Source organism: Ziziphus jujuba, chromosome 6 (assembly GCF_031755915.1).
Source record: "Ziziphus jujuba cultivar Dongzao chromosome 6, ASM3175591v1".
Taxonomy (NCBI): Eukaryota; Viridiplantae; Streptophyta; class Magnoliopsida; order Rosales; family Rhamnaceae; genus Ziziphus; species Ziziphus jujuba.
In genome coordinates, this window is record NC_083384.1 from 10,381,003 (window position 1) to 10,453,091 (window position 72,089).

General features: G+C 35.9%; 1 long non-coding RNA gene and 2 pseudogenes across 1 annotated transcript; 1 reads left to right on the forward strand and 2 right to left on the reverse strand.

Annotated features, from left to right (window-relative positions):
- Nucleotides 1-24,720: 24,720 nt before the first annotated feature.
- Nucleotides 24,721-29,182, reverse strand: LOC125419001 (protein TIC 56, chloroplastic-like; annotated as a pseudogene).
- Nucleotides 29,183-34,689: 5,507 nt separating this feature from the next.
- LOC125419002 (uncharacterized) lies at nucleotides 34,690-37,014 on the reverse strand. Its single transcript, XR_007237931.2, has 2 exons — nucleotides 36,575-37,014; nucleotides 34,690-34,934 (listed from the first exon to the last, which is right to left on the reverse strand). It is a non-coding gene; the product is annotated as an uncharacterized LOC125419002 (long non-coding RNA).
- A 107-nt stretch (nucleotides 37,015-37,121) lies between these two features.
- On the forward strand, nucleotides 37,122-42,768 carry LOC125418886 (ferritin-3, chloroplastic-like; annotated as a pseudogene).
- The last annotated feature ends 29,321 nt before the right edge of the window (nucleotides 42,769-72,089 follow it).

A 72,089-nucleotide genomic window follows, 5' to 3' on the forward strand; every position in this document is an offset into this window, starting at 1 on the left:
AAGGAAAGAAGGGGTGAACTACAAATACATGTGGAGCTGGCATTTCCCTGGCAGAGACGGAAGCAGCCTTAGGACTTTATCATGACCATACATACTTGGTTTCGGCTACACATCCTTGTCATGGATCTCTAGCCCAATAATATTTTTTTTTAATTTTTTATGAAAAAAAGTTGGCTTAATTGGTGTGTGTGTGTGTGTGTGTATTAGGACCCGTCCAAAATTCCTCACCGGAACCCTAGACAAGCCCTAATCCAAGGGAAACCCTATCGGACCTTCCAATGAAAAATCCAACAGAATCTCCCCTAAGGGTTGGACTTACCACAAATTTCATGCACTGAAAACACACTTCTATAACCACCACCTTATTCCTCCCATCTTACTACAATTTAATTCCACAAATTTGAACACTTCAAAATAATAGTAAATCAGTGCATAAATAATAACTAAGTGTCCAATACAGTATACAGAGCATTATATAAATAAATGTGGAATTAATACAATGTCAGATAAAGAAGCAATACAAGATGAAGAGGGAAAAAGGAAGAAATGCTTCTTGGACTTTCGGCAATGAACTGAGACGTCGGGCTCGTCCCGGACGATCAACGTCTCCCAACCTGGACCTAGGGGAATCGAATTTAAAAATATGTGATGCTAATCATCTCAGTGAGTGACCCTATCTACTGTACAATTATAATAGTAAAGAAAATTATATTGCATTTGATTAATTAAGAATAAATAAATAAATAATTAATAATTAATTGGAAATAATATTTTCTCTCAAAACCCTCACGGTTCACTCGGTTGGAAAAATTCCCATTTTAAAACATTTTCACAAAACCCAATCTTGTATTCTCCGAAAACCAAGGAAACAATTAGTCAACTAAATATCAAGTAAAGTATAATAGATCAAGGATACAAAATTTATAATGAAAATAAAATAGAAATAGAATAAAAATAATTTTGTAACAATTACTAAATGATTAATAAATATCATAAATAAATAATACAAAAATATTAATGAAACTTACATTAAGATAATTCAGGAAATAATAAAATAATTAGAATGAATCAATTTATTGAATAATTAAGCAAAGAAAAAATTAAATCAAATTAAAACCTCCATTTGAAATAATTAATAAAAAACAACATTAAATATATATTCGTAATTTAAATACAATTTCAAAATATTTATTTTGAAATCCATGTTTCGAAAACCATTTGATACACCCACTATATACCAGTGGCGCCAACGGTACCCATCGTCCCGAGGTACCACCAGACAGGAGGTTAAAGAGAAAAACCGGCATACGGTCGCGTGGCATCCCACCGCGCCGCTGCAAACAGGCGTCCTGGCCATGGAGGGGCGGCCTACCCTCATCCGATGGCAACCATAGGACAACCCCATAATCACCTGTGCACTACTCACACCTACCTGCACACTCATTATATCTACCTGCACGCTAATCAAATCCATGTATAAAGAACACCAGTACGTGTATGGTGCATTTAAAAATCATAAAATTAATATATTTATTTTCAAATCTCAAATCTTATAAATACTACTGGGTTTATTCCATCCAAATAAACCCGTAAATTTTTCATAATTTCTTTATAAATCATCGTCATAAATTCATCGCATAAATACCATCAATTTCAAATTCATCAACTCTTAATTCCATCAATTTAAATATCCAAATCTTCCAATGGCATAAGATCAAGCCATTAATATTCCCAGCATAAATATTTTTAAAACATAATAATTTAAATCCATATTTTTTTCAAATTCTCAAAAATCAATTTAAATCAGTACTATGAAAACCATATAAATTCCATCAATATATAATAAATTTAAAATAAATAATTTCCTTCAAATCCATACAATCAATCCATACCCAAGTAAATATTAAATCACATAAATTCGTAAGGTATTAAAATCATATAATTATGCACAACAAATCTAATGATAAACATAACCATAAATTAAAGAAATTAAAACCACAATTCCTTTAAATTCACAAATATATTTTTTTGTTGGCACCAAAACACACATTAAAATTATCATAAATTAACAATATAAAATTAAAGAGTAATTTTATTAAATCACTAACACATAAAACATAATTTCCAAATAATCAATTAACACAAAAAAATATATAATTAATCATCCAAAATAATTTTGAATGTGGGTCACTCACCTTGAGCACGCAATTAACCTAAAATCCTCCATGGAATCAATTACATAACGTACATGTGCTCCTAAGATAACAATATTACACAACTCAAATAAATTAATATTTTATTCGGATAAATAATATCCGATATCCGAGGGGTCTAACACAAACGCTAACCAAAATTGACGAGTAATATACCGAATCAAAGCTTATGGAACGAGGATCGCATTATCGGCCTCCATTGACCCCAATTCCGCCGGTGGTGGCCGGAATTTGCCTGGGAAGTACCGGTCGAATTTTATCTCCCTATAACTCTCGAACCACTTCGAATTTAAACAATTGGAGGCCATATTTGAACTCAAAAGACCCAAAATAGGGGAAATAGGGTGGCAATTCGGACTGGGCTGGCCGAAAACGGCGAGAATCGCCGAAAAAAATCAACCCGCCGCCGCCGACTTCACGGGCCTGATTTGGGCGTGTTCGGCCTGGAAACTTGGAGGTCGGGGTCGCCGGAAACTGGGCTTCACCGGTGCTTGGCGCGTGTGGCCTTCCGATGGCCGGAAACGGAGAAACGGCAAGGGCCCGAGAGGAAGAAAGGAAAGGAAAGGAAAGGAAGAAGAAGGAGGAAGAAGGAAGAAGAAGAAGAAAGGTTCGGGGGGGGGGGGGGGGCTGGGGTGTTTTCCTACGTGGGGGAAGGAAAAAAAAGAAAAAAGAAAAGAAAAAGAAAGAAAAAGAAAATAAAATAAAATAATTAAATAATAATAAAATAATATTATGGTATAAAATAATAATAAAATAATATGGTATTTAACCATAGTTGACATGTGGCATTTCACCATTGTGACACATGGCACCTTTTATTAAGTCACACGTGGCATACTGTTCACATATTTAAAAATAATATTAAAATAATACTATATTTGAAAAATTCTACAGGTCCATAACTTTCAAACCACATGTCCAAATCGGACGTGCTGCTAGTCTACGGATTCATATCGACGAGTACTTCACAACCACGCATGAGCCAAAGCTCAGCTTTGCATGAATAAAAAGTCAACTCCGGCATCCCTTGGACAGTTTGGACATCAACTTGTTTTGCTCATAACTTTCAAACCGTAGCTCCATTTTTGACGTGCTACTAGTCTATGAACTCGTGATAATGTGTACTTCGTAACGGTATCTCAGTCAACCTAGAATTCCATCCGAGTCAAAAAATCAACTTTTGACCCATTCGATCAACGGTCAACGGTCAAAGTCAACGGTCAACAGTCAACCTCGGTCAAAGTTGAAAAATTTCCGTTGTACTTTGGGACGGGGTGTTACAGTGTGTACCCCCTTCCCGCTTATAAATCTTTTCTCCTTTAAATTAAAAATTATTATAATAACCCAAAAGAAAAAAAGTGGACCCTAGCTGCTGTTGTGGAACACTTTCTTGTACAAGTTAAATAATAATAAATATTTTGTCTATTAGAGCAGACTTTTAAAAACTAATAAAATTAGCTTAACATTCACATACATCGATCTGTAAAACGATCATAACCACATTGCAGGTTATCCCGGTGCATGAGTAGAAGACAGAAGGTGCTGCCTTTACCAGTATTGGCACCATTGGAAGAGGATCTTGGACCTTCCTTAGTTAAGTACTGATGGCCATAGTGGTGAGGAGATCACAGCGCTAGCGTATAACACCACCTCCCGCCCCCAAAACAAAAAAAGAAAAAAGAAAAAAAAAAGAATGAAGTGCCTCTATCTGCCAAAATTACTGTGAATCAGTAGACTACCGCGCAGGCTGATGAAAATCCTAAAAATCAACCACCACTAGATTTGAAGGTATAGCATTTTTAATGTAAAATACTCTTTTTGAAAAATAAATAAATAAATAAAATTCTATTTTTTTTTCCTTCTCAAAATGACAGTGACAGTGAAAGAGCAAAATATATCAGAAATAAAGTATACAACTTAATATATCAGTTTTGCTATAAACTAGCAAATACGTTTGCTATCGAAGATATGTCAGGTAAAATAGATGTATTCCATTTAATATAACCATTGGATATGCCCTGGAAACCAATGCTCATGTTTTATGGGAAAATTTTTTAATATATATATTTGTGATTCATACAATTAAATCATTTTTAAAAAATACAATACAAAAACAAATCACAAGTAAAATTCGCAAAATCCAAACGGTATTATAATAGTTTCGAAGGGCACATCTCTTGAACATTGCGGCTTTGAAAAATTTATAAACATATGTGTACTTATTTTTGCTACAATATGGTCCCTTAAAATAATTTTAAGAAAACTTTGCTAAAATATGCGAGCATGCCCACATTGGGGTAGGAGTGTATTGGTTGCGCATTTGCCAACATTATCGTCCTTTTTATTTATTTATTTTATTATTATTATTATTTTTTTTACCTCCATTGACATAGCCAAAGATCCATCTACTCAATAATAATAATAATAATAATAATAATAATAATAATAATCAATCAAACCATTAATCTCCTAAGTTTGCCCAATAAATTAAAGAGTTTCACATGCAATATTGATGCCCCATTTCTTCATGCTCGCTTAATCGTAACAGAGCCCGTGTAGAAAATATTGGGTGTTTCATAATTGCCCTTGAGTTGAATTGATTTAAATTAATAAAAAAATATAACTAATTAACTTTAATGTGTGTATATGTTTTTTTTGGAGAGGAAGAAATGAATTTGTTAATAATAAATTGAGATGAGAAGTGAAATTGCGCCGCCATATTGATGGTAGGCCAAAGAGAGAATTGGCCATGGAGGGTGTAGGTGCAGAAGAAAGGCGCTCCAGAGTAAGTTGAAAGAGAGGAAGGGGGGGGGGGGGGGGGGGGGGGGGGGGGGGAACTGATCTAGGTGAAACAGAAGGCCTTAAAGTCGTTGGAACTGATCTAGGTCTTTAAAACGACATAATAACTAATAACGTATCGCATAGAGTCGCCTAACGTCCTATCACTAAATCCATAAGACAATAAGCGACGCAGTATGAGAGTCGCCTATCTTTTAGATTTTAGCGACGCATATTGACTTTTAACGACTCATTCTATCAATCCACTTATAGCGACTCTTATTTAGCGACGCTTAACAATAATATCGCTAAAAATATATTAGTGACTGTTTCATATAGAGTCGCTAATGAGTCGCTTATTTAGTGACGCATAATAAAGTTGCCTATTTAGCGACGCATTAATAGAGTTGACTATTTAGGGACACATTCACCTATTTAGCGATGCACGATACTTTTGGCAACACATTATTTATTAATGCATCACCCCTTCTTTTTTTTTTTTTAAATTTTTTTAAATTTTGTGAAAAGTGATTAAAATAGTAAAAATATAAAAATAATTAAAATACAAAAAAACGAAACTAGTTTCATCCAAAATAGTTAGAATACAAAACTTTAAAATAAATATTTTGTCCTAACAAATTAATTATCAAATAAATTAAATATCATCTCATTGACATATTTTTACATAATTTGTAAGTTATTGTATTTTTCATAACAAATTTAATATTAATTAAACTTCCATGAATGCATACTCATTGAGATGGAAGTTGACGTCCTCTTGTTGACAATATTATATTCTCATACTGAATATGGAAAAATTAAAAAAGTTATTAACACTTATGCAAAATAAATAAAATATTAATCATTATTAAATTTGTAATTTAGTAAATGAAAATTTAAAAAATATTACCATTGTTCTTAAGATTTGACGAGGTATATTTCTCTCCTCACAGTCATTACAAACATAGTCATTTTACATTCATCCTCATTATCATTTTCATCAATACTTGGCAACTATACGACAAATGGATTGTGAGCCATCGTAGTATCTCCAAGAACATCTTCTTCAACAAAAGTACGATGTTATGGTGAAGTTAAAACAATAGACCATCTTGAATCAAGTTGATCTTCAATATAAAATACTTGTTGAACTTAGCAAAACAATGTCAAGCAACATCACAAACAAAATTTCTACAAAAGTAAGATTAATAAAACCCAATGAACCTAATCTGCAGTTAAAATGAAAAAAAAAAAAAAAAACCCACCCCATGTCTCTGCCAACCACAAAGAAAAAAGAAACTCACCTAAACGATGGAGACAAAGAAAGAAGAAACCAAGAAAATCACGAGGACGACACAGAGAAATCCAGCTTCCCAGCCGACGACAACGTAGGCAAATGAAAAATGAAACCCGAAATATCTCACTCTTCAGGTCTCTCTTAGATTGCTTTCAAATATAATATCTATTAGATAGTATACTTGATGTAGTTTTAAAAAAGAAAAAGGGATTCAAAGGAGCGCGTAAAAATTTTAAAACGCACCAAAAATTTTCAAAAAATTGCAAAAACGCCCCTTTTCTCCCAATTGCATTTTTTTTCTTTGATTAATTTTTTATTTTTTATCTACAAATAAAAACTGAAAATATTTTTTAAAAATACGAAGCAAAATATCGAAGATTGTTGTTTATTTTTCTATTTTTTAAGTACACCTTTATTCTTTATAAAATTTACATGTCTTTCAAAATTTTTGTTTTTTTTAATTGAGAGAACAGATGATGCATTCTCTTCAAGAAGGGTCGCCTATTCTTGAATTTTAGAACCAAGCGATGCATTATGGTCGAAGAGCGTCGTTTGTTTCATTTTTTATATTTTCTTTATAATCTTTAAATAATTTTTTAATTGTTCATCTACAAATATATTCATGTAGCAATCCAATGAACATAAATTCTATTGATCTAAAAATAGAAAATAGTTTTTTCAATGCTCTTCTTAGTTATTCACATATATGTGTATAGACGAGACACAAAATATCTCAAGACCAAATTTGAGATAGGGTACCGAATATAGAATTTTAATTCAACAAGCATTTATTGATCAATTTATCTACATAAGTATGTTAAATGAGCTTAATTTTCATGTGTTTGTGGTCAATGGTAGTTTACTTGTTTTTAAAAATTGAAAATCTATTAAATTGCTTTTTTTTAAAAAAAAAAATAATTGAAGGAACAGGCGACACAATTCCATTAAAACGCGTCGCCTATTCCATGTTTTTTTAATCTTTAATTAGTTTTGTTGATTGCTCATCTACAAATTAAAAAAAAAAACATATTTGCAAAATTAAAAAATTACTAAAAACAACTTTCAAATTGAAAAAAAAGTTTAAAATTGGTTGGATGAAACGGCAATGCAGTTGTTGCAAATGCGTCGCCTTTTCATCTATTTAGCAACTCTTTCTTAGAAGACTGCATCCCCTAAAACTATATTAGCTAGTTTTTGTTGTATTAGTACATACAAGTCATTTAGCCTGGTGGTGTGATGATTTCTTAAAAATGTAGTAGGTTCTGGGTTCAATTCTTGTTATGGCCCTATTTTGATTTTATTTTATTTATGGGTTTCTAAATGTTTAAACAAAAAAATTGAAAAAAAAAAAAGAAACTATTTTGATTTTATTTTTTTTATGGGTTTCTAAATGTTTAAACAAAAAAATTGAAAAAAAGAAAGAAACTATTTTGATTTTATTTTTTTTATGGGTTTCTAAATGTTTAAACAAAAAAATTGAACCAAAAAAAAAAAAAAAAAAGAAACAGCGACGCATTTGTTGAAGAATGCATCGCCTGTTCATCTATGTGGTGATGCATTTTTTAAATAATGCGTCTCCTGACACTATATTAGCTAGCTTTTATTGTATTAGCACATATAAGTCATTTGGCCTGGTGGTGTGGTGGTTTGTTGAGAGTGTAGGAGGTCCTGGGTTCAATTTTTGTAATGGTCCTATTTTGATTTTATTTTTTTATGGGTTTATAAATGTTTAAACAAAAAAATTAAAAAAAAAGAAAAGAAAAGATGACCCATTTGTTGTTTTGATTTTATTTTTTTATGGGTTTATAAATGTTTAAACAAAAAAATTGAAAAAAAGAAAAGAAAAGATGGCCCATTTGTTGAGGAATGCATCGCCTATTCATCTATTTGGCACTGCATTCTTTAAATAATGCGTCGTCTAACAGTATATTAGCTAGTTTTTGTTGTATTAGTACATACAAGTCATTTAGCCTGGTGGTGTGGTGATTTTTTAACAGTGTAGAAGGTCTTGAAACGACGACGCATTTGTTGAAGAATGCATCGCCTGTTCATCTATGTGGCGATGCATTCCTTAAATAATGCGTCGCCTAACACTATATTAGCTTATTTTTGTTATATTAGTACATACGAGTAATTTGGCCTGATGGTGTGGTGATTTTTTGAGAGTGTAGGAGGTCCTGGGTTCAATTCTTGTAGGCTCAGTTTTGGCGCTCTAATATTTTTACTTGTTATTTATTGTTGAAATAACATTATATTTATCAAAAGAACTAAAAAAATATTTTTTTATAGGTTTCTAAATATTTAAACAAAAAAAAGAAAAAAAAAAAGACGAAGCATTTGTTGAAGAATGGTGCGTCATCTGTTAACTATATATATAAAAAAAAAAGGCTCAGTTTTGGCGCTCTAATATTTTTACTGGTTATTTATTGTTGAAATAACATTATATTTATTAAAAGAACTAAAAAAATATTTTTTTATGGGTTTCTAATGTTTAAACAAAAAAATGGAAAAAAAAAAAAAGAAAGATGAAGCATTTGTTGAAGAATGGTGCGTTGCCCATTAACTATATATATAAAAAAAAAAAAAAAGCTCAGTTTTGGCACTCTAATATTTTTACTGGTTATTTATTATTGAAATAACATTATATTTATTAAAAGAACTAAAAAAAAAAAAGGTGAGGAGAGAACAGGTGACGTAAATTCTAAATAGTGCATGACCTGTTAACTATATAAAAAAAAAACTAAAAAAACTTAAAAAAAAAGGCTCAATTTTGGCACTCTAATATTTTTACTGGTTATTTATTGTTGAAATAAAATTATATTTATTAAAAGAACTAAAAAGAAAAGGTGAGGAGAGAATTCTAAATAGTGCATTGCCTGTTAACTATATAAAAAGAAGAAACTAAAAAAACTTTAAAAGAGAACGGGCGACGCACAATCTAAATAGTGCGTCGCCTGTTAACTATATAAAAAAAAAAAAACTCAATTTTGACGCTCTAATATTTTTACTGGTTATTTGTTATTGAAATAAAATTAGATTGATTAAAAGATCTAAAAAAAAAAAAAAAAAGTGAAGAGAGAACAAGCGACGCACAATCTTATTGATGCGTCACTTGTTACACATATAACAAAAAAAAAAAAAAAAGCTAAGTTATGTTACTCTAATATTTTTATGGGTTATTTATTGTTGAATTAAAATTAGATTAATTAAAAGAACTAAAAAAAAAAAAAGAGAAGAGAATAGGCAACGCACAATCTATATAGTGCGTCACCTGTTAACTATATATATTAAAAAAAAACTCGTTTTTGTCGGTCTAATATTTTTAATAGTTATTTGTTGTTGAAATAGAATTAGATTGTTTAAAAAAACTAAAAAAAATTAGAAAGTAAAGGGAAGAGAACGGGCGACGCACAATCTAATTAGTACGTCGCCTGTAACATATATAATAAAAAATAAATAAAAAAACAGCTCGGTTATGTTACTTTAATATTTTTACTGCTTATTTGTTGTTGAAATAAAATTAGATTGATTAAAAGAACTAAAAAAAAAAACAAAAAGGTAGGAGTAAACAGACGACGCACAATCTAAAATCATGCGTCGCCTGTTAAGTATATATTAAAAAAAAAAATCTCAGTTTTGTTACTCTAATATTTTTATGGTTATTTATTGTTGAAATAAAATTAGATTGTTTAAAAAAACTTTAAAAAAAAATTAAAAAGTAAAGTGAAGGTAAACAGGCAACGCACAATTTAGATTGTGCGTCGTCTGTTACCTCTATTAAAAAAAAACAAAAAACAAAAAAATAAAAATAAAAAATCAACTCAGTTATGTTACTCTAATATTTTTACTGGTTATTTGTAATTGAAATAAAAGAATACTATTTAAGAGATTTGCAAAAATAAACTATACAAAAAAAATTATATAATTGAATAACAACCTTGTATAATTAAATTTTATTATTATGTAAACATAGATTAGTGGTTGCTATTCATTTTTCATGAGTAGCATTTAAACGTACAATACTATTCAAATAAAATACATACGCAGTATTAATGGCGACTCTGGTCAGCCCCACATTCAGTGACCCTTAATGGACGTGTCGTGTATTTTTTATTTTTAGCGACCTTTTGAGGTCAACAGTTTTGGATGTGTCGTATATTTATTGAATTTTTACTGATGCATTAACTTCAGAGTCGTATTTTTATTTTTTCAAACGCGTTTGTTTCGTAACGTCGGTAAGTGAGTATCACTAAATATCAATTTTCGCGTAATGCGTACATGGCTCTATTTTATTGGTAGTATTTTACCATATCAAAATCCACGTGAGTAGATAATGTATACTGAATGATTTTTCTTTATAGTTAAACTAAATATACATATAGACAGATCTAGGTACAACTCTATGACACATGCCCCTTCCAATTTTATTTTATTTTTTTGTTTAAATCCAATGATTATATTGAATTGATCATCAAAATTTTATTTAACAAATTTGGTAAATGTATATTTCAAAAAAAAAAAAAATGGTGAATGTAGAATTATTTTTTTAATATATAGTTTAATGAATTGTTAACATTATTTTTAATTTATAATTTATGTAATATCATATATAAAATTAGTAAATAACTATAATTATTTTCATTGAAAATATATGATAATTAAATTTAAAACAATATGGAGATATAGTCCAAAAGAAAATCAATATAAAATTTCATCGTGGATAAATTTGAAATACATTGGATAAAAAAAATTGTTATATAGTTACTCTAAGTTATTTTTATATTTTATCATTTATTTATATTAAAAAAATTTAAACTCAAAATCATTGTTGGAAGAAATACTATATGCATAAGAACTTATATTTGTCATTTTTTTTTTTTTTTGATAAAGAGAACTTATATTTGTCATTGATACTTACGATTCAGCTTTCTTTAATGAAAATAATTACCTAATTCCGTCCTGAAAATACTTTCTAGATCTGCCACTATAAATATTTATATGCTTGAATAAATTGCAGCAAGATTTCTCCTGGTGGTGGTTCTATATTTAAATACATAGAGATATATTTACCAAAAAAAAATGCATAGAGATATTACCAAAGAAAACTGAAAATGCATAAGAATGCGTGCAAAAACGACACCAAAGAAAAATGAAAATGTACGTGTTCAATGGCTGTGCGTTATTTGCGTCAGTCTGACAGAAAAAAAGGTACTCGGACTGGTGGACCTCCGAGGAAAGATTTATTTTAATAATTACCTTGAACGTTGCGTATCTTTGCCGGTTTGAGCGAAAAGCCATAATTACCAAACATTAGGTATCTTATATACCTTTTTGTTAATTTTTAATTTTCAGTTTCTAAAATACTTTCAATTTTTTGTTAAAAAAGATACTTTCAATTTTGTAATGACTAGAAAGCTGAAATGTATATTCTTTTAATTTTTTTTACCGTAATTTCCATTTCTTGTTTGTGAGAAATAAAATTTCATTGCCTTACTCAATTTTATCCAAAAAAAAAAAAAAAAAAAAAACTTTATACAAGAGACCACTTGGTATCCCACAATTGAGTTTTGTGGATTAAGAAATTAATGACTTTGGACATAAAAATGGTTGACCATAAAAAAGGGTTTACCAAGTAATTAGAACATATATTCACGAGGAAAAAAACAAACAAAAAGTAGCGTATCCTGGTTTTGTTTTGGCCGCACGATTGTGATTGGAAAGTCGGGTTCTTGTTAACAGTTATGATCAGAGAAGTTTGTCCACTTCATCAATCCCTATCTACTTTTCTTCCTCGGCTTGAGCACGGGTTTCAATCCTCCGACCATCCAGATTCTCAGACGGGGGCGCCTGCAAGCACTCTAAAACTACATTTCATGAACTCTAATTTTGACACTCATATATGCATCATTTTTTGACGAAATTTAACATGTAATATACTGTTGGAAAGTCTCGATTTGTACTCCAAAGATATATCAATTTCCGCATCTAGTAATTTAAAATGTAAATGAAAATATCGAATGCCGATTTGCTGTTCGTTAAGCTTTCCAGAAAACAACGTATTTAATCACAGAACTGTTATAGAGGCATAAAAGAGTATACATGCAAAAATTTATGAGTATTATTAAAATTTGCCAAACCCATTTTTTCATAACCAAAAGTCAGTTTCATGAACTACACTCGTATCTTTATTTTTGACTAAACCTAACATATAGTACATTGTTGGAAAGAATTCGATTTCTTGTTCATGCAGATAACAATTCCCGCATCTAATATCACAGTGTAAATCAAAATGTCGAAGATCAAAGCTGCTATCCGACAAGCATTCCTGAGAACTTGAGTTTATCATATCTGGTAAATTACGAAGTAGCTAACCACGAAATCGATTCAGGCAATTAAGTTCAGAAATAACCATGCCCTATACATGTGAATATTTATGATCTAATATAAAGTGCGTGAAAAGTTGCCACTAAAGGGGCCTTACTTTGAGATTATGGAAGATATGGATTTAGATGCAGAGAGACAGAAAGACCCAGATTCTCAGACGGCGGCGCGTGTAGCTGTACCGTCTTCCTCAACATCTTCTTCTCTGGCTCTTGCTCTAGAGGGAGATCCCAGATAGCTCTTAATGAGTACGAGCACAGCACAATACACAGAAGCACCGAGCAGGTACCAGAGATTCGGCCCATGGTTTTCTCCTGGGATTTCCATAGAGGCCTCGATTGTGAGCCCAAGCAGCAGGTTTAAAACGCCAAATTCCATGGCGTCCTTCCTTGATAGAAGCAGCGCCAGAAACGCGAACATTCCAAACGAGCACATACTGAATATTTGTCTTTGTCGGGTTTCTCCTCCTTCAGTAGAAAATTTCCAGACTTCCGACTGGGTTTTGAACCTCGGGTATTTGGAAAGGAAAATCTCAAGAGAAGCCAATGTCAAAGCAAAAATGTTCACCGCCGCATTTATCAAGAAATGCGGGCGGCAAACACATTCGCAATAACCAACACATATCGAAGGAAATAACACAAACGCAAAAACAAAAACAAGAAAAAGAGCAAAAAACAATAGGACCACTTCCTCTTTAGAAGCATTCTCAAACTGCTCAGAGGAAAAAGAGCTCTGGGACAGAAAAACGATTCCGCAGGTGACAGAAATGAACCTGAGAATAGAAAGAGTAATTTTACAAGTACGGCTACCTTCATCTGCTGTTGATCTAGCAATTGCACCTCCTTTTTCAACATCTTCTTCTCTGGTCCTTGCTCTGGAGGGAGGGCCCAGATAGCTCCTAATGGCTACTAGCACAGCACAATACATAGAAGCACCAAGCATGTACCAGAGATTCGGCCCATTTTTTTCTCCTGGGATTTCCATAGAGGCCTCGATTGTGAGCTCAAGGAGCAGGTTTAAAACGCCAAATTCCACGGCGTCCTTCCATGATAGAAGCAGCGCCAGAAACGCGAACATTCCAAAGGAGCACATACTGAATATTTGTTTTTGTCGGGTTTCTCCTGTGAAGTCCAGCCGCACCAACCAACCGCACCAACCACACAACCTCACCAACCACAGCCTCACCAACCACAGCCACCATTGTTGACAGCCACCATTGTTGATCAACAATTGTGGGCTAAGATGTTGAAAGTGTGGCCTTGTAAGCCTATAAATAGGCTCCTTACCATTTCATGAAAACCAAGCCAAGAGAGCAAGAGAAAACTCCAAGAGAGAGAGTTGTTTAAGTTCCAGAGAGAACTTAAGAGAAGAGTGAGCAATTCCAGAGAGAATTGGAGAGTGAAGAGAGAGGTTCCAAGAGAGAATCCTCCATGAGAGAAGTTTTTATTTTTGTATTCTATTTTTAAGAGATTAATAGAATTCTTTTATTTTCTTCTCATATTTCTTCTCTAAAGTGGTCAGAGAACCACAACAAGTGGTATCAGAGATCCTGGTGGAGAGCTTGGGTCCAAAATTTGAAGAAACAAAGCCATTGTTCTTCAAGTTGGTGTTTCGGAAAGTTGTTCAAATAATTAATTTGACAATCCCAGGTGAAAGTACCCGACGAGAGGAGAACAACGAAGTTCGCCGGAGAGAAAACGAACGTCCCACGCGCCCGCACGCGCCGCCTGAAATTTTTCTGCAACTGTTCACGCGCCCACGCGCCGCACGCGCCGTCTGGAGGTTGAAGACGACCACGTCATCAGCCACGTCAGCAGCCACGTCAGCACACCTGCCACGTCATCTGCCACGCCAGCCGACACGTCATCTGCCACGTGTCGCCACGTCATCTGCCACGTGGTGCCACGTCAGCACCATCTGCCACGTCAGCAATATTTTCTGAAATTACGGAAAAGCCCCTGAAGTTTCGGAAATTACGGAACAGCCCTGAATTATTGGAAATTACAGAGTGACCCCTGTAGTTTTCTGAAATTACGGTGAAGCCCCTGAACTATTGGAAATTACAGATTGACCCCTGAAGTTTCTGTATTTGCAGGTTGACCCAGAAATTTTGTGAAATTACAGTTTTGCCCCAAAATTTCTGGTAATTATATTTTGACCCCGGAAGAGTCAAGTCCACCATTTTCGGCCGTTCCGGACGCAACGGTTAACTCCGTTTTGCCAAATTCAGCTCCAATTTTGGTCAAGCCATAATGTCAATGGAAGAATCATCTTCGGGAGCTATGGTTAAGCTCACTGCCACAAATTATACACTTTGGAGACCTCGGATGGAAGATCTCCTCAATTGTAAGGATCTGTTTGATCCTATAGAAGCTAAAGGCGAAAACCCCGATCCCAGCAAAGTAGCAGAATGGAAGAAATTAAACAAGAAAACGATCGGTCAGATCAGGCAATGGATCGACCACAGTGTCTTCCATCATGTAGCGAAGGAAACGGATGCATATGCCCTCTGGACAAAATTGGAGGACATGTACCAGGCCAAGACTGCTCGGAACAAAGCCCTGTTGCTTAAGCGATTGGTACATCTAACATTACAGAGTGGAACTTCTGTAGCCGAGCATACCAGTGAGTTCCAGAGCTTGGTAAATCAACTATCTGCTGTGGATTACCAACTAGGGGATGAGGATCAGGCCCTCCTACTTCTAAGCTCTCTTCCAGACAGTTGGGAGACATTGGTAGTCTCTCTCAGCAATTCGGCCCCGAATGGCAAACTTACTCTGTCTATGGTTAAGGATGCCCTATTTAATGAAGAGGCCAGGAGAAAGGACATTGGCATGGATCAGTCACATGCCCTCGTCACAGAGAGAGGAAGACAGCAAAGAGGTGGTCGAGATAGGGGGAGAGGCAGGAGCAAGAGCAGAGGCAGATCTACAGATGGTAGAAAATCATCGTATAAGTGCTATCATTGTGGCCTGGAGGGTCACATGAAGAAGAACTGCAGAAAGTTGTTGAGAGAGCAGAGACTCCAAGGTAATCAGCCGAAGAAGGATGGAGAGACACTAGTCACTTGTACAGGAGAAGTGGCGCTCTGCTCCACCGAAGAAGAGACATGCCTTCATATATCAACCCAAGATGTTGAGTGGGTAGTCGATACTGCAGCATCCTACCATGTCACTCCACACAGAGATTTCTTTAAAACGTACAAAGCAGGAGACTTTGGTACAGTAAAGATGGGAAATTCCAGTTTCGCAAAGATTATGGGAACTGGTGATATTCAGATAAAAACGAATGTTGGTTGTACAATCACTTTGAAGGATGTCCGTCATGTTCCAGATCTTCGGCTTAATCTACTTTCGGGAGTAGCTTTAGACAAGCAAGGCTATGACAACTACTTCAGCAAAGGCACATGGAAAATGACGAAAGGTGCCATAGTTGTTGCCCGAGGACATATTTGTGGAACGTTGTACAAGACTCATGTGAAGATATGTGCAGACAGCCTCAATATTGCAGAAGGAGAGGCGTCTCAAAATCTGTGGCACCAGAGACTCGGTCACATGAGTGAAAAAGGATTGACCACTTTGGCAAGGAAGAAGCTTATCACTGTTTGCAAGGATGCTGCGCTAGATCCTTGTAATCACTGCTTGTTTGGTAAGCAACATAGAGTCTCCTTCAGTTTCTCTGCATCGAGAAAATCAGAGTTGCTTAGTCTGGTGCACTCTGATGTTTGTGGTCCCATGGAGGTGGAATCATTAGGTGGCAACAAGTATTTCCTGACCTTCATTGATGATGCTTCACGGAAGGTGTGGGTATATTTCTTGAAGACAAAGGACCAGGTACTGGATTACTTCAAACTGTTTCATACCATGGTAGAGCGTGAAACAGGAAAGAAGCTGAAATGTCTCCGCTCAGATAATGGAGGCGAATATACTTCCAAGGAGTTCGATGCCTACTGCAGAAGACACGGCATTCGACATGAGAAGACGGTCCCTCGCACCCCACAACATAATGGAATAGCAGAAAGAATGAACCGAACCATTATGGAAAAGGTCAGAAGTATGCTCAGTATGGCTAAGCTGCCAAAGCCATTCTGGGGAGAAGCTGTTCGTGCCGCCTGTTACTTAATCAACAGATCACCGTCAGTACCGTTGAATTTTGAAATTCCGGAGAAAGTGTGGTCGGGTAAGATTCCCTCCTACTCTCATTTAAGAGTGTTTGGTTGTATAGCTTATGTACATGTATCCAAGGAGCTCAGACAGAAGCTCGATGCAAGATCTACTCCATGCATCTTTATAGGATATGGAGACGAAGAATTTGGATACAGGTTATGGGACCCGAAAACCAAGAAGGTTATTAGAAGCAGGGATGTAGTATTCCAAGAAAACCAGAAAATGGAAGACATTGAAAAGCCCAGAATGTCTCCTAATTATAGTTCTAGTGCCGAGAATTTTTGTCCTAATCCAGCACCAGCACAAATAGCCACAGAGGATAATGAGGTGCATGAAGATATACCAGAAGCAGACCAGGAGGAAGAAGGGGATAATGAGCAGGGGGAGACTCAATCCTCTCAAGCAGCTGCAGGGCCATCACAGCGGTCAGATGATGGTACACCTCCTGAAACCAGTGGTTTACAAGTTCGGAGATCTGAGCGAGGCCGAATTCCATCAAAGAGATTTCCAGAATCTGAGTATATTCTGCTTACTGAAGAAGGGGAGCCAGAGAGTTTCCAGGAAGCTGTTTCTCTTCAAGAGAAGGAAAAGTGGCTGCAAGCAATGCAAGATGAGATGGAATCCTTGCAGAAAAATCATACTTATGAGTTGGTTAAGCTTCCAACAGGAAAGAAGGCACTAAAGAATAAATGGGTGTTCAAGCTCAAGAAAGATGGCAGCGGAAAGGTGGTGAAACACAAAGCCCGAATGGTGGTCAAAGGATTTCTTCAGAAGAAAGGAATTGACTTTGATGAGATTTTTTCACCAGTGGTAAAAATGACTTCAATTCGAGTCATTTTTGGTTTAGTAGCAAGTCTAAACCTAGAGCTTGAGCAGATGGATGTGAAGACAGCATTTCTTCACGGTGATTTACATGAAGAAATCTACATGGAGCAGCCAGAAGGATTTGAGGTTTCAGGGAAAGAAAACCTCGTATGCAAGCTAAAGAAGAGCTTGTATGGCCTCAAGCAAGCACCAAGACAATGGTATAAGAAGTTTGACTCGTTTATGGTGAGTCAAGGCTATAAAAGGACTGCAGCAGACCAGTGTGTTTACATTCAAAAATTTTCAGGTGGAAACTTCATTGCACTTTTGCTATATGTGGACGACATGTTGATCGTTGGACAAGATGCAATGAAGATTAGTAAGCTGAAGAAAGAATTGTCTAAGTCTTTTGATATGAAAGACTTAGGACCAGCTCAACAAATTTTGGGAATGCAAATAATCCGAGACAGGAAGAAGAGAAGGTTATGGCTATCTCAAGAGAAGTATGTTGAACGGGTGATAAAGAGATTCAACATGGATAAAGCCAAACCGGTCAGCATTCCACTTGCAAATCATTTTAAGTTGAGTAAGAGAATGTGCCCCTCATCCAAAGAAGAGATAGAGGAGATGGCTTCAGTACCATATTCTTCAGCGGTAGGAAGTCTGATGTATGCAATGGTGTGTACCAGACCAGACATTGCTCATGCAGTAGGTGTTGTGAGCAGATTTCTTTCAAATCCTGGAAAGAAACACTGGGAAGCAGTCAAATGGATTCTCAGGTATCTTAAAGGTACATCGAAGCTGTGCTTGTGCTACGGGGGAGGTGACCCAATCTTAGAAGGCTATACAGATGCAGATATGGCCGGAGACCCTGATAATAGAAAGTCTACATCAGGTTATCTCTACACTTTTGCAGGGGGAGCTGTGTCATGGCAGTCAAGATTGCAGAAGTGTGTTGCTTTATCCACTACTGAAGCAGAGTACATTGCCGCAGCGGAAGCGGGTAAGGAAATGTTGTGGTTAAAGCGTTTTCTCACAGAATTGGGCATCAAGCAAGAAGACTACAAGATACATTGTGATAATCAAAGTGCCATGGATTTGAGCAAAAACTCAATGTATCATTCCCGTACAAAGCACATTGACATTCGCTATCATTGGATACGCGAAGTAATAGGTCAACAGTTGCTGAAACTGTTGAAGATTCACACAAAAGAGAATCCAGCAGATATGCTAACAAAAGTTGTTGCTCAAGAGAAGCTGAAGCTATGCAGAGACATAGCTGGAATAGATGGCAGATGACCATCAGTTTTAAATGCGACTGGAGGGGGAGAATTGTGAAGTCCAGCCGCACCAACCAACCGCACCAACCACACAACCTCACCAACCACAGCCTCACCAACCACAGCCACCATTGTTGACAGCCACCATTGTTGATCAACAATTGTGGGCTAAGATGTTGAAAAGTGTGGCCTTGTAAGCCTATAAATAGGCTCCTTACCATTTCATGAAAACCAAGCCAAGAGAGCAAGAGAAAACTCCAAGAGAGAGAGTTGTTTAAGTTCCAGAGAGAACTTAAGAGAAGAGTGAGCAATTCCAGAGAGAATTGGAGAGTGAAGAGAGAGGTTCCAAGAGAGAATCCTCCATGAGAGAAGTTTTTATTTTTGTATTCTATTTTTAAGAGATTAATAGAATTCTTTTATTTTCTTCTCATATTTCTTCTCTAAAGTGGTCAGAGAACCACAACATCTCCTCCTTCGGTAGAAAATTTCCAGACCTCTGACTGGGTTTTGAACCTCGGGTATTTGGAAAGGAAAATCTCAAGAGAAGCCAAGGTCAAAGCAAAGATGTTCACCGCCGCTTTTGTCAAGAAATGTGAGCGGCAAACACATTTAAAAGAACCAGCACATATCCATGGAGTTATCACAAACGCGAAAACAAAAACAAGAAAAAGAGCAAAAAACGTGAGGACTACTTCCTCTTCAGAAGCATCCTCAAACTGCTTAGCAGAAAAAGAGCTCTTGTATAGAAAAACAATTCCGCAGGTGACGGAAATGAATCTGATAATAGCAAGAGTGATTTTACAATTTTTTTTTATACAAGTTTGAGCCATGAAGAGCTGTGGGAGAGATGGAAAGAAGAAGGTGGTATAAGATGGAAAGCAGATGGTGGTATAAGATGCATTTTATAGGCGAGCCACAAGCTTTTGGATGGTGGTATAAAAGTTTGATCTATGGATTCCGGTGGGTTACTTTTTTTTTTTTCCCCCTGAATTTTTGGATGGGGATAGGGTAATCTCTGACATGACAGGAGACATTCTTAAGCACATGTCATGAGGAGCGAATCTATGTCCACTGCCAGTGGCACAAGGCGATCACTGAACTTTTTGTCGGCTCTACTGCTAGTCATATTTTTCTCTCTACAAATGGAAAAAGATCTACGGGGGCTTTCAATGTAGGAACTGTTCTCTTTGACAGGGGAATTACTAATATAAAATAATATTATTTTATAGTATATTGTTACACATTTTACAAAGAGCGTAATCATTAATATAAAACAATAATATTTTTAATCAATTTTTTACAAAATGAAAATGTATTAGATAAAATTTTACTTTTGAATAATCTTTTTAAATATTAAAAAGTTTATAGCATTTTGAAATGATATAAATGTATTTAAATAGTATTTTCAAATACTATAAAATATATTTAATCAAAATTTTAGAATTATTATGAAATTTAATTAATATATAAAAAAATTCTAAAATAATGACATTTATTTTTGTGTCAATTTAATCCAAAATGTCACAAATTAAATAATTAGTAACTAAGATGAATAAGTATAATGAAATATAAATGAATCCACACTAATTTTAAAGTTTTATAACTGACAATAATTCTTTTCTAAATCGGTTTCAACATGAAACAAAAAATTAAGATAGAGTAAACCCTTTAGTCTTTTTTTTTTTTAATATTTTTATTAACCCTTTAGTTACATGGTATTTATGTACTTTCTATGACTGTCATTAGTTTATTAAATATCATGAAATATATTATTTTGTGATATTTTGAAGTACGATTGAATTATAATTTTTAAAATAAAGTTTTTCTTTTTGATAGTGTTACTTGTATAAAAAAGAAGAAGAAGATAATATCAATTGAAGTTGTTAGTTATCCAAAAAATAAAAATAAAATTTGTTTATTTTTTCCAAAATTCTTTCCAGTTTAAATAAGGTAAAAATATCATGCAATGATTGGATTAATTTAAAAAATAACTTTGGATTAAAAGGGAAATTAATTTATATATATATTCTTTTTGATTAGGTATCTTCCAATTAAATTCGTTATTTATCTTTCAAAAATAATTAAAATTGTTACTTTTTTTTTTCCAAAATTCTTTCCTAGTTAAATGAGAAAAAAATTTCATACCATGGTTTATAACTCAAAAAATAACTTAAACCCCCCTATTTCGTATCCATTTTAATTGAAAGGGAGGTCAATTTAAAGCGATATTTATTTTTCCCTTTTTACTAGGTTTTGAAGATTTGGAAAAAAAAAATCCAAATTTTGCAAGACAAAGAAAGTGGGAAAGAATGCCCTTCGTTCATACAAGATTGAAAAATTAAAAAAAAAAAAAAAACCAAAAAAAGCAAAAGTCTGCTTGGTTTTTATATGAAATATTGAGTTCTTGAAATTAAAGTTTGTTGTATCTTTATATGCTCATAAGTTTTTGAAGTAGAATTTGTGATTTTTATGTTAGTTTTATAATTTTTGATTTATAGTTTAGTTTCATATGAATGGATTTAATTTGAATTGCGTTATGTAAAACTTTAATTTAATCAATTTTGATTTCTTTTATATATTTTTAATTTCTAATGTTATTTTATTGGCTAAGTTTGATGTGTTTAGATTAATTTTAATAGTTAAGAGGTAAAAAAAAAAAAAAAAAGACTGAAAATCAGAATTTTAATTTATATTTGAATAAGTTGCGAAAAATGTAATTTTTATTTTTAACTTATAGAAAATTAAAGTAAATATCTCTTTGATGATATTCTTGCTGTGGCCGCGAGAGACACCGCTGAGGGTCCTCATTTCCTCTATTTTCTCACTTAACCCACTTACAAGCCTCCTCCTCTATATTCTCTCTGCAATAAGTGCAAATTACAGAGAACTTCGGTTTTCAATAGTTTTGATATTGTAGCTTTGATCTCTTGCAATAAAGCACAACACTTTGAAAAATATTGATCTGGTATTTATTACTCTTTTTTTTTTTTTTTTTTTAACAAAAACAAGAAATTATAGTGCGTTCATTTATGTACCCAATATTTTCTCATTTGGTATTTGTACTATTTACCACTACCATTATTATTCTTTATTTATTTTTTTGTTTGAAAAGGAGAAACTCATGACAAAATTAAACTTTAGGCATCCTAATCGAGCCGTCCTCTATCCACTCCATCCAAACATTACAACTAGCTGTAAATTTTGCCACAAGGGTGACCAACATGATTTGTTGTCCTAGTGAGAAGACACACGTCAACAACCATTGAAACACATGGAGATTTCCGTCAAAATTTGTACAAATTAACATTTGAAAGACATATATTAATTTAAGAAAGAATTTACGGAACAGTCTATGAACCACTTTCCACAATATAATTTCAAAATCCCATCTATTCGGTTCAAAACTGCGTACGCTTCAGTTGGAAAAAGTATCCAATAGTCTATAGATGCCTTTGGGTCTTTGATTATTTGTTTGTACCACCTACTTTTTTCTTTTTTACCCATTTATCATTATTATTGTTGTTGTTGCAAGTATAGTATGACTATTGTTAACATTACAATTACTAATATCATTTGATTATGTATTAACTTTTTATTTTAAAATTTTACTTTAAAAAAGTGAATTTTTTTTTCAAACAAGAACTTAAATAACTAAATAATATATGAATTTCATTGATGATTATCATCGGTACCGATAAACAATATTTTTATTTGATAAGAGTAATTGAAGGGTGTGAATAAGGTTAAAAAAAGCTATTCTTTTGGATAAATCAGTTTGTATGATAATCACAAAAGGAAGGAAATGGGAAAAAGACAATAATAGTGAAAATTTAGGAATTTTAACCACTACTAGGCGTGGGACATGTGTATTGAACGTGGACCACCATTTAATAGCGTTATGTATTATTTAATTAATTTTTTGTTATACATACACTTAAACAATTCAGTATTCGTAACAAAAATTTATTAGCTTGGGATTGATTTATAATTTATATTTTAAGTGCTTTAAATTATACTATCCATCTTATATAGGATCTGTCAAAAAAAAAAAAAAAAAAACAGATATAGAGGTTTATTATCAATATAACATACTTATTATTAAAAAAACATATTTATGTATATTAATATTATTATTATTTGCAAGTCTATTTATCCTGCTGGCTTTGATATTATGAAACTTATCACTGTTAAAAAAAGATTATTTTATGGTTAAAAAAAAAAAAAAAAAACCAAGAAGAAAGAGAGAGAGTGTGTATATTGTTTTAGAGGAGTCGGCCCTTTTTCTTCGCCTTCACAGATAGTACACATCTCAAGCAGTAGAGAGAGAGAGAGAGAGAGAGAGAGAGAGAGAGAGAGAGAGAGAGAGAGAGAGAGAGAGCTATCCATCTCATATAGGATATGTCAAAAAAAAAAATATAGAGAGAAAGGTCTATTATCCATATAACTTATTATTAAAAAAAACACATGTTTATGTGTATTAATATTATTATTATTTACTAGTCTATTTATCCTGCTGGCTTTGATGTTATGAAAGTAATCACTGTTAAAAAATAATTTCTTTTATATACATGGTTAAAAAAAAAAGAAGAGAGAGAGAGAGAGAGTGTGTGTGTGTGTGTGTGTATTGTGTACTGTTTAGGAGGATTGGCGCTTTTTCTTCGTCTTCACAGATTGCACATATCTCGAGTAGTATAGATAGAAAGCGGTGAATAATGCAAATATATATAAAGGGCAAGTCGGAATTTCAATAAAAGCTAACGAGCATTTGGGTTTTGGTAACTTCAGGGGGGACACGTTGTAGCTATAGATATATATAAGGACGTTCCGCTTTTTATACATATCTATAGCTATCGATATATAAAAGTTTTTATTTATTTTTATTTTTCAAAAAAAGCAAACATTATATATAAATTCGGTCTAGAACTAGGATAACCAACTAGATGGTATTAAGCTTTCATAAAGTTTACCAGTTATCCATTAATTCTAATCTCTGTCAAAGAAGGAAAATCTTAATAATTAATCAACCTTAATGAAATGGCATCAGCATCGCATGCCTATGAAGCTCCAGCCGAGCCAAAACATTTGTCTGTATGACATTTCCCTTAAATCTTAATGACGATTATCAGTACCAAAACCCCAAAAAAAAAAAAAAATGCCAAAAATCAATTCTAAAAAGAGGGTTAAAGGGATTAACCTGGAAGGGATTTGAGCAAGTGAGAGACAAATAAAGTTTATTATTATATGATCCCTAAAGTATGTAACTTACAAGGTCAGTAGAAAAAGGTTTCGCCAATAATTCCTAGTCAGTCTTCGGGTTTGGATTGGAGAAAACGTTAAGTCGCCTACTAGACGAAGACGTACAATATTCTTATTCTTTGTGCAGCACGTTATCCAAAGCCAAAAACAGTAAAAAAAGAAGAAGAAAGTGCCACTGCCTTTTTGCCCCATTTCATTCAGTATCTTCGTTTTTTCTGTTTTCAGGAGCCCATCATTGGTAAAACCATTTCCCCTTTAAAAATATAACTTACTAATTTTTTTCTCCAAAAATGCTATTTTTTTGAGGAACAAGAGGATTCACATTCGTAGAGACAGAGCAAATAAAACCTGATTCAACAAGATCAACAGTAAGGTTTAGACTGTTTGGCACATTTCATGTAACCAAGCTTGGCAAATTTGACCAAAATAAACCTTTTAATTAGGTCAAAATGCTATCGGTGATAATGGAATACCGATAATGTTATTTCAATACTTAACATATGTGTTGGCCTGTTAGGTTACTATTGATTAACAATCCTAACAAAGGAAACAAAGCTTTCTTATGGCTGAAAAATATAAATGCTACATTGAAAATGTGATTTTACATCGTGCACCGAAAATGTACAGCTTCTTGTTAGTTGAACAAATACCAGAAAAATAGTCCCATCCTAACAAGGAAAAGCAAAGGAGAAGAAGAAACCGCCTAATAAGATGAAATACATTCCAGAATAACATGCGACCTTACCATCCTCGCGAGTCAGAAAGTACAACCTCAAATTGCTATTTGTGCGTAAGGTCCACCATGGAGTACACTCAGACCTCACTAATTTCCAGGGCAAGTGATGGTAAAGTCACCATGTTGTAAAGATATGGATCACCGTTTAACCTGAAAAATAATTCCAAGCAATCTTAATGCTGTTATGGATCATATCCAACTCCACCGTATCCTGCTCTGGCCACTTCTTTCTTCTCTGCCTCCTTTCTCTCCTTTCGTCTTCTCTCCCTTGCATCAGCATCGGCATGCACTTTTTCCAGGATAGCACTGAAACCAGGAATTGTCCGCTCTATTTTTTAGTAGACTTGAGCGCTTAGATTCTCAATAATCCTATATAGTCTCTGCAAAAATACAAGGCTTCAAAATGATATTTTAGAAGCACAAGCATGTTCTTCATATAAGGGAGTCAAAACAGGTTTAGAAACTAATAAGCAAATGCTAAGTAATGAAGATTCCCATCGGAAACTTTCATGATGTTTCAGCTTGCAAAGTTCCTTAGGTTGGAACAGAAAAGCAAACTTGGTAAGCAATAGCAGCGTTCAAATATTCAAATCCTTTATGATCTATTAAGAAGAAAAAATCTACATTGCTTCCTTGCAGTTGTACATAAATGAAGCTCATGCAAAACAGAAAATTAGTTTGGAAATGGGAGCGAGTCTGTACCATCACATCCTTATTGAAATGATGATTGTATGGAGGACACGTTGTGTATGTACCAAGAGGTTCACAGTACCACTCCCCACAATAAGTTATCTGATCCATTGCTTGTTCTACACTTAAAAACCTCCCAAGGCCTTAACCCCCGATAATTTTATTCAATTGACGCCTGCCCCAGAAACCGAGCATTCGTTAGTTTAATAAGTAGGTCTTCAAAAACAATACTCTTTCAGAGGACATATTAGTTATATTAAAGTCAAATTAATCAATACAACCTTGATCCTATGCGGTATAAAGAGCATTAAACAACAAATCAACAATACGTAGCTAACAACAATTATGTTTAGAACCTTCTGCATCTGTTTATTAGTGTTTTCATTCAATAATTGTTTAATCTGCAAGAATTTAGATTCCAGTCAAAGAAGAACCACCGTTTCCTGATATCCAAATTTTATCAAGCCTTAGCCACCCTCCACATAAAGGCTATTTTTAGTAACACCAGGCCAAAGAACATCATTAGCCTCCAGTACTGCTAAATCACACCTCTTGCGTTCCATAGCCTCTTCTTGGAGCTGTTTATAGGTTTTCTTTTAATGTCCCTTCAAAGGAACCCAAGGAGGAATACCTTTTTGAAGTTTGTGGATAAAAGCAGTCGCAGCAACTCCAAGTCTAACTGGATATCACCAGATACAGGCCAAGGATCAGTTTGCTTTTACATATTTTATCTAGATTCCACCATAAATTGAAATACTAATAAATAAAACAAACAAGGGAAAAATAAGGGCATGATAAACTACGCATGTAAGTGATGCAGTTAACTGGATAATTAAAGAACATTTTCAAGGCAGGCCAGGCTGAAGCGTTTTATAGGCCATAATAATTATTTTAGTAGAACACCCAGGTGTCACACTTAACTGTGACAATAACGTGTCATTTCACAGGCTCCCTTTTTTTTCTTTTTCTACTGGTCCCCAGTGGCAACCTCCAAAATCTTTCGTTCAACCTCGTTCTGTTTTCTTACAGAATAGCTTGCAAACACAACTTTTACAACATTTCTAACACAAAATCATAGTGATCAACAAACTCTAATGTATGTGTTACCATGATTCAGGGAAAAAAAAAAATGAAAAATATAAAGTTTAACATCTCCTAAAATGTCATTCCACACGCACCCTGACTTTCTGCACTAATTATTTTATTTGCTAATTTAAGTGGGCTATTTTTTGTGAAACCTATTCTAACAAAATGGTGTGCTTGAGATCAAAGGAACATTGCTATTACCGCCGTCAGCATATAGGCATATTATTCATCTCGTCTACTAGATTGGTGGTTTTTAGTTCTCATCACTAAAAGAAAAATAAAAATCTAGTTTGACAAACCTTCCCAGGTATCTATTGCACGTTCCAAGCCATAGACCATGTGAATTGGTGCCCATTCATCCATGTCTTCACCCCAAATAAAAGTGTTTTTATCAATGATGCCGGCCCCAAGTAGTTTTAAGGGTTATCAACTCCAATGGTCTCCGGGTACAATCCAAGCGGTCCTTATAGTACCATCCACCACTCTCATAATAACTGCTCAATGCATGATGAATCTACAATACAATTAACATATGCGACAACAACATAAAGAAACAGACAGAGAGGGTGTGTGTTTGGGCCTTGGGGAGGGAGAGGGAACATGTCCTATGTTTTCTGGTCCAATAAGTTCATAGAATTCCAACTATATTATCAGATAACTAATTGTTAGGTAACAAATGATTAGAACACAACATCAAGATGTATTAAGCTTCCTAGAAACACATTCTTCAAACTAATTAACAGATTCAGTACACAAACTTACAATCATAGTACCGCTTCTCGAGCCTCTCATACCTGATAGCCTGTGCGACATCGATTGGCCGTCCTGGTGGGTAACATCTCTGCCTAAAGCCCCAAAGTCCCCCAAAAAAAAAAATATATATATATATATATATATGCCTTGCAAAATCCCAAAACTTATCACCAGACTCCTTCCTGGTCTTGATGGCGTTCCTAGGCATTGGCCGCCCATCCAGCCCAATCACAAGGGGCACTGCTTTCCAGAGTTCCCTGTCGTCCCTTCTGTATGGTTTCTCATTCTCTTTGAGCTCCAATTCATTTGACTGTGTCAGCAATCAGCTCGGCTTGAGCCAAGAACTGTACAACAGGATTGGCCCTGAACTCTTCCCAGAACTCCTCAATTTCTCTGATCTCCTCCTCAGTTGGGTTTTCCTTCTTTCCAAAAACTGGGTCTTCATTTAGGATCTTCTCAACTTCTAGGGTATCCCTGTAATCTGGTAAGTTCTCACATTCCCAGTAGAACTGTGCCAGCATTTTGCTGTAAGCCCCTCGTTCAGGTTCAGATTCTGGCTGGTCAGACTTCTTGTTTTCAGGTTGCTTCGGTCCTTTAAAGAGATCTGATGTGCTTATTGATGCAAATTTTGAAGGGGTTTGTGTTCTGAGAAAAACTGATTGTGTTAACGAGAGAAGGTTAATGGGAGGGAGTGGCCTGGGGGGTTTATTGAACCAGCTTTCGAAGGGGTTGAAGTTGATCGATGCCATTGGCAGAGGCTTATAGCTCTTGTAACTGTAATTCAGAGCTGAAACCTGGTAGATGTTAGAAACCAGAGACTGAATGAGAGAGGAAAATAATAATAATAATAATAATAGATTTTTGTTTAAAGCTGTCTTTTGTCTAAAAGATACATTCAGAGGAAAATAATAATAACAATAGATTTTTGTTTAAAGCTGTCTTTGGTCTAAAAGATACAATTTTTAGCGATACCTCCCTGCGCATTCACTAATTGTAAAACAACATGAAGCAACAGACCCCCAGAACAAAACCTGGAAAACTCATCAATCAGAGATTACAATACTGGAAATACCCTTTTGTTTATTAGTACTGAAAACTAGTATCTTATTCTTCTCTACCCCTGTACCTGACTCGGCAAAAAGTTAAATCCCCCATGCATTTTGGAAAATCAATCACAAGCACCTAAAACAAATTAAGAAGCATATTACCCAAAGTTAAAAAGCAATCTTAATCACTTTGGAGTTGTTCGGTTAACAATTATAATGAAACGCTAGATGAATGCCACCACGTAGAGTGTTTTGCAGTACCTCAAACAACAAAAAGTAGAGCAAAGCAGCCACCGGTACTGATAATGACCAAGCAAAAAAATGCTTAAACACTAAACAAAAACCAAAATTAGAAAAAACGAGTACCAGGGTTAATGGAGAACGGACTGCGCGGACAAATGGATGGGAAAGCGAGAAGATTTTGTAAAAAGCTGAGATAGTGTGCTGCAGACTACTGAGGTTGAGTTTGAATTTGGGGATGATAGAGTTGCGAGGAATGGAAGCAATACTGAAATGGGTCGTCAAATGAAAAGAAGAGATTTCTCTTGCGAATCGGAAATGGTGAGAAAAAGGGCTGAGAGATATCCCGGAAAATGTTTTGGACGGTGAAGGGAAGGGGTAAGGTGAGACTTGAGACAAGCGGGCAAAGCAAAGCAATGAGAATGGCTGGGCCTGTACTTCGGCCTGGTTTAATGTTTCGATATTTATCTAGTGGTCCTTTTTTTATTAAATTAAAAAAACAGAAAAAGAAAAAAATTATTATTAATGATTAATTGTATCAAATTTTTTAAAGTATTCCGAAATTAATAACAAAATGTATAGCTCTTATAGGATAAATACTATTGTTCAATATATGAAAGGGTCCTGAACTATGTTAGTAGTTGTATTTTTGCCCTTGAATTTGTTTTTGTTCTTGAAATTAGTTTTAGTCAATGCAGTTTGTTACAATAAAAAAATAACAAAATTATAAAATTAAACAAGTGTACAAAAGTATTGTATATCGTATCAAGTGTATTGTATGTTTAAGATTGCTAAAAAACAATAATATTGAGTTTGAATTTCTAAACCTCCAATATCATAAACAAATTAAAAAAAATTAAAAAAACAAATACAAAAGGCCTCTCCTCCAAGACCTCCAACCATACCGAGAGGCTTTCAAGTTCAAAACTTATATTAGAACCATAGGGAGATGCATTTTTTTGTTAGTTCGTTAACTTTTGTGTGCCTCAGGCTTTTTTTAAGGCAATATCTGTCAATCTTGTTTTATAAACATTATATGGTTTGCTAGCATAGAGAGTTACGCAAATTGATGTGAGATTAAGGATGTCCTCAGCTTCATTTCAATGAAGTTATTAATCTGAATTATAAATTATCACGTTTTGTAGTATCATCACTATGCTGAATTCAGCTTATCAATTTGAAGGAAAAGAGCTTCTTTGGGCTTGCTTGACCTTAAGTTATGTGTAGTCTCGCTTTGATCAGTATCTAGAATTCATATTTAAAAGCAAACTAACTAATTTGTAATCTTTTGATGTAGCTATGGAACTAGCATTGTCATGGAGAAGTTGACGAATGAAGAAATTCTGAACTTCTACAGCGTCATACATCTTTACCTTCTGAATTCTGTTTGAGTACCTTTTTATTTTATTTTATATATATATATATTATTTATCTAGGACACCCATATTACTAAAGCTAATGGAGGTTTGATTTTTTGATGGTCCTTTTTTGATTTGTTGTTTAATTTATGATTGTGCTTTTTTGGAATCATAATTGTTGTATTTTTTAGTAACAGACAGGTGGCAGAGAGGAACACTGATCCACAATCAGCAGAGCGAGTTTCTAACTGACCAGGTGAACTCAAAGACTCATTTGAAGAATCATTAAAATTGTTGGACAATTTGTCCATAGGTCGTGTTTATTTAATAGGAAAAACAGAACGATATACAAATTATTATTATTATTATTATTTATTCTTAATTTGTCTTAGTTCCTAAAGCCATCCTATTTATGCCCCCCATTGTTTAATCCATATCTATTCTATCAATGATGCTTTCAAATTGAAAAAGTACGAATAAAAAGAAAAATACAACATTTTTTTTTTAAAGAAAAAGAATTTTATAAAGACAATTGGATCGGTTCTTTTAGGTCAATAGTGAAATTTGACAGGAAAACCCTTTTTGAAGTACAAAAATAATTTATTTATTTATTTTTTAAACAGGCTGAGGCAATCAAGAAGATAGCAGAATATGTATCTCAATTGTGATTTGTTGGAAAAGGCCATGGTATGAATCAGTTTTCAATCAAATTTCAACTCTCAAATCCATTTGATTCGTCCCATTAAAGGTTTCTTGCTACTCTGTACCTGACCTTGATTTTGTCCTTCAACTTTTTGACTCTTAAGGGTGAATTTTTGTTGATTGCAGGAGTGGCACTTTGATCAGAAGCTCCTCCTTGAAGGTGATGCTGCATGATGAAGAATTTCATCTTTCTTAGTGTTTACTATTCCTTGCAACAGTTTGAAGGTCACTATCTATGTAGAATTTTGTATTAGCAAGTACTACTGTTTAGTCAAAGTGTTTTTTTAAGTTTGAGTTCAGAGAGGACAGAAAACTTTCTGCAGAATACTATGAATATTTAAATAAAAATATCAGAATAAACTTTCTGTATATTTGAGTCATGAACCAATAGTCTTGAGCATATCAAGTGAAGGTTATTTGGAGTAAATGGTATTTCTCAAACAACTCTTTTCCAAGATCCTAGGGGTGATAGCTCAGTGGCATTTCTTGGACAATGATCTCGAGTTTGAATCTATATACCTCCAATATCATAAACAAATGAAAAAAAAAAAAAAAAAGGCTCTTCTCCAAGACTTCCAACCATACCAAGAGGCTTTCAAGTTCAAAATTTATATGCTAATATTGGATGATTAATGAAACTGTATAATTAAGTGGATTTTTTCTGCTAGGAAATCATTTTGGGATATTAAGGGCTTGTTTAGCCATCTGTTTTTAAAACAATTTTCTGTTTTGTAAAATAGAAAATTGTTTTCAAAATAAAAAATTATCTGTTTGGCCATCAGTTTTCAAAAACAGTTCTAAAAAACAAATGGAAAAAAAACAAAATTTGGAAAACAATAAAATACATATTATTTTAATTTGTTTTTTTTTATCATTTTTTTAGTCTGTGTTTCTCTATCTTATAGAGAGAAAGTTGTAGAGAGAAAACATTACTTCAATTCTTTTAAATATTTTAGAGAGAGAAATTGTAGAGAGAGAAAGATAGAATATTATGCCATGATAAATGTATCCAATTAAATTTTTTTATTCTCTTATTTATCTTTCTCTCTTTTTTTCTTTAAGATTTTTTTTTTAATAGAACAACTTAAAAAAAAGTTATTCCTCTTTTTTTTTTTTTTTAATCCTTTGTAAGCTATATCAATTATTTTTTATTATTATTTTTTATTTTCCTTTCCTTCGTCATATATCTACTAGTTTTTTATTTTTTATTTTTTTTTATCTTACTTCTTTTATCAATTTTTTTTTGGGGGGCAAATATTTCTTATTCAATTATTTATTATTCTATTTTGTTCTTTTTCTTCATTTTCTGTTTTTTCCATATCAAATATTCTCTCTCTCTCTCTCTCTCTCTCTTTTCTATTTTGTTCTTTTTCTTAATTTTCCATTTTTCTTTTATTCCATTATTTTTTTCTTATTTTTCATTTCTATCAGATTTTGTTTTTTAGTTTTTCAATTTTTAGTTTTTCTTTTTCATTGTTTTTCTATTTTTCTATATGTTGAACTTTTTTTTTCCTTATCTCCCATTATATTTATTTATTTTTCCTTTTTATTATTTATTTTGTTTTTACCTTTCCTCTGCAACAGTGTCAAGAAAGTCTAAATATGTGGTTTGTCTATGTTGGTAATATATAAAAGTTACTAGTTTTATTATTATGCTAATATGAGATTTATGGATGTTTATAGTTCGAAATATTATGTTAGACGTGTAGAATTTAATTTTTTAATTAATGAAACTGGAATGTTCATTTTTATTTCCTATTATTTCATTCACATCTCTTGAAATAATTTTATCTACATCCCCTATAATAGTTATAGTTGTAATTTTCAAAATCTGGGAGGTTAAATTGAAATTAATGCAAACCTATGAGTTTAGATAAAATATTCCCAAAAAAATATATAGCTATAAATATTATATATAATGTTAATAAATTAATAATAATTAAAAAAAAAGTTCAACAAAAAATAAATGTTATATTATATTTTGATATATTTTATAGATATAATTCATTAATATGTGAATGCATTAATATATATATATATAGCTATAATTTATATATATATATATATATATATATATTATATATAAGGTTCCTTGTATGTAAAAAAAAAAAAAAACAAAAAAACAAAAAAGTTCATTTTATGTAAAAAAAAAAAAGTAGAACAAATGAAAACTTTTTAAAAAAAAAATTTAAAATTGTTTAGCCAAATATCTTTTCTGTTTTTTAATTTGAAAATTGTTTTCAAGTATTAATGGCCAAACACTCCTTGCTTTCATTAAATAGCAGAAACAATTTTCTATCATTTATTTTGAAAACAATGTTTCAAAAACAGAAAACAGAAAACAGAAAACATGGCAAAACAGACCCTAATTGCAGCATAGAACCAAAGCTTCTGCCAAAGACTGTCCAGGAAAATAGTAACAGATAAGGCCACAAGCTCACCACACACTTCTACATGTGTTCAGATTTCGATCGTTCAAAACCACACTGATCCAACGCTTCATATTAAAAGACGAGCCTGCTAGATTTCCTCCATTTTTCCCTTATATGGTCATCCTTCTCCAATCGCCTAACTTGTTTTTTCAAATCTCTTCTCTTCTGCGTTTTCCAATAGAAATCTTCGTTTGAAGCAAAATGTTTGTGAAGCAAAATGTTTGTGAAACCAATTCTTCATTTTCATCCTCAACCATGCAAAAGGATGGTTTTGGCATTCCTTTCTTTGGTTTGACTTCCCAACAGGGAATTACAAGCACAACCTGTTTGGCCATGTTTTCTATTTTCTATTTTCAAAACATTGTTTTCAGAAATGAAAATGGAAAACTATTTTTCTTATTTCATGAAAACAAAAAGCGTTTGACCATTAATGTTTGAAAATAGTTTTCAACACAAAAAAACAGAAAACATATTTGGTTAAATAGTTTTCAAAATTTTTTTAAACAATTTTTGTTTTTTGTTTTTTGTTTTTTTTTTTTTGGTACATACAAGTTTTTTTTTTTTTTTTCATACAAAGTACCTTATATATAATATATATAGCTATAATACATATATATATATACATAATATTAATTCATTCACATATTAATGAAATATATATATAAAATATAAAATATATATTAAAATATAATATAACATTCTTTTTTCTGTTGAACTTTTTTTTTTCTATTATTATTGATTCATTGATATTATAATATATATATATATATATACATGTATGTATATAGCTATATATTTAATGTTTTGTTCATTTATAATTGGCTTTCTAGAACTATATCTCTCCATTCCATGTGTGCCACATTATCAATCAATTATTATTATTAATTAATTATTAAACCTAATTGATATTATATAATAAAATAATAAAATAATTGTTGCTAATAGGAAATTAAATTTTAATACTAATCTTCATCACTCAATAAAAACAGAACATAGCAGAACCCATGATGAAACAAAGATTTAAAATAAAAATAAAAATTGAAGCTATATAAAAAGGCAAGAAAGGTGATTAAGTTGAAATTAAAAGACCAAATTACGAATGGTGTAATATCAATTTTCATTTCTTAGAAAAACAGAATGGAACCATTTATTAAAAATGGGTTCGATCAACAACAGAAGGAAAAAACACCCAAAAAAAAAAAACGAGAAAAAAAAAACCAAAACAAAACAAAACAAAAAGAATGAGAGATTGAGGGAGACAAATCCCATAATGAAACAAAGAAGAAATTATTAGGAGCTGTATATGAAAACACAAGAAAGACGATCAGAGTGATGAGCTCCAGTACTAATATGCTGTAGAGTACAATCACTCCCAAAAGAAAAAGTGATAAGATTTTGTCCACACTTTCTCTCTTAAACAATTTTTAATTGTATTATCCAGATTGCCATTGATTTATAAAGAAACAGATCAGAACAATTTAAAGTTAACTAAATACATTACTTTGTACGATATGGACAATGTGTATAGCAGAATCTCAATATCAATGGCAAACAACAGAGGAAAAAATGAAAACCCAGATAATAAACTTACAATTATGATCTGTAAGAGATGCAAGAATTATGTTCGTGTTAGGTTGGGGTGAATATTTTCATTGACATCTGACACTCTTTACTTATGACTAATATAGGATCATCTTGTTCTTAAGAACCAAATATCTGCAAAAACATACCATACAGTAAAATCATTGTGACTTCAAGACAGTCCTCTCAACAGCATTCAATAAACTAAGATTAGCAAAAATAGGTCCACCCTTAAATAGGTACAGAACCATAAATTATATTTTCCTTCTCTTTTAAGTTGTATATTTTAAAGAACCAAACCATATGTCATGCTTTTTTTATTTGAGCCAAAGTTGAAAGTGGATTTCACATGGATAATCATATGCCAATATATATCACTAGGCACACATGTAAAAAAAGTAGAAAATCATAATATTATATTCCAAACCAGTTCCTATTAAGGAATTGGGAGAAAAACAAATAGCAACGGAAACAAAGAAAACGAAGAACAAACACACAATTTACGTGGAAACCCTTGACGGGAAAAACCACGAGCAGGGAGAAGCAAATCCAATATCGAAAGATTGGTACAAAGGTGAGCCGAAATCGAGATACCCTAAAAACCCCCCAATTACAGCCGAACAACAATATATATATATATATAGTACGGAAGAAACCCTAAAATTGAACAGGTCCATACCGCGCCCCCGCACCCCCGTCGGGCTCAGTGGTGGGCTACGGTCTCGGGCCTATCGGTCCAAGACCTCCGCTTCCACCACAAAGCCCCAAATTTTTCTCCAAAATTAGTTTCACCAAATGAGTCGCACCGCGAGCTTTTCGGATCGAGTCAACAAGAATTCGGGTCACTAACTCTAACAGTTCCAATATATAGATTCACAATTCCTCAATTTCTTTAAAAATTCAAGCACTGTAGGATTCAAGTTTAGAAAAGAGTACAACGATATGATATGGCACCGTACCTTTTTTAATCAAGTTATGGATAGTATCTAGTGGTTGGAAGTCCTAGACAATGCCTTCTATATGAAATTCTTGGCAAAATCCAATCAACTTCAAAAAATTTGGATGCCCTCTCACACTTGGATGTGTAAGAAACAATTTTTCTTCCTGACATATATATAAATATTTAAAACATGTATTAAATATTATGGAGGGAACTGAGTTAATGACTAGCACGTCATGAAGTCAAAGGAATATGCAAAACTTTTTAATTTTTTTTAAAAAAAGTAAAAAATGAAGACACACATCAACATCTTCTTTACAGCTAATACATCGCAGCGTCCTGTAACAATTTTCCCAAATCTTCGCCATCACTTGCCAAGGTTTCATTCAATCCCACTTTTCAACAATTGTTCCACGGCAAACTTTGCCAAATTGAGTTATTCCAAAGAAATTCTTTGGGCTGAAATTATCGGTAATAGCACTCAACTCTCTGATTCTTCTAGGCCTTTAGATTTTCAAGCTTTGCAGCCTTTTGTCTTTTGTTAAACTTTAATTATTGGTTGGATTTTACATCTACCTTTAAATAGGAAAATAAACTTTCACTGTTATTAACAAAAAAACTGTTTCATTCTGCTTATCATTCCAAACAACACTATTTGAAAAGTTAATTTATCCTTTACTCCTCTACCAGTGAAAAGCACAAACGAAATGCCAAAATCAAAACAGCGTGTACCCATCTTGATCTTTTTGCTCATTCTCTAAATTGTTCTCCTAAACATAAATACAAACACATTGAGAGAGAGAGAGAGAGAGAGAGAGAGAGGGATCAAACTTACATGTTAAGGATGTGAGGGATTATACTATCAGAAAGACCATTTGTTGGAAATACATTGCATGATCCTTTGCTGCAAGCTTTCCTTATCTGATTTGCATCTTCCTTACCTTAAAAAATCCACATAAACAAAAGCACCAAAGAGTCAAAATCAAAACCAAAATAAAAATCCCTTGCGATATATACAAGCAAAAGGACATGTTTGGCAAGAAAGAAAAGCTATATAACCCAAAACCTGAGAATAAAAATACAGGAATAATAGAAAAAAAACATTAGCAGAAAAAAAAATAGCAGCAACCGGAATAGGTTGATGTTAAAAGATTTGAGAAGAGAAGAAAAACATAGATCGATGAACTCCAAGAGCTGAGATTTGTTCGAAATTTGTCGAAGGAATGCTATTTGAGATCTGTTCGAAAAATGGTGAAGGTAAGCTGGTGTGAGCGGTGGAGGTGAAAACAGGTGGGTTTCAAAACAATAGAATGTTTTTCAATTTTTTTTTTAAATTTGTCTTTTAGAATTATTTTTGAAAATAAAAGACCAAACAAGTAAAAATAGATGGCCCAACAGTCCTAAAGTTTCTGGCCTTTGTTTCCAAAGAACCAGAGACTTTGTCCTTGGAAAGTGTGATATTCCGACCATTTGAAAAGCTCAAGAAAGATGATCTTGTTGATCCGGTGAACCCTCATCTTTCACTCGCTTGCCAATTTTATTCTAAAGGCTGTGAAGCCGCAGTTAATGAGCAGATTAAGTCTGTATTTCCATTCTTTATATCAGTTAGACTTGCTCTGTTTGTGTTTGTGTATACATATGTATATGTTTCAATATTATGGTCCTAAGTTTTCTTTACTTATTTGTACATTAATTTTCCTTTTTTTCTAAATTTTCTTATAATATAGCTTTTAGTTTGCTTCTGATCTGTATATATGTCAAGATCCTATTTTTTTTTTTTAAGGAAATTACAAAATTTGTTTATTCTGATTTCTTTTTTTATCTATCTTGTTTTACAGTGTGGAATACAACGCGTCATATCTGTACCACGCCTTGTTTGCTTACTTTGACAGAGACAACATTGCTCTTAAGGGCCTTGCCAAATAACCCACCAGAATCCCAATTTTTGACCCACTCAACATAGTTTTTTTTTTTTTTTTTTGGTGGGGACAGTAACATAATTGTTGGTTCTGTTGAAATTAGGTTCTTTAAGGAGTCGAGTGAAGAAGAAAGAGAACATGCTGAAAAGCTTATCAAATATCAGGCATTTTTTTTTCTATTAACCCTTTTCTTTTTTCTTTTTTTCATTGAAATGAAATACTCATCATAAAACATGAATTTTATAAGTCTGTCGTTTTGAAGTTTTAAGTGGAGGTTTCTAATATATAGTTGTCACTTTATGATATAGAATATTCGCAAAGGAAAAGCAAAACTCCACCCTCTTATAATTCCTTAATCTAAATTCGAGCATGCAGAGAAGGGAGATGCTTTATTTGGTTAGTTTGTTAACACTGTGTGTCTTAGGATTTTTCTTTTTAAGGCAATATCTGTGCAATCTTGTTTCCTAAATATTAAACATGTGTTTAGGTTTATTTCAGTGAAGTTAAGCTGAATTATACATTTTTTCATGCTTTTGTAGTATCATTACTATGCTAAATTCAGCTTTTCCATTTTGAAGAAAAACAGCTTCTTTGGGCTTAATTGACCTTAAGCTTATATAGTCCTACTTTGACCAGTATCTAAAACTTCTATCTTTTAAAGCAAACTAACTATTAGTAATCTATTGATGCAGCTATGGAAGTAGCATTGTCATTGGAGAAGTTAACGAATGAAAAACTTTTGAACTTGCATAGCGTAATACATCTTTACCTTCTGAATTCTGTTTGGGTAACTTTTAGTTTTATTTTATATATATATATATATATATATATAGGAAACCCATATTAGTGAAGCTAATGGTTGAAAAGAGAGCTCAAGCTGACATCACAAATCAAGGAGACAATATTGCAAGACCGTTGGAACACATTAAGCCATTAGACATAAATAGAGTTGCATGTATGGCAATCTCAAAAGGATTCAAATCAGCTAGGCTGTCCTAATTAATTACCAAGACAAATATATGTTTTCCAATCTTTAGAAATATTTCCTAATTAGAATTATAGCCGTTGGTTATAAGTCTATATATATGTATATGTATAATTCCAAAAACAGTGTGAAAAAATATACAATCATTCCTTCAGTACACATTTATTAAGCTTTCTCAAGAATGGTGGTTTGACTTTTTGATGGTCCTTTGTTGATTTGTTGCCTAATTTATGATTGTACTCATTGTTTTTGTTGATTTGTTGCTTAATTTATGATTGTACTCATTGTGAATCATACTTGTTGCATTTTGAGTAACATTAGGTGGCGGAGCAGAATGATGTTCCCCAATTGGCTGATTTTATTGAGAGCTAGCTCCTAACTGAGCAGGTGAACTCGAAGACTCGTTTGAAGAAACATTAAAATTGTTAGACAATATGTCTATAGGTCATGTTTACTTAATAGGAAAAGCATAATGATATACAAATTATTATTATTATTATAATTTTTTAATTTGTCTTAGTTCCTAAAGCACATCCTATTAATGCCACCTATTTGTTTTATCTGTAACACCCCGTCCCAAAGTATAACGGAAATTTTCCAACTTTGACCGTTGACCGTTGACTGAAGGGGTCAAAAGTTGATTTTTTGACTCGGATAGAATTCTAGGTTGACTGGGGTATTGTTACGAAGTACACGTTGGCACGAGTTCGTAGACTAGTAGCCTGTTGAAAATGGAGCTACGGTTTGAAAGTTATGAGCAAAACAAGTTGAGGTCCAAACTGTCCAAGGGATGCCGGAGTTGACTTTTTATTCATGCAAAGTTGAGCTTTGACTCATGCATGGTTGTGAAGTACTCATCGATATGAGTCCATAGACTAGCAGCACGTCCAATTTGGACATGTGGTTTGAAAGTTATGGACCTGTAGAGTTTTTCGAATACCGTATTATTTTAATATTATTTTAAACGTGTAACGATGTGCCACGTGTGACTTAATAAATGTGATCATGTGTCACCATGATGAGATGCCACATGTCAACCATGCTTAATACCATATTATTTTATTATTGTTATTTTATATAATAATATTATTTGTAATATTATTTAATTATTTTATTTGTATTTCTTTTCTTTTTTTCTTTTTTTTCTTTTCCCCCACGTGGGAAAAAAGGGCCACGGGCCCCTTCTTCTTCTTCTTCTTCTTCCTCCTTCTTCTTCCTTTCCCTTCCTTTCTCCCTCTCGGGTTCTTGTCGTATTTTTTAATTCCAGCCACCACCTTGTTACACGCGCCGGCCAGAGAGGAGCTGAGGGAGGAGGCGAGCTCGGCCCTAAAAGTTTTCGGCCACCGGACGCCGGACGCGCCCAAATCGAGCCGGCGAAGCTCGACGGCCGGAGTTTTTCTCTCTCTTCGATTTGTGTATTTTCCGGCCAACCCAGCTCACCCCATACTTCTATCCCACCATTTTCGACCCCTCTGAGTCCATTTCCGGGGTTTGATTGCTCAAAATCCCCACCGTTTGAGAGATCCCTCAAGTTTAAACTCGGTCGAAGCTTTCCGGCCACCGCCGATTGAATTGAGCTCAATGGAGGTCGGTAATGTGATCCTCATCTCACAAGCTTTCCATAGACATATAATTTGTCAATTTTGGTTTTGTGTTAGACCCCCCGGATACCGGATATTATTTATCCGAATAAAATATTAATTTATTTCACTGTATATGAATTGTTGTTCTAGGAGCACGTGTGCGTCGTGGAATTGATCCCATAGAGGATCTTAGGTTAATTGCGTGCTCCAGGTGAGTGACCCACCTTGAAAACTATTTTGGGCAATTAATTATATTATGTTGTTTTAATTTGATATCTAGAATTTGCTCATGTGATGAAATTTAAATATAATTGGGAAAAATGTATTATTTTATATATATATCCATTGATGCTAAACGGAATTTTGGGTTATTACGAAATTCCCGATTATTATTTTATTGTGATTTAATTTTATTTATTATGCATGAGCAAGGTATTTTCATTAATCAATTGTGTTTGGATTTTTTATATTATTTTTGGGCATAATTGGTTTAAATATTTTAAAGAAAATATTTGTTTAAATCGGTGGTTTCAAATTTGATAATTATGCCCGTGAAATATTATTTGTTGGACCTCGTGTTACGAGAAAATTATTTGAATATCGTTATCGATGGTTTCGTACCGAAAATGTTAAAGGAAAATGTGGGATGGTGAATTTGAAAAATGGTATAATTCCCACGGTGATTTTTGAAAAATCCGTACGGTAATAAAATTTAATAATTGGTTTTAGACGCACTCATACAGTATTGGTGTTCTGGCTGTATTGTGGATTAGCGCGCAAGTTATTATGTCTCCCGTGAGTTGCCATTGGACCGAGGGCAGGCAAGTCTTATATATTGTGCATCAGCCGCCCTCCTCCATGGCCGGGATGACGGTTTCAGCAGCGGCACTGTCGGAACGCCGAAGCGCCGTATGCAAGTTTCTCTCTTTAACCTCCCCGCCAGTCGGTGCCCGGGATGCTGGGTATCGGAGGGCATCACTGGTATATGGTGTGGTGCGTCAAGTACAAATTTTCAGATAGAAATTTCAAATCCTGAAGTATTCTAAAATTATTTATTATATTTTATTACATTTTATTTAAATGTGGATTAATTAATTATTATTTATTTATTTATTCTTAATTAATCAAACGTACTGTGATTATCGTTATTATTATAATTGTACAGTAGTTAGGGTCACTCACTGAGATGATTAGCATCTCATATTTTTAAATTCCGTTCCCCTAGGTCCAGGTTGGGAGACGTTGATCGTCTGGGGCGAGCCCAACGTCTCAGTTCGTTGCCGAAAGTCCAAGGAGCATTTTCTTCCCTTTTTCCTCTTCATCTTGTATTGCTTCCTTATCTTTCATTGTATTAATTCCACACATTTATTTGTATAATGTTCTGTATACTATATTGGACATTTAGTTATTAATTATGCACTGAATTATTGTTATTCTTTTGGAGTGCTGCAAATTTGTGGAATTATATTGTAGTAACGTGGGAGGAATAAGGGGATGTATATAGAAGTGTGTTTTCAGTACAAGAAATTTTTGGTTAGTCCTACCCTTAGAGGAGGTGCTACTGGATTTTCCGTTGGAAGGTTAGGTGGTATTTTCCTGGGATCAGGGCTTATCTAGGATTCCGGTAAGGAATTTTGGATGGGTCCTGACATATCCATTTCTATTCTATCAATGATGTTTTCAAATTGAAAAAGTATGAATAAAAAGAAAGAGAATAAGAACAAGAACAAGATAAAAAATACAACGTTTTCTTTCTCAAAGCAAAAGCATTTTATAAAGACAATTGGATCGGTTCTTATAAGTCAATAGTGAAATTTGACAGGAACCCATTTTTGAAGTACAAAGATAATTCTTTTTTATTTATTTATTTATTTATTTATTTTAAATAGGTTGAGGCAATCAAGAAAATAGCAAAATATGTATCTCAATTGAGGCTTGTTGGAAAAGGCCATGGTATGAAATTCAATCAAATTTCAACTCTTAGTATACTCAATAGAGTTTCAAAGATTTTAATAATATTTAAAATTTTGGAAGTATTCGATATAAATTGTAAAGGAGTCTATACAAGTTCAATGATATTCAATTCAGATTTTAATAGATTTTACAAAAGTCCATTAAAATCCAAGTGTATTTAATTAAAATTTTGTTAAAAAAATTTAAAATCTAGTGGTATTTAAAAAGTCATTGATTTTAAAATATTTTAAAAAATAATAGATTTTAATGGATTTGAAAGGATTTTAACAGTTAAATTGTAAAGAAATTTGTCAATATGAAATCTAGTCTTAATTTCAAAGATTTCGTTGGATTCTTATAAATTTTTTATAAAATCTATGAAATTTCATTACAATCCATCAAATCTTTTAAAATCTATAACTCATTTTAAATCCATTAAACTTTAAATTGAATACAACCTCTAAATCTATTTGATTTTTACCATTAAAGGCTTCTTGCTATTTTGTACCTGTTCTTAATTCTCGCACTTCAACTTGTTGACTCTGAAGGGTGAATTTTGTTGATTGCAGGAGTGTGGCACTTTGATTAGAAGTTCCCCCATGAAGAGGATGCCACATGATGGAGATTTTCATCTTTCAAATTGTATGCTATTTGATGCTTTTATGAGGTCATCATCTATATAGAAATTTGTATGAGCAGTACTACTGTTTCGTTAAAGTGTTTTTTATTTTCAAATTCAGGGAGGCCGATAGGAAATTGCCTTGGTAGAATATTATGAATATTTAAATTAAGTAAAATATAATCATAATAAAGTTTCAATTTGCTATATATTTGAGTCATGGAATGGTTGTCTTGAGCATATAAGTGAAGGTTATTTGAAGTAAATGATATTCTCCAACAACTTTTTTCCAAAATTTCTATTGGAAAGATCAATGTTTTCTTATATAATGATTTTTTAAATTTCGACACTAAAAGGACAAGAAAGAAAAAACGAAGAAAAGAAACTCTTCTTCTGTAGTACCAGTAATATTGTCAAAAGGCTTGCAACTTAAAAACTTACCAAATTGTATATATATATATATATATATATTTAATGAAAAAGTTCACTTGTATTAATGAGAGAGAGAAAATATATCAGTATTCTTCTAACAAAAAATTAGGCTAATAAAATTTTATACAATACGATAATATTATAGGAATCCACAAGATAATTTACATATTTGTATTAGCGATATTGTATCAGATCCATATCAATATCATCCAATGTGACCTAATAAATTAACGGATAAAACACGATAAATTTATTAGACCCATTAAAGAATAATATTTTAATAATTGATAATTATATAAGTTTTATAATATTAGAATTAAACATGCATTAATTAATTTATTTTTTTGTTTAATTTTTAAAAAATTTAAAATTTTTTGTAATTTTTCTTAAAAAATATTATTTTATTAAAAAAGAGATTAAAGCAAAACGCACCTAAGAATGGGCCACAATATTAGCCTTGCGCGGAGAGAAGCTGCGGGTGAAAGAAGAGTGATTTCTCAATCTTGTTTTATTAACAGAGTCTATCACATTCTGCCGCCACTGACTCGTGCCAACATGAAGTAGAGAAACGGCTTTTTTCGATGAAATATTATCCGTTTGGGGACCACAAGCCATGCAAAATTACAAGCCTGACTATTATAAAAAATAAAATAAAATAAAAAGTTACAAGCCTCACCGATAGCAATTAATCGGTAGCCAATGGAGAAGCTTGTTTTAGGAATTGGTTCAGACATGCCCCTCATCCATTCATCGGAGTATCGGACCTGAAACCATTAAGCTACAAAGTTCAGAATTTCACCCGGCAGGGGGTTTTTCTTTTTTGGACTGTAATTGGGGAAATGCAGGGATAAAAAATGAGTGCATGGAAAAAGAAAAGAAGAAAAACAGATGTTTTGTCATGTTTGGTTAGATGAGGAAATGAACAGGAAAAAACAAAAAAATGGTTCTCGTTACTAAATTTTTTCTTTGGTTTGGTTGTTGAGGCTGACAGAAACACAAGGAATTTTTTTTTTTTTTCCCTCTCTCTCATTGTCCATTTTGTTCGTTTTCTATATAACTTTTAATTTCTAATGTTCCAGGTGGAGACCTAGTGTCACGGTTGAAGCATTTCATCAAACACTTGGTGAGCATTCTCTCCATTTTGGGCCTTATAATCCACTTTGGGCCTATTTTGGGCCTTACAATGGGCCAAGCACCTAGAGTAGTGTAGAATTCTCTAGAACATTATGGAGAACTCTAGGTCAAGCCATGTACATATCCATTCTAGATGCTTCTTTAGATATTTTATGTAAAGGAGGTGGGAAGGATCTAGACACCCATTCTCCACCGTAGGATCAAAGCAATTATAGCCGTAGGATTAGACTTTGTGTGCCTATAAATAAGTGGAGGCCTCATTTGGCTAAACCATCCAAGAACATCCAAGAATCCAAGCTTCTCTTGTAAAGCTCTCTCCTAAGCAATATACTTTCATTCTTCCAAACTCTCTTTGTGCTCTAGCTTTCTTTGCTTAGCTTTCTCTTTTTGTGAGCAAAAGGCTTACTTAGTTGCAACAAAGGGTCGGAATAGCAACTAAGGCCGCACGGCTTGAAGGGTAAACAAACAAGTCCGTGACAAGTGGTATCAGAGCCAAGGTTAAAGCTAGCATCTAGAGCAACATGTCTTCGTCAGAGGTTGTGATTGAAGAAGCAAGGGGAAGGGAGGTCATCCCCGAAGCTGCAAGGAAGGGACGTGGGCGTTCAAAGTCGAAGGACGTTCTCACCGCCATGGAGACCAAGGTGGTCAAGGTGGAGTTGGCTGTTGCCGATATGTTGGAGCGGCTTGATCAGGTGGAGCAAGGCATAGAGGAGCTCGATGGTCGTGTGGGTGACCAAGTGGGAGAGCTTAGAGGTACCATGCAATACACCAACGAGGCCAACACCGAGGCGTGGCGTCATGAAAGCCAAGCTTTCCAAACAAAGGTAATTGAAACCTTGTCCCTTATGCAAGCTCAATTAGATGAGTTTAAGAAGAGTTTAGAGGAGACACGTGAGGATTGGGCGTTATGCAAGAGAGCTGCAACTAGTGGCACCGTCACTACCCAACAAATAGTCTCTACTCCAAGGGTAGATGCTCCCAAACCAAAGGAGTTTAGTGGGAGAAGGGATGCAAAGGAGTTGGACAACTACTTGTGGCACATGGAACGGTACTTCGAGGCCTTGGATTTCCAAGACGAGAAGCAAAAGGTAAACACCGCTACCCTCTATCTTACTAATCTTGCAGCGGTATGGTGGCGTAGAAAGCATGAAGAAATGAAGAAAGGCATATGCACCATTAATTCTTGGGAAGATTTAAAGAGTGAATTGAAGAAACAATTCTATCCCGAGAATGTGGCGAATGAGGCTAGGAAACGCATGAAGGAGTTGAAGCACCAACGATCCATCCGTGAATATGTGGAGCAATTCTCTGGGCTAATGCTCCAAATTCCGAACATGAGTGAGGAGGACCTCCTTTTCAACTTCATGGATGGGTTGCAACCGTGGGCATGCCAAGAGCTTCAACGAAGGGGAGTACAAGATATTTCTACTGCCCTCACCACGGCCGAAACGCTTGTCGAATATAGGCAAGGTGAGTCTTCCAACTCTAAGCCTAAGATTAATTATATTAAAGGTGGGGGAGCCAAATTCCATAAAACTCCCCAAAGTAAGGAGTTTCCAAGAAGGCCACCACTACCTAGCAAAGATTGGAAGAAAGGAGGCAAGCCCGAATTCAAGCCGAAGGAAAATTGCTTCTTATGTGATGGTCCCCATTGGGCTAGAGATTGTCCGAAGAGGAAGTCCTTAAGTGCCATGCTCGAAGAGAGGGAAACTCACGAGCACACGCAAATGGGTTGTATACAACTCCTCAACTCACTGAAGGCTAGTCCAATCCCAACCAACAATACGAAGAACTCCCTAATGTACGTGGCGGCACGTATCAACGGGAAAGATGCCCAAGTCATGGTAGACACCGGCGCATCTCACAACTTCGTAAGGAAGGAGGAGGCCATGAGGCTTGGCCTCAAACTCGACAAAGGTCAAGGGTGGTTAAAAACTGTGAATGCGGAGGCTAAACCGCTAGATGGCGTGGCTCGTAACGTGGAGTTACACCTCGGCACTTGGCAAGGTAACGTAAACTTCTCCATTGCTCCTATGGATGACTTTGATATTGTACTTGGCATGGAATTTCTTAGGCAATTCAATGTGGTACCACTCCCTCGCTACAACACGGTGTGTATAATGGAGGGAGGCCCTTGCATGATTCCAACCATGCACAAGCCAAGTACTTCCAACCGCCTCTCCGCCATGCAATTCAAGAGAGGAGTAAAGAAAGGGGAGCCTACATTCCTTGCTACTCTACGCGAGGAAGAAGAAGTTACTTCCAAGGAGCCACCGAAGGAGGTTAGCCAAGTCCTTGAAGAGTTCAAGGATGTCATGCCACCACAACTACCCAAGAAACTTCCACCAAGGAGGGAGGTGGATCATTGCATCGAATTGGAGCCCGGTGCAAAACCACCCGCAAAAGCACCATATCGCATGTCTCCACCGGAGCTAGAGGAGCTAAGGAGACAACTTAAGGAGCTTTTGGATGCCGGTTACATTCAACCATCGAAAGCACCTTATGGAGCACCCGTCTTGTTCCAAAAGAAACACGATGGATCGTTAAGGCTATGCATCGATTGTAGGGCACTTAACAAGGTTACCATCAAGAACAAGTACCCTATACCGTTGATAGCCGATTTGTTTGATCAACTTGGAGGAGCAAGGTACTTTACTAAACTTGACTTAAGGTCGGGGTACTACCAAGTTAGAATTGCGGAGGGTGATGAGCCAAAGACTACATGTGTTACTCGATATGGAGCATACGAATTCCTCGTCATGCCCTTTGGTCTCACCAACGCACCCGCCACATTTTGCACTCTCATGAACAAGATCTTCCATCCTTACTTGGACAAATTCGTGGTGGTCTATTTGGATGACATCGTCATCTATAGCAAGACGTTAGAGGAGCACATCCACCACCTACGAATTGTGTTCAAGGTTCTAAAGGACAATGAGCTCTACGTGAAGAAAGAGAAGTGCTCGTTTGCAACGAATGAGGTGTACTTCCTCGGCCATAAGATCAAGGATGGCAAGCTGCTCATGGATGAAGCCAAAGTGAAAGCCATCCAAGAGTGGGATCCTCCAACCAAGGTGAGTGAGCTGCGATCTTTTCTTGGACTTGTTAACTATTATAGGAGGTTCATCAAAGGGTATTCTGCCCTAGCCGCACCACTCACCGATCTATTGAAGAAGAACAAGACATGGAGTTGGTCCATCCAATGCCAACAAGCCTTTGAGAATTTGAAGGAGGCAATTATGAAGGAACCCGTGTTGGCATTGCCTGATTGCTCCAAACCATTTGAGGTGCACACCGATGCTTCCGATTTTGCCATAGGGGGCGTCTTGATGCAAGAAAGACATCCAATCGCATTTGAAAGCCGCAAGCTCAACGACACGGAGAGGAGGTATACGGTCGAAAGCTAGAGCACAAAGAGAGTTTGGGAGAATGAAAGTATATTGCTACAAAGAGAGCTTTACAAGTGAATGTGAGAATTCTTGGATGCTTTGGCCAAATGAGGCCTCCACCTATTTATAGGCATACAAAGCTTAATCCTACGGCTATAATTGCTTTAATCCTACGGTGGAGAATGGGTGTCTAGATCCTTCCCACCTCCTTTACATAAAATATCTAAAGAAGCATCTAGAATGGATATGTACATGGCTTGACCTAGAGTTCTCCATAAGGTTCTAGAGAATTCTACACTACTCTAGGTGCTTGGCCCATTGTAAGGCCCAAAATAGGCCCAAAGTGGATTGTAAGGCCCAAAATGGAGAGAATGCTCACCAAGTGTTTGATGAAATGCTTCAACCGTGACATTCTCCCCCACCTATGCCGTCGACGTCCTCGTCGAGCTTGCTTCATGGAACCTCTTGATATGATCTTCAAATTGCCAAAGCGCGATAGCAGGTTCCCAACTTGCTTCGCTATCGGGAAGTCCCTTCCATTTCACCAAGTACTCATGACTCGGATGGTTATCCCTTCCACGAACTACTCGATCAGCTAAGATGCTCTCCACATCCTTGTCATAAGTGTTGTAGACCCCTATTGGTGCTCGCTTGGACTCCCCTCTTGTTTGGTCTTCCTCATCCTTGTAGTATGGCTTTAAGCAACTTACATGGAAGACCGGGTGAAGTTTGAGTGTAGGAGGTAACTCCACCTTATAAGATACCTTGCCCACCTTCTTGACGATTGGAAATGGTCCCTCGTATCGGCGAACAAGGCCTTTGTGTAGTCCTCGGGTAGACTTGTGTTGGGATGAAAGGATTTTGATGAACACCAAGTCTCCCACTTGATACTCCACGTGCCTTCTTTTGGCGTCCGCCCACTTCTTCATTTTCTTGGTGGCCTTATGAAGGTACGACCTTGCTAAGTCCACTTGTTCATGCCAACCTTTGGCAATCTTGAATGCGGCAGGACTCCTTCCTCCATACTTGGTAACAAGTGTTTGTGGAGTGAGTGGTTGTTGCCCCGTGGCTAACTCGAATGGACTTCGATTGGTGGACTCGCTCCTTTGCAAGTTGTAGGAGAATTGGGCAACATCTAGCAGCTTTGCCCAATCATGTTGATTGGCACTCACAAAGTGCCGTAGATATAGCTCTAATAGCGCATTAGCTCGCTCGGTTTGCCCATCGGTTTGTGGATGAAAGCTTGTAGAGAAATGCAACTCCGAGCCCATGAGCTTAAATAACTCCGTCCAAAACCTTCCGGTGAACCTTGAGTCTCGATCACTTATAATTGATCTTGGGAGTCCCCAATACTTCACCACGTGCTTGAAAAATAGCCGTGCCGTCTCCTCAGCTGGACACTCTTTTGTCGCGGCAATGAATGTAGCATACTTAGAAAATCGATCAACCACTACGATTATAGTGCTACATCCCTCGGACTTGGGTAAGCCAATGATGAAGTCCATGGAGATGCTCTCCCATGGTCTCTCCGGAGTTGGTAGTGGCTCCAATAAACCTGCGGGTTGTCGTTGCTCCACCTTGTCTTGTTGACAAACAAGGCAGGTCTTCACATACATCTCGATGTCATCCCGCATTTGTGGCCAATAATAGTTCGTCTCCAACAAAGCTCTCGTACGCTTTTGCCCCGGGTGGCCAGCCCATTTGGTGTCATGGCATTCTTTGATCAAATTTTTCCTTATGTTGCCCCACCTTGGTACATAGATGCGATGCCCCTTTGTGTAGAGAAGGCCATCTTCAACCCAAAACCTCTTAGTCTTGCCCTCCATGGCAAGTTGTAGGAGTTGCTTGGCCACAACATCACGGTCCATGCCCTCCTTTATTAGGTTGAGCAGTTCCCCTTGGAACTTGGTTATCGAAGCTAGTTCGGCTTTCCTACTTAATGCATCGGCAACTACATTGGCCGTACCGGGCTTGTATTCGAGCTTGTAGTCGAACTCGGCAAGAAAGTCTTGCCAACGAGCTTGCTTGGGGCTTAACTTCTTTTGAGTTTGGAAATAGCTTGTGGCCACATTGTCAGTCTTTACCACGAACTTAGACCACAGCAAGTAATGCCTCCAAGTGCGCAAGCAGTGGATGATGGCAGTCATCTCCTTCTCTTGGACCGTATACCTCCTCTCCGTGTCGTTGAGCTTGCGGCTTTCAAATGCGATTGGATGTCTTTCTTGCATCAAGACGCCCCCTATGGCAAAATCGGAAGCATCGGTGTGCACCTCAAATGGTTTGGAGCAATCAGGCAATGCCAACACGGGTTCCTTCATAATTGCCTCCTTCAAATTCTCAAAGGCTTGTTGGCATTGGATGGACCAACTCCATGTCTTGTTCTTCTTCAATAGATCGGTGAGTGGTGCGGCTAGGGCAGAATACCCTTTGATGAACCTCCTATAATAGTTAACAAGTCCAAGAAAAGATCGCAGCTCACTCACCTTGGTTGGAGGATCCCACTCTTGGATGGCTTTCACTTTGGCTTCATCCATGAGCAGCTTGCCATCCTTGATCTTATGGCCGAGGAAGTACACCTCATTCGTTGCAAACGAGCACTTCTCTTTCTTCACGTAGAGCTCATTGTCCTTTAGAACCTTGAACACAATTCGTAGGTGGTGGATGTGCTCCTCTAACGTCTTGCTATAGATGACGATGTCATCCAAATAGACCACCACGAATTTGTCCAAGTAAGGATGGAAGATCTTGTTCATGAGAGTGCAAAATGTGGCGGGTGCGTTGGTGAGACCAAAGGGCATGACGAGGAATTCGTATGCTCCATATCGAGTAACACATGTAGTCTTTGGCTCATCACCCTCCGCAATTCTAACTTGGTAGTACCCCGACCTTAAGTCAAGTTTAGTAAAGTACCTTGCTCCTCCAAGTTGATCAAACAAATCGGCTATCAACGGTATAGGGTACTTGTTCTTGATGGTAACCTTGTTAAGTGCCCTACAATCGATGCATAGCCTTAACGATCCATCGTGTTTCTTTTGGAACAAGACGGGTGCTCCATAAGGTGCTTTCGATGGTTGAATGTAATCGGCATCCAAAAGCTCCTTAAGTTGTCTCCTTAGCTCCTCTAGCTCCGGTGGAGACATGCGATATGGTGCTTTTGCGGGTGGTTTTGCACCGGGCTCCAATTCGATGCAATGATCCACCTCCCTCCTTGGTGGAAGTTTCTTGGGTAGTTGTGGTGGCATGACATCCTTGAACTCTTCAAGGACTTGGCTAACCTCCTTCGGTGGCTCCTTGGAAGTAACTTCTTCTTCCTCGCGTAGAGTAGCAAGGAATGTAGGCTCCCCTTTCTTTACTCCTCTCTTGAATTGCATGGCGGAGAGGCGGTTGGAAGTACTTGGCTTGTGCATGGTTGGAATCATGCAAGGGCCTCCCTCCATTATACACACCGTGTTGTAGCGAGGGAGTGGTACCACATTGAATTGCCTAAGAAATTCCATGCCAAGTACAATATCAAAGTCATCCATAGGAGCAATGGAGAAGTTTACGTTACCTTGCCAAGTGCCGAGGTGTAACTCCACGTTACGAGCCACGCCATCTAGCGGTTTAGCCTCCGCATTCACAGTTTTTAACCACCCTTGACCTTTGTCGAGTTTGAGGCCAAGCCTCATGGCCTCCTCCTTCCTTACGAAGTTGTGAGATGCGCCGGTGTCTACCATGACTTGGGCATCTTTCCCGTTGATACGTGCCGCCACGTACATTAGGGAGTTCTTCGTATTGTTGGTTGGGATTGGACTAGCCTTCAGTGAGTTGAGGAGTTGTATACAACCCATTTGCGTGTGCTCGTGAGTTTCCCTCTCTTCGAGCATGGCACTTAAGGACTTCCTCTTCGGACAATCTCTAGCCCAATGGGGACCATCACATAAGAAGCAATTTTCCTTCGGCTTGAATTCGGGCTTGCCTCCTTTCTTCCAATCTTTGCTAGGTAGTGGTGGCCTTCTTGGAAACTCCTTACTTTGGGGAGTTTTATGGAATTTGGCTCCCCCACCTTTAATATAATTAATCTTAGGCTTAGAGTTGGAAGACTCACCTTGCCTATATTCGACAAGCGTTTCGGCCGTGGTGAGGGCAGTAGAAATATCTTGTACTCCCCTTCGTTGAAGCTCTTGGCATGCCCACGGTTGCAACCCATCCATGAAGTTGAAAAGGAGGTCCTCCTCACTCATGTTCGGAATTTGGAGCATTAGCCCAGAGAATTGCTCCACATATTCACGGATGGATCGTTGGTGCTTCAACTCCTTCATGCGTTTCCTAGCCTCATTCGCCACATTCTCGGGATAGAATTGTTTCTTCAATTCACTCTTTAAATCTTCCCAAGAATTAATGGCGCATATGCCTTTCTTCATTTCTTCATGCTTTCTACGCCACCATACCGCTACAAGATTAGTAAGATAGAGGGTAGCGGTGTTTACCTTTTGCTTCTCGTCTTGGAAATCCAAGGCCTCGAAGTACCGTTCCATGTGCCACAAGTAGTTGTCCAACTCCTTTGCATCCCTTCTCCCACTAAACTCCTTTGGTTTGGGAGCATCTACCCTTGGAGTAGAGACTATTTGTTGGGTAGTGACGGTGCCACTAGTTGCAGCTCTCTTGCATAACGCCCAATCCTCACGTGTCTCCTCTAAACTCTTCTTAAACTCATCTAATTGAGCTTGCATAAGGGACAAGGTTTCAATTACCTTTGTTTGGAAAGCTTGGCTTTCATGACGCCACGCCTCGGTGTTGGCCTCGTTGGTGTATTGCATGGTACCTCTAAGCTCTCCCACTTGGTCACCCACACGACCATCGAGCTCCTCCATGCCTTGCTCCACCTGATCAAGCCGCTCCAACATATCGGCAACAGCCAACTCCACCTTGACCACCTTGGTCTCCATGGCGGTGAGAACGTCCTTCGACTTTGAACGCCCACGTCCCTTCCTTGCAGCTTCGGGGATGACCTCCCTTCCCCTTGCTTCTTCAATCACAACCTCTGACGAAGACATGTTGCTCTAGATGCTAGCTTTAACCTTGGCTCTGATACCACTTGTCACGGACTTGTTTGTTTACCCTTCAAGCCGTGCGGCCTTAGTTGCTATTCCGACCCTTTGTTGCAACTAAGTAAGCCTTTTGCCCACTAAAGAGAAAGCTAAGCAAAGAAAGCTAGAGCACAAAGAGAGTTTGGGAGAATGAAAGTATATTGCTACAAAGAGAGCTTTACAAGTGAATGTGAGAATTCTTGGATGCTTTGGCCAAATGAGGCCTCCACCTATTTATAGGCATACAAAGCTTAATCCTACGGCTATAATTGCTTTAATCCTACGGTGGAGAATAGGTGTCTAGATCCTTCCCACCTCCTTTACATAAAATATCTAAAGAAGCATCTAGAATGGATATGTACATGGCTTGACCTAGAGTTCTCCATAAGGTTCTAGAGAATTCTACACTACTCTAGGTGCTTGGCCCATTGTAAGGCCCAAAATAGGCCCAAAGTGGATTATAAGGCCCAAAATGGATTGTAAGGCCCAAAATGGAGAGAATGCTCACCAAGTGTTTGATGAAATGCTTCAACCGTGACATTCTCCCCCACCTATGCCGTCGACGTCCTCGTCGAGCTTGCTTCATGGAACCTCTTGATATGATCTTCAAATTGCCAAAGCGCGATAGCAGGTTCCCAACTTGCTTCGCTATCGGGATGTCCCTTCCATTTCACCAAGTACTCATGCCCTACGGATATGTACCCTTCAATTCAAAGTCGAAGGACGTTCTCACCGCCATGGAGACCAAGGTGGTCAAGGTGGAGTTGGCTGTTGCCGATATGTTGGAGCGGCTTGATCAGGTGGAGCAAGGCATGGAGGAGCTCGATTGTCGTGTGGGTGACCAAGTGGGAGAGCTTAGAGGTACCATGCAATACACCAACGAGGCCAACACCGAGGCGTGGCGTCATGAAAGCCAAGCTTTCCAAACAAAGGTAATTGAAACCTTGTCCCTTATGCAAGCTCAATTAGATGAGTTTAAGAAGAGTTTAGAGGAGACACGTGAGGATTGGGCGTTATGCAAGAGAGCTGCAACTAGTGGCACCGTCACTACCCAACAAATAGTCTCTACTCCAAGGGTAGATGCTCCCAAACCAAGGACTTTAGTGGGAGAAAGGATGCAAAGGAGTTGGACAACTACATGTGGCACATGGAACGATACTTCGAGGCCTTGGATTTCCAAGACGAGAAGCAAAAGGTAAACACCGCTACCCTCTATCTTACTAATCTTGCTGCGGTATGGTGGCGTAGAAAGCATGAAGAAATGAAGAGAGGCATATGCGCTATCAATTCTTGGGAAGATTTAAAGAGTGAATTGAAGAAACAATTCTATCCCGAGAATGTGGCGAATGAAGCTAGGAAACGCATGAAGGAGTTGAAGCACCAACGATCCATCCGTGAATATGTGGAGCAATTCTCTGGGTTAATGCTCCAAATTCCCAACATGAGTGAGGAGGATCTCCTTTTCAACTTCATGGATGGGTTGCAACCGTGGGCATACCAAGAGCTTCAACGAAGGGGAGTACAAGATATTTCCACCGCCCTCACTATGGCCGAAACGCTTGTCGAATATAGGCAAGGTGAGTCTTCCAACTCTAAGCCTAAGATTAATTATATTAAAGGTGGGGGAGCCAAATTCCATAAAACTCCCCAAAGTAACGAGTTTCCAAGAAGGCCACCACTACCAACCAAAGATTGGAAGAAAGGAGGTAAGCTCGAATTCAAGCCGAAGGAAAACTGCTTCTTATGTGATGGTCCCCATTGGGCTAGAGATTGTCCGAAGAGGAAGTCCTTAAGTGCCATGCTCGAGGAGAGGGAAACTCACGAGCACACACAAATGGGTTGTCTACAACTCCTTAACTCATTGAAGGCTAGACCAATCCCAGCTCACAATGCAAAGGACAACGCCCTCATGTACGTGGCGGCACGTATTAATGGTAAGGATGCTCAAGTCATGGTGGACACCGGAGCATCTCACAATTTCATAAAGAGGGAGGAGGCCGTGAGGCTTGGCCTAAAACTTGACAAGGGTCGAGGGTGGTTAAAGACTGTGAATGCTGCAGCTAAACCACTAGATAGCATGGCTCGAAATGTGGAGTTACACATCGGCACTTGGCAAGGTAAAGTCAACTTCTCCATTGCTCCTATGGATGACTTTGATATTGTGGTTGGCATGGAATTTCTTAGACAATTCAATGTGGTACCACTCCCTCGCTACAACACGGTGTGTATAATGGAGGGAGGCCCTTGCATGGTCCCGACGATGCACAAACCGAGAACTTCCAACCATCTCTCTGCCATACAATTCAAGAAAGGGATAAGGAAGGGAGATGCTACATTCCTTGCTACCTTACGTGAGGAAAAAGAAGTTACTCCCAAGGAGCCACCAAAGGAGATTAGCCAAGTCCTTAAGGAGTTTAAAGATGTCATGCCACCCGAGCTACCTAAAAGACTTCCACCAAGGAGGAGGGTGGATCATTGCATCAACTTGGAGCCCGGTGCCAAACCACTCACTCCACAAACTCTTGTTACCAAGTATGGAGGAAGGAGTCCTGCCGCATTCAAGGTCGCCAAAAGTTGGCATGAACAAGTAGACTTAGCAAGGTCATACCTTCATAAGGTCACCAAGAAAATGAAGAAGTGGGCGGATGCCAAAAGAAGGCATGTGGAGTATCAAGTGGGAGACTTGGTGTTCATCAAAATCCTCTCATCCCAACACAAGTCTACCCGAGGACTACACAAAGGCCTTGTTCGCCGATATGAGGGACCATTTCCAATCGTTAAGAAGGTGGGCAAGGTATCTTATAAGGTGGAGTTACCTCCTACACTCAAACTTCACCCGGTCTTCCATGTAAGTTGCTTAAAGCCATACTACAAGGATGAGGAAGACCAAACAAGAGAGGAGTCCAAGCGAGCACCAATAGGGGTCTACAACACTTATGACAAGGATGTGGAGAGCATCTTAGCTGATCGAGTAGTTCGTGGAATGGACAACCATCCGAGTCATGAGTACTTGGTGAAATGGAAGGGACTTCCCGATAGCGAAGCAAGTTGGGAACCTGCTATCGCGCTTTGGCAATTTGAAGATCATATCAAGAGGTTCCATGAAGCAAGCTCGACGAGGACGTCGACGGCATAGGTGGGGGAGAATGTCACGGTTGAAGCATTTCATCAAACACTTGGTGAGCATTCTCTCCATTTTGGGCCTTATAATCCACTTTGGGCCTATTTTGGGCCTTACAATGGGCCAAGCACCTAGAGTAGTGTAGAATTCTCTAGAACATTATGGAGAACTCTAGGTCAAGCCATGTACATATCCATTCTAGATGCTTCTTTAGATATTTTATGTAAAGGAGGTGGGAAGGATCTAGACACCCATTCTCCACCGTAGGATCAAAGCAATTATAGCCGTAGGATTAGACTTTGTGTGCCTATAAATAAGTGGAGGCCTCATTTGGCTAAACCATCCAAGAACATCCAAGAATCCAAGCTTCTCTTGTAAAGCTCTCTCCTAAGCAATATACTTTCATTCTTCCAAACTCTCTTTGTGCTCTAGCTTTCTTTGCTTAGCTTTCTCTTTTTGTGAGCAAAAGGCTTACTTAGTTGCAACAAAGGGTCGGAATAGCAACTAAGGCCGCAAGGCTTGAAGGGTAAACAAACAAGTCCGTGACACTAGGAACGCCTGAATAGGTTTACAATGCGGGAAATGCCCAAATGGGATTGGGTTTGGAATTGAGGATTGCCCACACAGAACCTGAATTTGAAACAACCGAACTTGATTGGGACCCAGAATGCCTAAACGTGGACCAGGATCCAAGAACATCTGAATGGGGATCTTGTTCAGGGAACGCTTGGATTAGATGGGGATTTGGAGTCGCCAGAACTGAACTGGGTTCTGGGATTTTGCATGGACGAGCCTGAAAACGGGAAATGCTTGAACAGGCCTAGAATTCAGTGCACCAAAACGGGCTTACGATTTGAGAAAACCTGAACTGGATTAGGGGCCAGGAATGCTCAAATATGTTGGCGGCCTGGAAATATCTAAACAGGCCAGGGATCTGTAAGAGCCCAAAAGGGCATAGAATATTGGAATGCCTGAACCCAGGAACACCCAAACTGAACCCACAACCGCCAGAACAATTTCGGGCATATGAAAATGCTGGAACAAGTTCGGAAAAAGAGCTTATTTGGTATCGCGGTACTATACTATACTAAATCAAATCCGCTGTATCGAATTGAATGGTACAGCATTGTGTTAGTATTGTACGATATTTGGTGCAGCAGTGTGTCTTTATAATACTGTGAGAGTTCATAATTTGTCCAACCCATGATCGGCTATTCCTATCACCCTTTTCTACAGTGTACAGCAGCATGCTTTATAAACCTTTTTGTTTCTAGATTAAAAATTATTATAATGACAAAAACAAAAAAAAAAAATGTGGATCCTCTATTGGGGACACTTTCTTAATTATACAAGTTAAATGGTAATAAATATTTTGTCAGTTAGAGCAGACTTTTACAAACTAATCAAATTAGCATAACATTCACATACATCAATCTGTAAAACGATCATATAACCATATTGTGGGTTAGTGGCATTAGACTTGATTCTCCATATGTTCGAAACTCAAAGCAACAAAATAATCAACAATACCAAAATTTTCGTTTCTAAATCCAAAAACAATAATACAAGATAATAAAAAGAGATTATCCAGGTGAATGAGTAAAACTGTAAAAGACAGAAGGCGCTGCCTTTACCAATAGTGGCTCCACTGGAAGAGGATCTTGGACCTTCCTTAGTTAATTACTGGCGGCCATAGTGGTGGGGACATCACATGAGAGCGCATAACCCCCAAAAAGGCCAAAATGCAATTGAAGGAAAGAACATAGATTTAGAATAAAACGGAAATAAACAAAGGAAAAAAGAGAATGATAACAGGACAAAATGCAGAGTGGACAAAAAATTAAAGAAAGAAAACAAAGAATTTAAAATTCTTTTTTTTTTTTTTTCTTCTCAAAATGACAGTGAAAGTAGTAGATGTAGTTAATTTGTACAAACTTAAAGGGCAAAATATAGCAGAAATAAAGTATACAACTTACTAGATCAGTTTTGCTATAAACTAGCAACTAGCAAGTACGTTTGGTATCGAAGGTATGTCAGGTAAAGTACATTTTGTAACTACTTTAGTGTTAAATAGATTTGAATGATTTGTCATTAGTGGGTATTGATATGTATTGATGGAGGCTTTTGATTAGCTTTTCCTAACGTTGGGTTTTGTTGGTGAATGGTTTTGACAAAAATTGTTTTTCAAAAAACACAACAAGGGTTATGTTCTTTGTGGTCTTTTGGCATTCAGAGAGAAATTTTGTGAAAACGGAGGATTGCATAGTATGGTAAAGTGAATGTATTGGAAGTTCAAGGAGAAAGATTTTGATGGTGGCATATCTAAGATCTGAAGAATCCATTTTATTTTGGAAGGCGAATATAACAGAATATCTGTACCAATGGGATGAAAATCTTCTTAAAAATATTATGGTATGACACAGGACTCAATCAGATCAATGTATTACACAAACAGAAAATTTTTCTTATTTTTTCCCATTTTGTTTTCTAACACATTTAACACACCATAGCAATATGATTAGAGCAATATGATTAGATGTAATCCATTTAATATAACCATTGGATATACCCTGGATACCAAATGTGTGCTCAGGTTTTATTGGAAATTTTTTTAATACATATATATATATATATATATTTTTTTGTCATACAATTAAATATTTTTTAAAAAACGCAATACAAAACAAATCACATATGAAATTCAAAATCCAAACGGTATAGAACAGTTTTGAAGGGCACATCTCTTGAACATTGCGGCTTTCAAAACCTTATAAGCATATGTGTACATAATTTTGCTACAACATGCTCCCTTAAAATAAGAAAATTTTGATAAAATATGTGAGCATGCCTACATTATGGTAGGAATGTATTGATTGGGCATTGCCCACATTATCATCCTTTTTATTAAATTTTTTTTTGACCTACCATTTGCTTTTTTTAAAGACCTCCATTGACATACCCAGAGATCCATCTACTCAATAATAATAATAATCACTCAAACCATTAATCTCCTAATTTTACCCAGTAAATTAAGAGTTTCACATCCAGTTTGATGCCCCATTTATTCATTCTCGCTTAATCGTAACAGAGCCCATGCAGAAAATATAGGGTATTTCATAATTGCCCTTGAGTTGAATTGGTTTAAATTAATAAAAAAATATAAATGATCAACTTTAATGTGTGTATATATATATACTTTCTTTTTTTTTTTGTTGGAGAAGAAGAAAATGAATTTGTTAATAATAAATTGAGATGGGGAGTGAAACTGCGCAGCTATACTGATGGTAGACCAAAGAGAGAATTGGCCATGGAGGGCGTAGGTGCAGAAGAAAGGTGCTGTATGGCGGTAGAGCAAGTTGAAGGAAAAATCAAAATAAAAATAAAAAGTTAACGGAAACGCAAGGACGTAAAGTCACTGGAACTGACCTAGATTTGTAATATGACATTTCATTGGCAATATGCTATCATATCAAAATTCATGTCACTACATAATAACATATTGAAAATTTTCGTTTTATAGTAAAATTATATACACATATAGACAGATTGACGTAAGGCCTTAGGGCACATGTCTCTCTCAATTTTTATTTTTTTTAAATAAATTCGATGAAATAATATCAATTAATCGGTGGTCAAAATTTTAGTTAACAAATATGGTCAATGTAGAATTATTCTTTTAATTTATAGTTTAGTAAAATTGTTAACATTATTTTTAATTTTTAATTTATGTAATATCATTATAAAATTAGTAAATTACTATAACTATTTTCATTGAAAATATTTGCTAATAAATTTAAAACATTATGGAGATATACTTCAAAAGAAAATCAATATGAAATTTCATCGTGAATAAATATTTTAAATACATTGGATAAAAAGATTGTTAGTTACTTTAAGTTATTTTTATATTTTATCATTTTATATATTAGAAAGAGAATTTAAACTCAAAATCACTGTTGGAAGAAATACTATGTGCATAAGAACTAATATTTTATCATTGATGTTTAACATTTCAGCTTTCTTTAATTAAAAAAAAAAAAAAATTACCTAATGCCGTCCCCGAAAAAATTTTCTAGATCTGCCACTATATATATTTATATGCTTGAATAATTCCGGTAAGATTTTTCCTGGTGGTGGTTCTACATCTATATACGCAGAGATATTTACCAAAGAAAAGTAAAAATGCATGTAGATGCATGGAAGAAATACAAATGAACGTGTTCAGTGGCTGTGTGATATTTGAGTCTTTGTCTTATCTAGACCTGGCAATTTGGATCATGACACGGCGACACGACTCGAAAACGACACGGAATAAATGGGTTTGGATTTATTATAAATGGGTTCGGGTCAACCTGTTTAACACGATTATTAATCGTGTCATTTTCGGGTTGACCTGTTTAACTCGAAATTGACCCATTACGACCCATTTATTAAACGTGTCAGTTTCAACCCGACACGATTATATACCTATTATAACCCATTTAAATTTAATTTTAAATTAATATTTTATCACTAATATAATATTTAATAACTAAAAAATATTATAAATTAAAAATTTTATAAAAATAATTTTCTATTACTAATTTTTTAAAAACAAAAAATACATCTTTAATAAAACAAAAACATAAAAAAAAAAAAAAAAATTCGGGTTAATAGGTTAATTTTTTGGGTTAACGGGTTAATAGGTTAGTTTTCGGGTTAATAGGTCAATTTCAGGTTAACGGGTTAATAGGTCAACACGACCCGTTAAAATAATCGTGTTAAACGGGTCGTGTCGTGTTGACCTGTTTATAAACAGGTCGGGTTAGTGTTTTAGGTACCTGACACGATTAATAAATGGGTCGTGTTCGGGTTAGACATTTTTGACACGATTATTAAACGGGTTGACACGAACATGACCCACCAACCCGAATTACCAGGTATAGTCTTACCCCCCCCAAAAAAAAAAAAAAGGACAAAACAAAATGGTCCAGACTCCGGATTCACGTACCCCAGAGACAGAATATATTTAATAATTAACTTAAATTGAGAAATTGAGAAATTGAGTATTTGTAGGAAGCCATAATTCCTAAACATTCGGTGTCTTTTATATCTTTTTGTTAATTTTTAATTTTTAGTTTCTAATATACTTTCAATTTTGTAATTACTAGAAAATTGAAATGTATATATTTTTTTTTCTTCCGTAATTTCATTTTCTAGTTTTTGAGAAATAAAATTTCATTGCCTTACTCAATTTTATCCACCAAAAAAAAAAACATTCATGCAAGAGACCACTTGGTATCACACAATTGAGTTTTGTGGATTAAGAAATTAATGATTTTGGACAAAAAATGGTTAAGCATAAAAAAGGGTTTACCAATTAATTAGAACATATATTCACCAGGAAAAAAAAAAAAAAAGAATATAGTTGTTTTGTCTTGGCCTCATGCTTGTGATTGGAGAGTCGGATCTTTGTTGACAGATTTATGTCATTTGAGCAGTTTGTTCACTTCTTGTACCTTTCATGTGGTGCAGCAGAGTGGATAGCAAGACGGGTGTACGTGGTTTGCTCCCACTAAACTAGATTCATGTTACTTAGCCTCAACTGGCTTTAATTTTGGACCAGGAATTGATTATTTTAATTGGTTTTTTCCATTGACCAAAAAAAACAAAAAAACAAAAAAAAAAGCTGCAGAAAAGAAAAAAAAATTATATACATCCCTTAGGCTTCGGGCATCGCCTTCTAGATATCTTATTATAATGTAATCAACATTATCCCTATCTACTTCTCTTCCTCGGCTTTTCCAGAAAACTACTATCATCGTTTCTTTCAGAAAATGACGTATTTAATCACGAAATTGTTATAGAAGCATAAAAGAATATACATGTAAAAACTTTATACGAGAATTATTAAAATTTGCCATTCAAACCCATTTTTCATAACCAAAAGTCCGTTTCATGAACCACATATCTTTTATCATTTTTTGTCAAAATCTAAAATATAATATACTGTTGGAAAGCATTCGATTTACATTTTATTCAGATATCAGTTCCCGCATCTAATATCATAGTGTAAATCAAAATGTCGAAGACCAAAGCCGCTATCCGATAAGCATTCCAGAAAACTTGAGATCATCATATCTGGCAAAGTACGAACGTAATGAAGCACGAAATTGATTCAAGCAATTAAGTTCAGAAACAACCATGCCCTATGTTGGATTAATGCTCTTGGAGTAAGCTAATCAATGATTAGGAGCTTTGATTAATAATGAGCCGTAGGATCCCCAAACTAGCTCATTAATTGACAAAGCCCATTTAATGGATTATTAAGATACAAGAAGGAGCCCATTAATTGGGCCCAATGTGTTATTAAACCCTAGGAGGATTAGGGTTAGCAGTCTATAAATATACTGTTTACTAGCCTCCAGTTAATAAGTTTAACGTATTATTTTCTAGAGATTTAGAATCTCAGTAGAAAATAAAACACATTGAGAGAAAAACACAAACTGTGAGTTTCAGAGGGCTTTTCAGATTAATCTTTTTGTTTCTTTTGTAATCAGGTGCGCCCACATGCAGATCTGTCGCTTAGAGAATAGTTTGGAAGGTTCTACGCTAAAGGTTAGTAAACTTATAGATAATGACATAATTTATTGCACACTGTATTCAATCTCGATCAGGCTTCCGCTGTGTATATGATACTAGCAATTGGTATCAAAGCCGTGATTGAATCGGTGTGTGATAAAACGAATCCATTTTTTATTTTTCATGTATATATGATGTATATTAGATATATGACACCTAGGATTCTATTATTTATGTTATTTATATATTTTTTTTATTATGAATGAATGATTTGGTTTTGGCTTTAATCCATGGTAGATTTTTGCTTGTATATTTTTTTTTGGGATGTAACAAGGAGGCTAATCATAAGATTAGGGTTTCCTCCTTGATTAATTTACTTATTTATTTTTTCTGCAATTTTATTTGAATTTTTTTTTATGTAAATTCGGATTTATTGGAAAAATATGTAAAAGTACCCGAAAAAAAAAAACTGTATACTCGTTGCTGTTCATCATTTTTCGTGTGTATTGGAGCTGTGGCTTGATAGATCAACATCAAAAGAAGTTGAAGGATACGAAGGAGGATCGGTGGGAGGAGAACGGTAGCCGGAAACACCTGCACATGCCCACACACGCCACTCAAAGCGGCTGAGAGTAGGATTCACGCGCCTGAATTCATCAGGCACGTGGAGGCACGTGCGTAATCTGATTTTGATGATTTTTTTAGGTAGATTCCTTATTTGGGTATCTACCTTCTTGTATAATTTCATGGTGATCCGAGTTTTGTGTGGCGACTGGTGGCGGTTTTAGTGCTCGGGATCAATAGGGGACTTGTTAGGGTTTTGTGTTTTTTGGGCTAAAAATCCTAGAAACCAATTCTAACTTGGTCCACACCCCATTAACTTGCAAGATCTGAACAAAAGAAGAAGTACGGGCCAGATATTAAGTTGGACTTTTTGGGCCTATTGGGCCTGTAATTTTTCTTTTCTAGAAAACCATGGATTAGGGCCTATTAATTATTCTATGTTTATAATTGTTTAAATTATATGGATATAACATGTGATATGTGCTTAACATGTCATTTAGAATAGGTGGTGCCATATAATTGTATCATTTGATATATACATGTGCATAATAATATTTGTTTTATCTAGATAATATTATTATGGAAAATCCTAATTAATTAATGTAAAATATTGAATGGGTGAAGGTTTTAAAGAATTAATTTAATTAATTTGAAACATGCGGGTTCCATTAAGGGTCCAATAATAAAATGATTATGTGATGCCCCAACGGATAAACATGACCAAATTTTATTGGATTGGATCTAAAATAATTTCAAATTTTAAATAAGGTTGTACGGCCCAACGTCGACAATACTTAGATATTAAAGATAATTTTGAAATTAAAATTAATGGTTATTACATTCAATTTTAATGACATTAATAATCCTCCCAACGAGGCTCTGTTAGTGTTATTAAAAGCCCAAAGATTATTGAAACAATAGTTGATTTTAAAATTAATTTTGAATGATGTGTGTTTGTGTTATCTGAGAAGACTTTGTCTAAGGAGGTAGGTTTTTAAGGAGTCTGAGACCCACCTCACATTTCCTGGGAGCTGACTTGGTAGGACACTATACATATCGGGTTCAAAAAGTTTTAATTTTTTAATCAATTTTGAGTGGTATATTTTAGGGTTATCTAAGAAGGCTCTGTCTGAGGAGGTAAGTTTTTAAGGAGTTTGAGACCCACCTCACCTTTCCTGGGAGCTAACTTAGTAGGACATTAAAATATACCATGTTCAAAATTTAATTTATTACAAATGTTTTACCCAACGTAAGTATTTGTAATGGAAATTAAATTATTGTTGCAATAAACATTAATAATAAGTAGTTTAAGGGATCTACATATTTGTATGTTTGTTGTGTTGATTACGTATTAATATGTGTGCATTTTAATTTTCAGAAAATGGCATCCTTTAATCCTCTAGCTACAATTTTGAATCAAAAACCATTGGATGCAAATAACTACGACCTATGGAAAACCAATCTCTATATTGTCCTTGATTTTGAGAGAATTAAATTCATTACAACAACTCCGAAACCCCAGGAGCCCACTGCTAATGTTTCAGAGGAAACTAAGAAGCAATTTGCAGATTGGCAACTGGCAAATATAACAGCTCGCTGTTATATTCTTGCCAGCATTGTAGAACATTTGCAGAAGCAACTTGATAGTATGGAGTGTGTGTAAGAAATGATTATATTCTAGATGGGATGTTTGCTAAAAAGTAGCAATACTGCTAGACAAGCAGCTATATGGGCATTAATAAATACTCGCATGACTAGAGGAAGTATGCGGGACCATTGTTTAAAGATGATGGCGCACATCAGTACTGCGGAAGTGATGGGAGCTAAGCTGGAACAAGAGATGAAGATAGACATGATCTTGGAATATCTACCGAATAGCTTTAGTCAGTTCAAAATGAACTATAATATGAACAAACTAAAGCTTACTCCTGTTGAACTGATACACAAGCTTGAGAGTGCTGAAAGGTCTCTCGGGAAGCAAGAAAGTGCTTATCATGCTGAAAGTTCTTCAAAGCCTAAAGGGAAGCCTAAGGGTGGAAAGAAGAACAAGAAGCAGAAGGGAACAGGTCCAGCTGTCAAACCGGCTGCAATGAAGAAGCCGAAAGGCAAGTGCTTCAAGTGCGAACAGAAAGGTTACTGGAAGAAGGACTGTCCTAAATCAGGTATGGATAGTCTAAATGTTGTTGAGTCTTGTTTAGTGGAGAATTACAATGACAAATGGATCATTGATTCAGGAGCCACTAACCATGTTTGTTACTCTTTGCAGTGGTTCAAACAAAGCAGCCCACTCAATAAAGGACAAAGAAGCTTGAAGTTGGGAAACAGAGAAAATATCTCCGTAATGGCAGTAGGACTAGTGGAGTTATATTTTGATAATAAAATTTTAAGTTTATTAGACTGTTTATTTGTTCTGGATTTTAAGAGGAATTTGGTTTCTGTTAGTTGTTTAGTTGAACATGGTTTAACAGTACAGTTTAATTCCTCAGTTTCAATAACGAGTAATAATACTTTTATTTGTTCTGGATTATCGATGAATGGTCTATATTTTTTAACTCCTTTGTCTTATAGTATTAATGCCATTGAAATTAATGATGATGAGCAACTTCCCTTATCTAAGAAAAGGAAGGTTTCAAATGAAACCTATCTATGGCATTTGCGATTGGGTTATATTAATTCTAGCAGGATTTATGGTTTGGTTAAAAGTGGAATTTTAAATTCCTTGATCTTTGAACCTATACTAGTATGCGAATCATGTTTAGAAGGTAAAATGACAAAGAGGCCTTTCAAGGCCGAAGGAAATCGTGCCACCATACAATTGGAATTGGTACATACTGATGTATGTGGACCAATGAGCGTTCAAGCAAGAGGCAGGTATGAGTATTTCATCACATTTACTGATGACTACTCAAGATATGGTTATATTTACCTAATGCGCCATAAGTCTGAAGCTTTTGATAAATTTCGAGAGTATAAGGCTGAGGCAGAAAAGCAATTAGGTGTCTATATCAAACAACTTCGGTCTGACCGAGGCGGTGAATACTTGTCTGGAGAGTTCAAGTCTTACTTGGCTAAAGAGGGGATCATTTCTCAATTATCATCTCCTGGAGCGCCCCAGCAAAATGGAGTCTCTGAAAGGAGAAATAGAACCCTTTTAGATATGGTGAGGTCAATGCTTAGTTATTCATCATTACCTGAATCGTTTTGGGGATATGCCTTAAAAAAAGCTGTATACATGCTAAACTTGGTTCCATCTAAATCCGTTTCAAAGACACCCATAGAATTATGGAAAGGGTGCAAGCCCAGCTTAAACTATATTCGGATTTGGGGTGCCCCAGCACATGTTTTAGCACAGAAATCTCATAAATTGGAATCTCGTACAGAAATGTGTATATTTATTGGCTACCCTAAGGGAACGAGAGGTGGAATATTTTATAATCCAAAGGAAAAGAAGGTGATAGCAAGTAATAATGCGACTTTCTTAGAAGAGGATTATATGAACAATTTTAAACCTAAGAGTAAAGTGGTTCTTGAAGAGCTTGACTCAGTTCGAGATCCACCAAAAACTTCTATTTTTCCACCCCTGTTTCCTGTTGATGTTCGAAAATGGGAAAATGTACAAAATGTACCCGAAGGTGAACAAACACAGGAAATAGCTCAGGACCAAATTCAAGAAACTCAAGAACAAGGATATAATGAAGAGATTGATAATCCACTTGAATCACAAAACTTGGATCCTCCTGTACATGTACAACAACTAGTGCAGCAAACTCGTAGTGGGAAAATGATACGTAAACCTGCAAAGTATGCCTTGTTAGGAGAGACTTATCAAGTCGTTTTGGATAATCCTGATGACGACCCTACCACATTTGGATAATTCTGATGACGACCCTACCACATACAGAGAGGCATTGGAGGATTTGATGTGCAAGAATGGAGAAAGGCCATGGACCATGAGATGGAATCTATGGATTCTAACTCAGTCTGGTGTCTTGTAGAAGCACCTAAAGGGGTAAAACCAATTGGGTGTAAGTGGATCTACAAGAGAAAGAGAGGACCAGATGGGAAGGTTGAAACCTTCAAAGCTAGATTGGTGGCAAAAGGTTACACCCAGAAAGAGGGCATCGATTATGATGAAACCTTTTTGCCAGTAGCCATGCTTAAATCTGTCCGGATTCTCTTAGCTGTAGCAACAGCTCTTGATTATGAGATGTCAGGACCCATCCAGAATTCCTCCCCGGAACCCTAGACAAGCCCTGATCCTAGGGAAATACCACCGAACCTTCCAACGGAAAATCCGGCAGCACCTCTCCTAAGGGTAGGACTAACCAAAAATTACCTGCACTGAAAACACACTTCTAAAAAAACATCCCCTTATTCCTCCCACGTTACTACAATTTGTTTCCATAAATTTCAGCACTTCAAAAAAATAACAGCAACAACCCAGTGCATAAATAAAAACTACACGTCCAATACACTATACAGAGCATTATACAGATAAATGTGGCATTTATACAATGATAGATAAGAAATAATACAAGATGGAAAGGAAAAAGGGAAGAAATACTTCTTGGACTTTCAGCAACGAACTGAGACGTTGGGCTCGCCCCGGACAATCAACGTCTCCAACCTGGACCTGGAGCACGCAATTAAACTGAGATCCACCATGGGATCAATTCCATGACTCACCGGTGCTCCGAATCGAAGCTTAAGCGACGAGGATTACAAATCCGGTCTCCATCGACCCCAATTCCGCCGGAGGTGGCCGGAATTTGGCCGGAAAGCTTCGGCCGGATTTAAACTTGAGGGATCTCTCAAACGGTGGGGATTTGGGGCAATCTAACCCCAGAAATGGACTCAGAGGGGTCAAAAATGGTGGAATAGAGGTATGGGTCGGGCTGGGTTAGTCGGAAACGGTGAGAATCGCCGGAAAATTTCAAGTCGCCGCCGCAGACTTCACCGGCCCGATCTGGGCGCGTCCGGCGGCGACTGGCCGGAAAAATTGAAGGCTGAAGTCGCGAGGAGATGGGCTACACCGGTGGCCGACGCGTGTGGCATTCCGTCGACTGAAATCCGGCCAAACGGTCGGTCAAAGAGAGAGGGGAAGAGAGTCAAAGGAGAAAGAGAGAGGGAGAAAAATTCCTCTGGTTTTTTGACGGGCTCGGGGAAGAAGAAGGGAAGAAAAGGAAAAGAAAAGAGAAGGTGTTTTCCCATGTGGGGAAAAGAAAAGAAAAAGAAAAAGAAAAAGAAAAAGAAAAATAAAATGAAATAAAAATAATTGAATAATATTATTATTTAAAATAATAATAAAATAATATGATTTACACATGGTTGACATGTGGCTTCTCAACATGGTGACACATGGTCATCTTCATTAAGTCACACGTGACACATCGTTACACGTTTAAAAAATAATAAAAAAATAATATTAAAATAACACAGTCTTTAAAAAACTCTACAGGTCCATAACTTTCAAACCACATGTCCAAATCGGACGTGCCGCTAGTCTATGGACTCGTATCGACGAGCACTTCACAACCATGCATGAGTCAAAGCTCAACCTTGCATGAATAAAAAGTCAACTCCAGCACCCCTTGGACAGTTTGGACCTCAACTTGTTTTGCTCATAACTTTCAAACCGTAGCTCCGTTTTCAACGTGCTACTAGTCTACGAACTCGTGCCAACGTGTACTTCGTAATGGTACCTTAGTCAACCTAGAATTCCAATCGGGTCAAAAAGTCAACTTTTGATCCCTTGGTCAACGGTCAACAGTCAACCTCGGTCAACATGCGAAAATTCCGACATGGTTCGGGACGGGGTGTTACATGAGATCTGGCAAATGGATGTCAAAACAGCTTTTCTAAATGGGAAGCTGGAAGAGGACATTTATATGCAGCAACCGAAAGGGTTTATAACAAAAGGTCAAGAGCACATGGTTTGGAAGTTGCATAGATCTATTTATAGACTTAAGCAAGCATCCAGATCATGGAACATCAGGTTTGATCAAGTTATCAAATTATATGATTTTGAGAAAAGCCCTGATGAACCATGTGTGTATAAAAAGATTCAAGGAATAGTGGTTGTTTTTCTGGTTCTTTATGTAGATGACATTCTGTTAATTGGAAACAGTGTGAAAGTGTTGTCAGACGTAAAAGCTTACCTGAAAGAGCAGCTTGACATGAAGGAATTGGGTGAAGCTAACTATATTCTAGGAATCAAACTTTTACGAAACCGGAAGAAGAAGATGTTAGCTCTATCCCAAGCTTCCTACATTGATAAAATAGTGACCAGGTTTGGCATGGAAAATTCCAAAAAGGGACTTCTACCCTTCAGAAATGGAATTCATCTTTCTAAGGAGCAATCACCAAAAACTCCTAAAGAGAAAGAACTTATGAGTAAGAAACCTTATGCTTCGGCTGTTGGTAGTCTCATGTATGCCATGCTATGTACCAGGTCAGATATCTGCCATGCGGTGGGAGTAGTAAGCCGGTACCAATCAGACCCCGGAGTAGAACACTGGACTGCCGTGAAACATATACTCAAGTATTTAAAGAGAATGAGGGATTATATGTTGGTGTATTCCAGTGGGAGTCTTGAAACCCTTGGTTATACGGACTCTGATTTTCAAGGGGATATTGACTCTAGCAAATCAACATCAGGATATGTGTTTACCCTAAATGGAGGAGCCATTTATTGGAGGAGTGTTAAACAGACTTGTGTTGCTGACTCCACAACGGAAGCTGAATATGTAGCTGCATCTGAAGCTGCAAAGGAAGCTGTATGGCTTAAGAAATTTTTTTTTGGATCTCCATGTGATACCATGTGCAAATCAACCCATTACCTTTTACTGTGATAACAGTGGGGCCGTAGCATAGTCCAAAGAACCCAGGTCTCACAAAAAGCAGAAACACATATTAAGAAAGTACCACTTGATCCGTGATTTCATTGATAGAGGAGATATAGTGGTTACTAAGATAGTATCTGAGGAGAACCTAGTAGATCCTTTTACTAAAACTCTTCCTAAACGTGTGTTTGAGAAGCATGTAAATTGTATGGGTCTTAAGAGGATTCCAGACTTACTTTAGAGTAAGTGGGAGTTGGTTACATTTATGCTCTAGGAGCAAGACTAATTGTAATTTCATTTTCTGATTTAATGTATGGATTTTCAACTCTTATGCACGTTTTATTTTACGTATAAGGTCCCAATTAATTATGTAGTATATGATCATATGGATATGTCCATAGAAGACATGGTCATAGGTTCTCATAATTAATGAATTATCTTATAGTTGTTAAATAAAGTTAGGCACTTTATTTAGACTGCAATATTTTATGAAATAATCTGTCTTGGTTATTATAAAATATTGGAATGAATTATGGTCATTCTGAGAGGATCGGAAGAGATTTAATTAAGGATAAATTTCTATGAAATGTATTAATTCTCAGGCGATATTAGATATGTTATTTTTCTTAATCCTGAGTATATTATAAATAGGTAATTAAGTGACTATGGTTCTTTGAATTATCAATAGGTGAGGTCTATTTTTGAACGGCCAATATTTTGATGATTTGGGAATTATGGTCCTTTGATTGCTAAGTATTTATGAAATATACAAAAAGGAATTTGTATGAAATATCCTCTTGACATGTTTCGATACTCGGATGTTGAAAGTCACTGGCCAGTGCATTGGATCCGTTAAAGAAACTGATAAGTTAAGAGAATAAATAATTAATTGATTGACAGAAATTATTATCAACTAATTATTAATATTTTACAAAGGAAAAATACATTTAATATAAATATTATTAATCTTGGAATTCACATCTGGGCTTTTAGTGGAATAGTACCAGATTAGATCACGGTCCCAGGCTTGCTCAAAGGAAGTGGAAGATTATTGGATTAATGCTCTTGGAGCAAGCTAATCCATGATTAGGATCCTTGATTAATAATGAGCCGTAGGATCCCCAAACTAGCTCATTAATTGACAAAGCCCATTTAATTGATTATTAAGATACAAGAAGGAGCCCATTAATTGGGCCCAAGGTGTTATTAAACCCTAGGAGGATTAAGACTAGCAGCCTATAAATATATTGTTTACTAGCCTCCAGTTAATAAGTTTAACGTATTATTTTCTAGAGATTTAGAATCTTAATAGAAAATAAAACATCTTGAGAGAAAAACAGAAACTATGAGTTTCAGAGGGTTTTTCAGATTAATCTTCTTGTTTCTTCTGTGATCAGGTGCTCCCACACGCAGATCTGTCGCTTAGAGAATAGTTTGGAAGGTTCTACGCTAAAGGTTAGTAAACTTATGGATAATAACATAATTTATTGCACACTTTATTCAATCTCGATCAGGCTTCATCTGTGTATATGATACTAGCACCCTATACATGTGAAAATTTCTGGTCTAATATAAAGTGCATGAAAAGTTGCCATTAAAGGGTTCTTACTTTGAAATTATGGAAGATAAGGATTTAGATGCAGAGAGACAGAGAAAGCGAGATATAAACCTTACTCTAAATACGTCCACTGCTTTCTACTTCTCTTCCTTCACTTCCTGACCCACGCCTACCTTCATCTATTGTTGATCTAGTAATTGCACCGCTTTTCTCAAAATCTTCTTCTCTGGCTCTTGCTCTCGAGGGAGACCCCAGATAGCTCCTAATAATTACTAGCACAGTACAATACACGTAAGCACCGAGCAGGTACCAAAGATTCGGCACATGGTTTTCTCCTGGGATTTCCATAGAGGCCTCGATTGTGAGCTCAAGGAGCAGGTTGAAAACGCTAAATTCCAGGGCGGCTTGACTCTTCCTTGATAGAAGCAGCGCCAGAATCGCAAACATTCCAACCGAGCACATATTGAATATTTGTCTTTGTGGGGTTTCTCCTTCTTCATTAGAAAATTTCCAGACCTCTGACTGGGTGTTGAACCTCGGGTATCTGTTAAGTAAAACCACAAGAGAATCCAAGGTCAAAGCAAAAAGGTTCACCGTCGTTTTCAGCAAGAAATGTGAGCG